General features: G+C 37.4%; 1 protein-coding gene and 1 pseudogene across 1 annotated transcript; both read right to left on the bottom strand.

Moving 5' to 3' along the window:
• Positions 1-12,737: 12,737 nt before the first annotated feature.
• Positions 12,738-69,109, bottom strand: LOC149532323 (uncharacterized). Its single transcript, XM_089804949.1, has 2 exons — positions 68,778-69,109; positions 12,738-14,235 (listed from the first exon to the last, which is right to left on the bottom strand). Exons 1-2 carry the CDS (start codon positions 68,997-68,999, stop codon positions 12,961-12,963), a joined length of 1,497 nt encoding a protein of 498 aa, XP_089661075.1. The 5' UTR covers positions 69,000-69,109; the 3' UTR covers positions 12,738-12,960.
• LOC149532324 (putative carboxylesterase 16 pseudogene) lies at positions 59,053-59,805 on the bottom strand (annotated as a pseudogene).
• Positions 69,110-72,089: the final 2,980 nt, after the last annotated feature.

The following is a 72,089-nucleotide window of genomic DNA, read 5'->3' as shown; positions in this document are numbered from 1 at the left end:
AGAGTTAGGGTTAGGGTTGGGGTTAGAATTAGAATTAGGATTAGGCTTATAATTGAGTTTGAGTTTGAGTTTGAGTTTGAGTTCGAGCTTGAGATAGAGTTAGAATTAGAGTTAGAGTTAGGGTTTATGTTATTATTGCGGTTAAGGTTATTTTTTGGGTTACTAATCATATTACAGCTTATGTTAGTGCTATTATTACACTTTAGCTTAGTGTTAGGGTAACTTTCAGGTTACATTTTTATGTGGTTAGTTCTATTATAATGCCCATGATTAGTGCTATTGTGACACAAGTTATTAACTTTTTTTATAATGTACTCTCTCTCTCTCTCTCTCTCTCTCTCTCTCTCTCTCTTTATATATATATATATATATATATATATATATATATATTCTCACTTATAAAAAATATAATATTATTTCTAGTTACTAGTACATATAGGGTTAGGTTAAGGTATATAATTTACTAAATGCTTATCACAGTCATTTATAGAGTAAGAGTTAGAGTTAGGATCCAAGGTTTACAATTTCATTTTTATGACACTTGGTGTTATGGTTAGGGTTAATACGTGGTTAAATGTTACACTAAAATAAGGGACATGGTTAAGGGAAGTATCAAATTTAGGTGTAGTGTTGGAGTTTTTGTAGTACAACTATGGTCAAATTTGGGATATATGTTATAGAAATGACTTGAATAGTGGAGAAAAATTAATTGTCTTGTTTATGAAAGGGAAATTATAAGTCCCAACACAACTATTTAGATGATGTAAAAGTGTGAAAGAATAGATAAGAATCGATTTTATGGAAATTATTTCTCCATGATGATATGAGAACATTATATATTGTTGAAATTTTAATAATGATAATGCAAGTTTTATCGCAATGATTAAGAATTGTAATCAATAAATATGCTTATCATCAAGGACATCTATTTAGACTTTGATTTTCTTTCTTAATTAACATATTGTGTAGCCACATTCATTGAAGAAATCTTTTGTACAACAATAAATTTATTTTTTCTAGTTCTCTTTTTCATGAAAGTTACATGGAACACTGGAGAAACAAAACTGCTAATACAACTAATTAGAAGTAAAATTCTAAAACCAGAGACCAAAATGCGATATACAAAAAAAATCTTTGTAATGGTGTAAATACATATCACATTCTTCAATGATTAGGAGTCTTTTGCTACCTTTATTTTAACAATGATTGTGAAAGACTTATTTCATCGTTGAGGGAAACCCATCCACTTTTGGAGATGTGTCTTGCAAGAATTTGTATGCATCTTTCATTTGCATTACTTCTATTTCCTCAACATAGTCAATTGGCAATATTGTTTTCTCCACAACTTGAACTATAGTTGTGTGCGACTCTTTAATTATTTGTAGGCATTTGTCAAACTCAGTCTCAAACAAATCATTTGAGCTCATTGAAGTAGTCAGGCTAGTATCAATAATGTTTGATTCTTTGTTCGAGACATCCATAACTCAAATAGTAACCTGCAAACTTATAAACAAGCATCAACGTATAGAAATAATCAGAATAAAAAGGTAATAATAATTAACATAAATTCTTTCAAATGAACAATGTTCAAAATTAGCACGAATGGGCCCTTATTGAGTTCCTAAAAAGTCTATGTGGTGGCCTTCATTGGTTGGTAGCTTGTAGGTTTCATGCCTTGTTGGGTTGTCTCGTGGGTCTAAACCCTCCATCAAAAAAAAAAAGTTAAAAATAACATAAATAAAAACAAAAACTATTTCAAATGAAATAGTTAGATTTTAATGTTTAAAATATGGTGTCATTGTCTTCCACTTTTCAAACATTAGAAAAATAAATATTAATAAAAATCTATATATATACTATGAAAATTATTTAAATAAAACACATATATAATCTAATTAAATAATAATAGAATATAAACTAAATATATGATTTGATTATTTTAAATTAATCATTAAATTTAATAAAATACAAGTTTTATTGATAAGGCTACCTTGCCATTCACATTAATGATCAAATATAAAAAAAATTGAAACATGCAAATATAAAACTATTATAAAATACACAAATCTAAAACATGCAAACCAAAAGCATTTTAAACTATGTAAATCTAAAACTAATATGAAAAATAAAAATCTAAAACTAAATTGAAACATGCACATTAAAAATGTGCAAATGAAATGTATTATCAAATATATAAATCAAATAGATTTTGAATCAATTCGAATTCTAAATCTAGATCAAACATGCAAGGCTAAACTATTCCATGCAAATCTAAACAAGTTTGAATGCAATTCTAAATCTAAGATGAAACTTATTGAAATTGAAATATAAATCAAAGGAGAATATTATAATTAATTTTGAAGTTAAATTTACATTTAAATATTAATACATAACTAAATCTAAATATAAATGCAAAAGTAAATTAAAAATAAAAAATAGAAATAGAACATGCAAAAATTACTCCAAAGCTTTAATCTACTCCTCTTCAAAAACTTCAATCTACTCCAATAATCTTCACCTCTTCCTCACTCTGAAAATGTAATGGGCACCCCTGGATGTCCCAAAAAACTAAACCAAATTGCTGAAAGGAATTATGTCAAACAGTTTGCATTCAACTTCTTAAAACCCCTTATAACTCCGGAAATCAAACGTTTATTTGTTTGTTGTGTTTCGTGCATGGAATTGGTATCATACAACATAAACAAGAAAGAAACTACAATAATATGCAAAGTGGAAATGAACGGCTGCTAATAAAATGTTATTTTCAGAATTCATAAAACCAAATACATGGCAGATTTATCAACTCACTAATTACTTCAGCAATATTGTCATAATATTGCAGCCCATGCTTACGAACTTGCTGCTACAATACTTTGTCCTCCAATCAGTCCACTGCCTTCATAATACCATTCCCTCCAAGCGGCATAAGCGTCGAACAAGTAGTGAAGAAGATATGAGCAAAATATCAAATCTGCCTGTAGCCGGAAATGCAACTAAACTGCCTGATAATGAAGCCAATAAGAAAGAATTCCAAAGGCCAAACCCCAAGGGAATGACGTCTAGAATGTTACAAGAGAGGATAGACATCCTCAAATGCCAAGAACGGAGCTGCAACTCACACACCAATTTCTTCTCATATTCAACCTGCCTAATGAAGCCACAAATGCTTCCTTTTATTATATTTCCAATGGTCCGCTCAACTCATATGGGCAATGTGGGATAAAAGATGTGTAATATATAAAAAATATATTAAAATACCCCTTATGTCTCCCTTGGGTACACATCACCATAAAATAAATATTAAAGTAACACTTTAATATTTTACAATTAAATTAGACGTTACTTTAATAAAACTTCAGGCATTAAAATGTATTAGCAATCGGACTCTGAATAATGCGAGTGATAGCTCATCGAAAAGCTCTCACCGAGGAGTATCGAATCCAATCACCAAAATTGACCTGCACTGTGTCCTGCCGACTTACTAAAAATAGTAAGTATGCTTGAAACTGAATAAATCAACTTCGTTTTGGCCCAAACTGGAAATGACTAGGCCAAAACATTCCAGGATCCCATTAAACCCTTCGTTAGCCCTTGGGACCATGTAGAACAAGGCTAACACACACACACTTGGTCAACTGCTAAAATGGGGACATTATAGTCCTCCCCCCTTGAAATTGCTTGTCCTCAAGCAATCTCAGTCCAGCCTGCTGAATAACCTGCTCACTCTCCCATGTAGAATCTTCCTCCGACAGGTCTTTCCATCTGACCAAATACTCCTTCACTATCCTGTTTCTAAGCTTCCTCTCTCTGGTGTCTAGAATAGCCTTGGGTACTAACACAAGCTTCCCCTCCTCAAGCTCAATAACATGTTCCATCCCTCTGTCAGGAGGAACCCCATGAGGAATATCGTTAAATACTTTAGCGTGTCTATCAAGTATCTTCTGGATATATGGTGGATGACTCTTTTCTTGTGGCTCTGGTGAAGGTTGCATAATGTAGCATTCTGTCACCCACTCTATGCCATCATGACGAGAAAGTCTTTGCATTCTCCTCAAGGACACTACTCTGCAACCTCCATCTGAAAGTCCTCTAAGTACCATAGTTCTGCCCTCATGCTGGAATCTCATCTCCAATTTTGCTAGATTGAGTGTGAACTCAACTAGTGAAGCCATCCATGTCATGCCGAGGATGACATCATACTCTCCCATGTCCACAACATAGAACTCATCCTCCAACTCGTAGCCATCTCCAAACCTGATGCGAAGATTAGATATCTTCCGAGTGCATAATAACTTATCACCGTTAGCCACCATGACTCTAAACCCATCATGCTCCTCTGTCTGTAACCCTCTCTTGGCTACCAACTGTGCATCTATGAAGTTATGTGTAGCCCCAGTGTCGATAAGAGATATCACTTTCTGCCCCTGGATAGTACCCCTGACCTTAAATGTGATTGCCTTTTGGGCCCTTGTCAAGCGTGCCAATGATCTATCATCCTTAGGAATGTTGCTCTCCTCTATAGTGTTACCCTCATCTGAATTGGAGTGCTGATCCTCCCCTTCTGACTCTGACTCTTCTGCTGAAAAATACTCCATTTGATTTGCCTTAGCCTTGAGAGAACATTTATGAGATAAGTCCCAAGGCTCTCTACAATGGAAGCATAGCTTCTTCTTTCGAAGTTCATTCAAGGTTTCATTGTCTAGTCCTTTTGATCCTTCTTTGGGTTTGCTATACTCTTTCTGAAACGGTTTTTTGTCTTTGTCCTTGCGGTAGGAAGAATCTGTTGAATGGTTTTTTCCTTTGTATACCGAAGGGGCTAAATCTCGTGCCTTTTTAGTTGCTTCAGCTAAGGTGAGTGGATCATGTCCCTTCACCCAACCTCGTAATGGATCAGCAAGACCATCACAAAATAACACCACCAATCTCCTAGGAGAGATATCAGTAACAAGTACAGACAAGCGTTGTAACTCGGCAATGTAAGCATCCACAGAACCTGACTGTTTTAACTGTGCTAGCTCCTTGAAATGTAACTCGGGATCCTTAGTGTCAAATCTCCCAATCAATGTTTCGGTGAATTCCTCGTAGGATGTAATCTGATTATGCCCCAAAGTCACCATGCCATGATGCCACCATTCATGTGCAACACCATCCAAGTGCATAGCCGCATACTTGATAGCCTCCTCCTCAGGCATAGGATTTAGCTGCAAGTATGTATCTACCTTCTGCACCCAAGCTCGTGCAGTCATCTTCCCTGAAGCATCATAATAAGGTAAAGAAAGTTTTCCAACTTTCTTCCTCAGCTCAAAGTTTTGATTCCTCCCTCCTGCTTTAGGCATGTGTCTCATCCTCAAGTCCATATAATCTCTAAGAGAAATATCCACCTAAAACTCCAGTCCACTAGCCTCCCAGCCCCTCCTGAACTGATCCTGTAACTTGGTAATCTGCGGTTCGTTTACTGGTTGAACCGAATCTCTGGGTGGGAAAGTGGGTAGAAGAGGTCTCGAGCTCGCAGTCCGCGCTGGGCGTGCAACGTGTCTAAAGTTATCAGCCTCATTCCCATTGTTGCCGTGTCCATTATTACCATTAATGTTATTCTCAGGACCATTGTTGTTGCCTTGGCCTCCATGGTTATTGTTTCCCCCGTTGTTATTGTTTCCCTCGTTGTTATTGTTTCTGTTGTTAGCATCCCCTGGATTAATATTGACACCCATCTATCTAGCCATGAGTTGCAACATCATGTCCATTTGCCTATTTTGCTCCTATTGCATACGCTGCCCCTGCTCTAATGTATCCAGTAACTGTCTGAATAGTACCTCCCCCTGATCTGGACCAGCATTTTTGCCTCCGCCTAATCCTGTATTCCTGTCATCTCGATCACCCATATTATTGTCCTGATCAAAGAATATCTCCTCTGTGTCTGTATGGTTGGATTCAATGTCCACCTGTACGGATGTACTAGACTGTTTGCTTTGCAAGTTTGAAATCCTATTTTGTCTTGCTCTGATATCGCGGAAATTATAAGACCCCTGTCGCATGCTCAAACATAAATGCTTAGCCTGTGGTTTTTACTTACTTTTTCCCTCTATCCGGCTGTTCCAAATTCCCTATAAGACCTCCACAGGATGGCAGGACTTATAGCTCTGATACCACTGTAATGGGCACCCCTAGATGTCCCAAAAAACTAAACCAAATTGCTGAAAGGAATTATGTTAAATAGTTTGTATTCAACTTCTTAAAACCCCTTATAACTCCGGAAATCAAACGTTTATTTGTTTGTTGTGTTTTGTGCATGGAATTGGTATCATACAACATAAACAAGAAAGAAACTACAATAATATGCAAAGTGGAAATGAACGGCTGCTAATAAAATGTTATTTTCAGAATTCATAAAACCAAATACATGGTAGATTTATCAACTCACTAATTACTTCAACAATATTGTCATAATACTCCAGCCCATGCTTACGAACTTGCTGCTACAATACTTTGTCCTCCAATCAGTCCACTACCTTCATAATACCATTCCCTCCAAGTGGCATAAGCATCGGACAAGTAGTGAAGAAGATATGAGCAAAATATCAAATCTGCCTGTAGCCGGAAATGCAACTAAACTGCCTGATAATGAAGCCAATAAGAAATAATTCCAAAGGCCAAACCCTAAGGGAATGACGTCTAGAATGTTACAAGAGAGGATAGACGTCCTCAAATGCCAAGAACGGAGCTGCAACTCACACACCAATTTCTTCTCATATTCAACCTGCCTAATGAAGCCACAAATGCTTCCTTTTATTCTATTTCCAAGGGTCCGCTCAACTCATATGGGCAATGTGGGATATAAGATGTGTAATATATAAAACATATATTAAAATACCCCTTATGTCTCCCTTGGGTACACATCACCATAAAATAAATATTAAAGTAACACTTTAATAATTTATAATTAAATTAGATGTTACTTTAATAAAACTTCAGGCATTAAAATGTATTAGCAATCAGACTCCGAATAATGCGAGTGATAGCTCATCGGAAAGCTCTCACCGAGGAGTATCGAATCCAATCACCAAAATTGACCTGTACTATGTCTTGTTGACTTACTAAAAATAGTAAGTATGCCTGAAACTGAGTAAATCAACTTTGTTTTGGCCCAAACTGAAAATGACTAGGCCAAAACATTCTAGGATCCCATTAAACCCTTCGTTAGCCCTCGGGACCATGTAGAACAAGGCTAATGCACACACACTTGGTCAATTGCTAAAATGGGGACATTACAGAAAACCTATGAGAGACTCCTCATATCCCTCAATTGATGTCTTTTGACATTCTAGAATTTGTTTCGAATTCCCCCACTCCCCACAAAAAATAAGCATGAATGTGCATGTAAAAACATATTTAACATAAAGAAAATATTTTATATTTAAAATTTTAATAAAATTATTTGAGCCCTATTTTTTTGGGTTCTATTTTTTTGGCTCTACTTTTTTGCATCCTATTTTTTGGGTCCTATTTGTTGGCCCTTTTTTCGGGCTCTATTATTTTGACATCCATTTCGCTTCATATTATTTTGGCTAGCTATTATTTTGAGAATTTTTTTTATTTTATAATTTAATAATGATAAAATATATACTAAATATATGATTCATCTACTTTAAATAAATGATTAAGTTTAATAAAATACAAATTTTATTGATATGGTGTCATTGTCATCTGCATTAATGATAAAATTTAATTATAAAACATGAAAATATAAATAATTTGAAACATGCAAATGTAAAACTATTATGAACCATTCAAATCTAAAACATGAAAACCAAAACTATTTTAAAATAAGAAAATCTAAAACTAATATGAAACATGGAAATGTAAAACTAATTTGTAACATGCACATTTAAAATATGCAAATGAAAAGTATTATAAAATATATAAATCAAATAGATTTTGAATGCAAATCTAAATCTAAATCAAGCATGCAAGACTAAACTATTAAATGCAAGCTTAAACAATTTTGAATAGAATTCTAAATCTAAATGAAACTAATTAAAATTGAAATCTAAATCAAAGTAGAATAATATAACTAATGTTGAATCTCAATCTCAATCTAAATCTAAATCTAAATGAAAATCCAAATAAAAATAAAATTAGAAATCTCATCTACAAAAAAATTACTCCAAAACTTCAATCTACTCCTGTTCAAAAACTTCAATCTAATCCATCAATAATCTCCACCTCTTCCTTCTTACAAAAACATAAAATGAAAATAAAATGAGGAACCTTTGTTTTATAACTTGTGAGAGGCTCATCATATCCCCCAATGGACGTCTCTTCACATTCCATGAATTTGTTTCAAATTCCCCCAGTCCCTACAAAAAATAAGCATGAATGTGCATGCAAAATTATATTTAACAAAAAAAATATCATATTTAAATTTTCAATGAAATTATTTTGACCCTATTTTTTCAAGTCTTAATTTTGTGGGTCATATTTTTTGGGCCCAAATTTTTTGGATCCTATTTTTTTGGGCCTTATTTTTTTGAGTCTTGTTTTTTTGGGCCCTATTTTTCGGCCTCCATTTGGCTTCCTATTATTTTGGCCAACTATTGTTTTGGAAAATTTTTTTATTTATGATTTAATAATTTAATATTTAATTTAAAAGTTTGTAACTGCTCCCTTTTCTTTTTTATTGACAAGGAATCTATTTTGGCATATTCTTGTATTGGGCATTTGTGGTGCCATTGTATAGAACGTCTATTGGCATAATAATAGCGCAAAAGTTTAATAATTAGTTAGAAATCACAATTTGAACTCGACAAGTTACATGAAAGGGTAAAAGTTTGATTGCAATGTTCATTATCCCCTTAATACAAGTCCTAATTTCACCCCCTTAAGACAAATGTTTGAATTTCTTCCCCTCAAGACACATGTCCTAATTAGTTCAACCAAATTTCAAATTAGTTCTAATAGAGGATTAAGAGTTCAATAATTAGTTACAAATCACAATTTGAACTTGGCAAGTTAAATGAAAGAGTAAGAGTTTGATTGCAATGTATGTCGTCCCCTCAAGATAGGCCCTAATTTCATCCCCTCAAGACACGTCCTAATTAGTTCAACCAAATTTCAGATTGTTCAACCAAATCTCAATCACCATAGTTTTGATCTATGCTATTAGGATCAAAACATGAGTATTCTCTAGGCAAGAGCCTACAACACAATGGTAAATTGTGAGCCTCTTATCCAAGAGGTCTTGGGTTCGACTCAACACAAGCTTAATATTAATAATTGTTGATCACATCACAAAATAATAATGAATCTTGGCTTCGGCCTCTTACCGATCCAAAAAAAGAAAAAGAGTATTCTCTAGTGTATAATGACCACACATTACTATCTGTACTCATAACTGAATACAAAAATTGTGTCTTATCTACCCTCTTGCATGCATGCATTGATCTTCTATCGACACCTGAAAGTAAGGTCCACACATACATGTAAAAAATGAGTTAAATATGTAGACATTAGTTATCACCTAACATATTAAATACAAATTTAATTCAATTTAAATATTATAATTAATTTTAAACATGTGATATCTGTACCTGATACCTCCCAAAACACTCTGAATGGTATGACTTGATTTGCTTGTGATGATGTGTTATTTGTATTTGTTTGCACCGTAAAATGCATTTTGCACCACTTAACCACATCATGATCATTATTAATGTGATATTCTTTATAAGTCCATCTGATACTTTCTTAAAGCACGTTTGATACAAGCTCCTGCACCATCATGCTCACCTTCCATGTCCACTCTCAAAAAAATCCAAATGTGTGGTATATTTAAATATCAATAATATCGAAATAATGCATAAAATGTTCTAGCTGATTTATATTGTGGTGCACATCCAACACATCCATCTGACCATACAAAATGTTTATCTATTTTTATGCCTTTGCTTTTCAAATATTCAAAAAATGTCATAAAACAATGTTCCACAAAATGTGTGGCGTGCTCTTAATCATCACTAATATAAAGGTGATAGTTTTTTTTTTAATGAATCGTGCTTGATATGTACTTTCTACACCATCCAAATCGATTTGTGTATATCAATAAGACACTTGGACCATAATAGTAACCTAGTCTATAAAGTGGTATTCCACTTGAAGTTGCTTTTGAGAAATGACAAAGTAATTCTCTACAAAGTCAACAACAGATTAAATTGTTTCGAGTGGAAAAGTTTCTCTTAGTGTTTGAAATTGTTTCGCTTGCCATTTAGCGAAAAAGGCATGATGTATGGTTGAATCAATTTACAAAAAATTGACATAAATTCTTCAACAAGTATCTTGTCCTCTACATATTCCAATCTTGTTGATTCTTTTCCAAATTTATGTACTTATATCACTTACATTTTACCATCCTCGTTGTAAGCATGTTTTTAACACCCGAGTTTTAAAACATTGAAAATTGGCCTGGTGAGAAAATATTCTTAAATTGTTCTAGTTTCTCATTGATTTTTTTTACTAATGATGTTTCTATGAAGAGTAAATTGTGAAAAGGCAATATATTGAACTTAAACATTGAACCCAAAAGTGAGAAGTTCAAGTTCAGGGTCAAGAGCATGAATGATCAGTTCATGTTCTAAGTTCGAGTTCGGGTCTCAAGCAAAGCTCGTAGGTCCACATGTTTTGGTTCAAAATGCAGATTTTGAAGCACAAGCACACCACTTCAAGGTTCAATTCGGATATTCTTTCGAACCCAAGCACATATGGACCAGGTTACTGGGTCCACAACCATCATCCAAGGTTAATGGGAAGGTGCCAAATATTATGGTTCTAAGTTCAGTAGTCTTGCATAGGTGGATTCATAATGAGAGGTACACAAATAGTGGAGACATTCCATTTGAAGTCTTGAAGAGTCTATCAATATTCTAGGATGAGAAATATATAAAACTGTGAAGAAACAAATTGCATTCCATGAACCCAATCACATGATATCAGTCTTCTTGGATACCCTGAGATCCATAGTTTTGCTTAATCAAACTACAATTCCTTGTAACTAAAATGATAATTGGAGAAGTCCAATTGAATTGCTTCATAAGAGAAATGTCATTCATCTACTTTATACAGTTAGTTTTGGGTCCATTGCAATAGGTGTGATTCACGGCATACATGCAGCCAATGTGATAGAATGACCGTCCAAGGACATCATTCATCTCAAAAGATAGAGATTTTGAAAAGCCAACACTACATGTGTCCCTTTTGGATTTGCGAACATCCATGCAAATTAGTCTCCAAAGTGATCATGATGAAACCCTGATGATATCATGGGTTGAAGAGAAATTATGAGCAAGATAAGGGCCATGGATACATTGAACATGTCCATGAATCATTGGACAAAATGATACTATCACCCATCACCTTTGTGCAAATATTGACGATGTAGAGGTCGTGTCATGGGCATATTTGACTAACTCTAGGCTTGGATAGTCTGAGAGCCTGAACCTCTAATCCCTCGATGATTCATCCATGATGTTAGTAGCACAGGCATAGACATAAAGCATTGAAAGGAATTCATGCAAACTGTTTGACAGAATGCTTACTAGGTGTTTGGCAATGTCACATGCCCGAGGAGATACACGTCAAGATAGCCTGAAAAGTCGTGGTAATGAAAGGCATGTGTGAATGTGATCGATGATTAATCAAAGAATTTAACTCTAAAGGGCGCATGGCTCGCATATTCAAGGTCAATAGTTTTGGCATTGAACTAATGCTCATCACCAAACAGGGCGAGAGATGTGGTCGTGGAATATGCATTCTCATCATCAAAAGCTCAACTCTCTACAATACAATTGAGAATGATAGTTAAGTCAATTGTAACTGAAAACCAAGTCCACTTTTGGCAGAATGGCGCTGTTGGACAAAGGCACTCATTCATTTTAAAAAGGAAAACAAAAAGAGATTTTGGCGAGAGTATCTTTGCTTGGTCATAGTTAATGAAAGCAATGAATTTGTATTTCCATTGGCAACATTCATGTATGTGAAGTGAATCAATGTTCATGGTCGTGATTAATTCCCCAAAGGAAATTGATGATTAAAGTGCCTATGCAATCAGGTGAAGTCATCTCCCATGCAAACCAGTCTGGGCTTGAACCATTTCTTCATGATTGGGATCCATCACCACGTTCTCTCCCAAATGAGGAAGACCATCTATATTGATTAAAGACAAAGTATGAAATTTACACACAGTCATGACTTCACATTCTACATATGAATGGCCAACATAGCGGAAATGGGAGAAAAGTAGAACTGGTCTAAGGTAAGCCAATTAGACAGCAAGCAACACACAAAGAGGTCACAGCTAAGCCTAAACACTATCCAAAATCTGGCATCATTCAAAGTTCATCGTTGTGAAATGTCTACATCTATAGAGGAAGCAAGTCATAATAACAATTCTAAAAATAAAAGTGCAGAACTGATTCCTGAATGAATGAAACAAGAAAACATAACAGTTGACACAACAATAGAGAGAAGCTTATGTATCTGGAAACAATTTTGTTTTATTTGTTCCTGTACATAATAAGAGTAAGATGTCATGTCTGGTTATGGGTTTGAAAGGATACAAAAACACTGTCAAAGGTGAAGCATAATCACCTTCCTTTTGACACTTTACCATGTTGCAATGACGGGGACTAGCCACTACAGAGCATTTTTTTACATGTTCCACATGCATTAAGTTGCAACATCAGAACTTTACCTTCAACTTGGAAAATGTAGTCTAGTCAACCACATTTCTTATTACCAATTAATTTTTGTATAGTACATGTTAATAAATAAGCAATATTGCATGCTTTTACATATTTGCATGGCAATGGCTACACAACTGTACATTTCTAGCAAGAAGAAATAAACAAAGAATAAAAGTATATGATTAAACACTGAAAGCCTTGATTAAATTACTGCTCCCTTTGTTTGTTAAAGCTCAGAAATGCTAAAATCCCATTTTAGATACAATGGACGTTTGGAACCAGGCTCTGGAAGTTGATTCTCATGTGATAAACATATTGAAAGCCCTTCAGTGTACTGAGTGAGTTCCTGTGCACTTCTTGACAGCCTGTTGCATGCTGATAGACATTTATCCCTAGGCAGACCATTGTCAAAAGTAAGATGTCTCAGTTTAAGCAACTTCCTTGTTTTTGTCTTCATCTCTTCCAGGTGTTTTTCTAATTGCTTGAATCTCTGCCTGAATTCCAGTGCTTTCTCTCCATGTTTCTCTATAAAACAATATATATTTGTCAAGTTCTCCCAAACTGGAACTGCTACAAATCCCATGGTATCATCTACTTCAAAATCTGCCATATTGCATATTTTTTCTCCTTCAAAATATTCAAGTTCATTTGGACTGCCTGTGACTTTAACAGGTAGCTCATAAAATTTGCCCCCACCCACAGCTCCATGTTGTAAGGCACTCTCAGAAATCCCATTGAGGAACCGTGAGTAATGTGGGTGAATTGACAAGGAGTCATGCGTAAATATCATTTCTATCTCCATCAACTTAGCCACTTTTAGCTCCAAAGCACGTCTTAATGTTGCTTCCCTCTTATATTTCAAGGCTGTCACAAGGTCAGCAGCTGACAAAAATGCAGACCACTTCTCTTCAGCATCTTCATGATTTAACCAGAGATTCCCAAGATTATCAACTCCATATCGGTCACCAATCAAAACTGAATGTCCTAGCAATTTTATCTCTTTGCATAAATCAAAGGCTTTACCTAATGTATGCAACAATGCTAGTTTTTTCTCTAGAGTTAAGCCTGCCAGTGCTGAGCAAAATGAAACCCTAACTCCACGTCCTATGCACATTGCATTTTTCACAACCACCAACTTCTGCTCCATGCCCAAAAGAGAAGTTTCATTATGCCTTTGTATTTCTGATGCCTGCTGCAACAGATCAGAGATTCTTAGACCTTCCTCATCAAGCAAACCACCTTTAACATTTTTTGACAAACCACAGGCAAATAGAAGGTTTCCAAGAGCTGCGCGTGTGGCAGGCAGAATTGTTGCCCTGTTTGGGGAAAGATACCGAACCTGTGGACGTGGTAGTGAAACCTCAACTTTCTCAAGTTTTTCATTTGGAGTGTCACCATGGAGATAAAACACAAAATGATAAAAATGTTGTTCAGGACTGCTAAATCCTTTTGCAGCATTCAAGTATTCTTGAAGAAGTTGGAAAGAGCGCTGATTTACTGCCTGCAATCAAAATATAAAGTATTAATATATGAAAATAGCCAATAACGGGAAACATGACAATGAGAAAGTACTCAGAATAGCATATTTGAATTCCCAGGGCTATGCAGTACTGCATTGGTCATCACATTCATGGTTCATGATCAATAGCAGATACAACTTGCAAGATGGAAGGTATGTAGAACATCTGAGCTAACATAAGGTGACAGCAAAGGGATTCAATTTCTCTCTTCATTATGCTTTAGCTGGTATTTAATATCAAGATGGATATAACAAACCATTCAAGACACGGCAGCCTTATGGAAAAGAATCAAAGATATAATCATAGGCTATGCACCTGAAATGTCTTTAAATACTAAGATACAAATGCTAGCAAGAGTACATGGCTCAGCCAGAGGAGATTGCCCATGCATCCCATGTACAATCCCAAAATAATATGGAACTTGAGATTGTACCAGATATGAAATGATCAAGCCTATCAAAATCATTCAAAAAGGAGTATAATTAAGCAACTGAAAGTGAAAAGTCTCAACAATGAAAAGTGACACCAATGAAGAGACAGACAAAAAAAATGTTTAGTGTACTTCAGAATGTTTAGAGATTGTACTTGCTTCACTTTTGAGATGTTTTTGGTTAAAATTACTTAATTGCTCCCTTCAAAGGAATGTTCTACACTGTCACCTTGAGGCCCTTAATTCAGGTGACAATGTTAGAATCATCTGGTAAGACATTAAGAAGTTATACATCCAGGGGCAGATGTAGAAAGATGTGTACCTCAAGTGGCCTGTGTCACGAATCTGACCAGCCAAAACGTCCTGATCAAACTAGATTTGGTAATTATGATGCCATTAATCACAAATGAAATAAATGCAAACAATGCCTTCAAAGGAGTGTGCTACACTGTTATCTTGAGGCCCATCATTCAGGTAGCAATGCTAAAATCATCCGGTGAGACATAAAGTAGGTACACATCTAGGGGCAGATGCAGAAAGATGTGTAGCTCAAGCAGACTGAATCAGACAAATCTGACCACCTGAAAAGTCCTAATCAAACTACGATGCCATATATTAATGTTCTAGATTGTCACCATAAGGCCCTTCATTCAGGTGGCAATGTTAAAGCCATCTGGTGAGACATAAAGCAGTTATACATCCAGAAGCAGATTCAGAAAGATGTGTAGCTCAAGTGGGACTGAATCACACATATCTGACCAAAAATATGCACACACCCAGAAGTATAACAGAAACATTTTATGGATTTTGGAAATCTGCTATAATTAAATCTGACCGGCCAAAAAGTCCTGATCAAACTAGATTTGGTAACTATGATGCCATAAATTGCAAATGAAATAAATGCAAACAATTCCTTCAAGGGAGTGTTCTACACTGTCACCTTGAGACCCTTCATTCAGGTAGCAATGTTAAAATCATCTGGTGAGGCATTAAGCAGTTATACATCCAGGAAAAGATACAGAAAGATTTGTAGCTCACAAACTCTAAAATAAATCTTGTGTGGCAATGTCAAGAGATCAACGCAATAAAATTCATACTTTGTTGTGAAACGCCAAAAAAAATTCTCAGTCTTCTAAAAATTAATACAATAAGATAGTGTAGAAGAATCCTACATCGATAAAAAGTGACTCCAAATGCAATTTTATGGATTTAAGATTCATAAAAACAGAGAATAAAAGGACTTATCTTGTTTTTTTCTGCTGCAATCTTCCTTCAAATTTACAGCCATGAATGTGCTTTCATGATCATGGCTTTGTCAAAACTGTAAACTTATAATAATATTCAGTACAATATCATGACATAATTCTGAAAATAAACCGTGTATTGAAATTCTTTGGAAATGCTTTCAAATCTGCTGAAGCAATGGCTTTTGTTCCTTAGTCAGTAGTGACAAAATCAAGGGGAGTATTGAAGGGTTTTTGTCCTTAGAACTCTTAGTTCACCTTGGAGGGTTTTCACCCTCATTGATCAAGATTTGAGTATTCCTCCTCAAATATCATATGAACTTTGAAGGGGTTTTTTCCTACATATTTGAAAGTCGCTTCCTCAAATTCAAGATTGTTTGCTTGATTGATTGATTGCTGATCACTTGATTGATCTTTGCTGATTGATTGCTTCATTGGTTGTCCACGAACTGTATCCATTTCTTTATGTCATGGTTTTGGGCCCATTTCTCATGGATCTAGTTAACAGGGTTGTTTGCACAGGTTCCCCCCCCCCCTACGCCCACACACACTTGGTCCAATCATATTATTCAACTGATTCACAAGGCTGGGCCTATGTCAAATCCCAACAAATATAGGATCATCAAGGTGGGACACACTTTCTCTAAACTGTATGCCACAGTTTTATATGACATCCTTTTCCATGAGCTTGATCGGCGACATGCTCAGGCTAGGGGGCGGATGGGCTCTTGTCCAGATTTTCAAACCATGGACCACATTTTGAGTTTTAGAGCTACTATCAAGAAATTATGCCATCACTCCTTGAAGGTCTACTGTTGCTTCGTAGATTTCTGCAAGGCGTTTGATTTGGTCCCCAGTATTTCAGAGACTCAACGACTCTCTTGGGTGCCATCATGACACTTTGAGTATGTCGTCGGTTGCATAAGAACCCCTCATGGGTTGTCAAGCTTCAAGACTCTCTTGGGTGCCATCATGACACTTTGAGTATGTCGTCGGTTGCATAAGAACCCCTCATGGATTGTCAAGCTTCATCCATAGTACTATTGGGGTGAAGCAAGGCCGTCCTTTGTCTCTCGCTTTGTTCAATCTCTACATTGATGAGTTAGAGGGGTTCCTACAAGCACACTCCCTACCCAAGGATGGTTGTTACCTACACCACATGTTGATCTCTATCCTACTCTTTGTTGATGTTGTGGTCCTCGTGGCCTCCTTTTCTAAGGGGCTCCAAAGACTCCTTGACGGCCTTGCTTCTTTCTACAACCTGTGACAGCTAACAGTGAACCTAAGTAAGACTAGGGCAATAGTCTTCAATTGCTTCAAGACCTCTCACCCCCGCTTTCTTTTTGAAGGGGAGTTGATTGAGATTGCTTCCTCTTACACTTATATGGGGGTTAGGTTCTTAGGGCCTCACTTTAGTTTGAGACCGGTGGTTCAGCCTCGCATCAACAAGGGCTATGTCTCTCTAGCCCTTGTTGAGAGACAATTCAAACATCGTTTCCAAGATTCAAAAAATCCAAGTAGACTTTTTTGGATACTTAGATTAGACCAACTGTGCTTCATGGTTTCGTAGTTTACGAGTCATCTTTACTTAAGTTGGATTGGTACCAAACTGTGTTTCTTAGTTAGATTATCAGATGCAAACAGTCTACTCTGCACAATATTGTTATGGCCAAGTTTAGGGCCCATCCTTTCAAACTTGGCACTATTTTTTATTTGGTTTGGTTCTTACATCATCTGCAGGGCTTCTCAGACTACTTGGAGGGGACTCAAAGATATTCTTACCCGACCTACTTGGAGGTTATTACATGCTCAGACCCCATTGGTTATGCCCATTGTTGGTTCGCTCAAGCCTCATCTCTTTTGGGATCCATTGGGATCAACATTGATCGCCTCCCCCCATCCAATACTCCTTGGATGCCTCACCTCATCTTTTTCCATCTCAACAAGAGCTAAACATGCATGTCAGGATAGATAACAATAGACAATATATTCATACTACTTGGGCTTGTCCCCATGGGGGGCTCCATCCTAAGATGGTTTTCTATGTAGAGCATTTCCTTGAGTTATAGACTTGATCATTGTGTGTCCCTCATACCTCTCTCGTGGTCAGTCACATGCTCTTCTTGTCTCTCTCAATTCTTTCAAAGTGGGCTCCAATCAATTCCGCATCCAGACTGACCACCATTTGGCTAGAGAGAACAAGATTTGCCAACTTTGTGATCTAGGGGAGGCCAAGACGAAAACTCACTTCATTTTTCATTGCCCCATTTACTAGGTGATCAAAGGGAGATTCTACTGCTTATTCAGAGCGGTCCAGTCTCTCCCAACCCCCTTCACATATATAGATCAAAGATGTCTTTCACTTTATCTTGATGTACATAGAGACTCAAGGACCTCATCCTTCACGGATTCCCCCCCCGAGGTCACATTCCGACAAGCTCATCACCTCTTACTACACACTTGTACCCTCTACTCGGGGCACAAGCGAGCGCACACTCAGCAATGGCTTCTTTCTTCTTCTAGGATTTCCAGAGGTCTTCGCAGGCATCTTGGGATTTCTTGTCCTATGGCAAATCCTTCGATTATGGAATTTTTCTAGGTGGACCAGGGCAGCTAGTTTGTAGGGTTGTTCTTCCCGGCTTGGGGATTTCCTCTTAGTTTGGATCTTTGTCTTTCATCGGGCACCAATTGGTGCTCCCGCTATATGTTGGATTGTTGCTCTATTTTCAGAAATCTCTTAGGCCCTCTTGTTGGTCATTTGTTAGACATTAATAAATTTATATTATCTTATCTTATATAGTGACCAACTTTCCCTAAGAATGAGTCACCGCCCTTCGTTGCTGCTTTCTGTGAATAAATTGATTCCTTGATTGGTTGATTCCTTTCTTCCATTTATACCTTTGATCCTTCAATAGTCACAACTCTATTATTTCGTGCCTTTTGACCATTCATTAAACTTATTTAGAATTAAAATTATATTTTATTTTATTTTAAATTTTAATTTATTATTAAATCCCATTTCAAAAAGTACACATTACACTCATTAATACTGATCTGATTATGATGCGGAAGGAAAGGAAACCACTTATTTTCACCAAGTTTCTCTTTCACATTAGCCATATCTAGGAAAAATCTCTTTTAACATTGTTAGATAAAGCTTTAGCCATCTTTTTAAGACTTTTTAAAAATTTATTAGTGGGTAAATAAATCTTGAATAGTACCTATTGCTTAGAGCTCCATATAAACAATCTAGATAAGAGCTAAAGAAAATAATTATAAATGACCAATAGGAAAAAAATTGCAATACTTCTTTCATAATTGTTGAAGTATTGGTACTAATGCCGCAAAGAATGGATAGTCAAGATTCAATGCTGAATTGATCGAAAGCTTTTCCGAGCCTTAACCTAAGCCTTCGTGTAAATGCTCAAAGGAAAGAGAAATCTAGATTGCTGATGAAAGAAGTGATCAATGGTTAAATTTTTCTTTTTGAAAGTTTTGCAGAGCTTTTAATATGCCTGCATCTAAACTTGCCCCAAATAACCACCATCACCATTAAATGCTGCCAATATGGATGGTTGAGAAAGGTTGCTGAAAAGGATGTTTTGCTTGTATAGCAACCAAGCTCAAATAGCTTTCTATATGTAGTGGCCTTGAATGTCTCAGCCTTATAGAAAGCAATGGAAAAGATGCAAAAGAAATGAGCTAAAGACCTTCCAACAACACCTTGTGAAATGGAAATTTGCATATAACAAGTGTAACTGAAGCAAACTGCAATTCAAACAAGACTGCCATCCCTCACAAAATAATAAGTTATTTGATATAGTAAATGAGCCCAAATACCAAATAATTAATAGCTCACCACAAATGGGGCTCAATCTATAAGTTCCCTTCCCATTTTGGCCCTATGGCCTTCATTGCTCGATCCACACAAAGTCAATATCAAATGGAGAAAATTGTAATACAGAATTTGATGTAGACATCACCACTACAAAATGGAGTTTGCGCAATTATCACTTGGAGCAAGGATATTCTCTCTTTACCTAAAACATTCAACTCATCCCATTGTTTTCAGCTAAAAAGAATGGTTTGACCATTCTTCTATTAATTCTCTTCCTTATTTTTTCAGAAGCTTTCCATATTACATCCCAAATTTTGCGTAATTTAAAAATGTTCTTAAGCTATTGAGATTTCATGTGAAGTTAGTTGACTAGAAAAATTAGTCAAACAATATGATCATGTGAAATGTAAATATGGTTATTCTTTATAATTTCAGATGAAGATGACATGTTAGTTAATCGTTTATGATATTATAATGATTATTTGCTATCTTGAAAAGTTGGTTACTCATTATAAATCCATGGCAAGTGAAATGATGGTTACTCATTACAATATTTTATAAAAATGATAACTTTTTATAGTAACTTTGATTTATATTGAGGAATATGTTATTATCATGGAAAATTCTCTTTTGCAAGAGCACGTTGAAGGGGGAAAGCATTGCCAGGGACGGAATTGGGTAAGGGTCACCAATCTGTCTATGGGTCGGCAAGTATGAATACGAACCACCAAGGCTAACGGATAAACAGCTAGGCAAGCAAGAGTATACTATGGATTACCATGAGCTACCCGGACAATATGTATTACTAAAGAAAAGATCACTAAGCATTAAATTAAAAAAAACTAAGATCTAATATGTTGCCTTATAAACTGGATGATCTCAAAGCTTCCTTTGACATTTGTCATGTCTTAATATAACAATACCATAGTATCTACATATGCTTGCATATGTATATACAAATATATGTATGTATGTGTCATTTCAAATGAGATGTAAGTATATGCCCACTTAATTTATGATGTATACCTTGATACATTGTTGGAATAACACGCATATGTATATATGTGTGTACATACATACACAAGCATAGGTAGGTATAGTATAATCCTTTTTTATTGAGACATTAGTAAGAGTTATTACTCCTTGGCAATAGTTTCATTATTTTATCTTGAACAGCCATATTTCTATACTATTTCATCAGGCCTTAAAATATTCAGTGCCTATTTTAATAAAATCGCCACATATGTGCCAATGACTTTTGTTTGCAACTCCCTACCACCTTCACACTTCTTGCTCATAATTGAGCATGCAGCCAAGAAGGCAAAGATATGTTTGTGTGATGGTTCATATTGAGCAACACGCATCATCGGCAAATCTATTACCATCTCTTATGGCCTGCATTGTTTATTTTGACACTTTGCTTCACATATTCTCTATGAATCCTTCACATTTTTCTTGCAGTCACATACTAGCTGCTATTACCATATTGCCATGGATAGTTCTTCCACTTTAAATATTGAATCACGTCATTAAAATATTTCTGCTTAATTATGCTCTTTAAATTTGATATAATGAGGCTCGCAATTTTAGCCTGGTATTAGAAGGCAACATTAACATTGATAGAGCCTTGATCTGAAATGATCTAATGTTTTCCATTTGTATAAGAATTATAAATATGCTCCAAATCAAGCAAAACTGTGGCACTCTGCATATATACAGTTTCTTTTTGGAATTATATTTAACTGAAGTAATATCCGAAAGTGCAAGCTTATATAGAGGTTTCTACCATACACTCAAGATAAGAGACAACACCCTAATGAAGTCAAGAATAAATTGCAAGAATTATAAATCTCTTTTAATGCCATGGGCCCAGGTCGGGTGGAATGCAATGGTTGTGATTATATAATGCTTATACAATCACCCTAGAAATTCATCAAGGAAGACCAGCATGGTTGAGATGAAGGGTATGAAACAATATCCATTGAACCACGGGTTGTCCCTACATGATAAGAGAAAGAACAATCAATATCAAATAAGCAAGTAATAAAAGGTGTTCTAAACTGAGTCAGCTCATGGTACTCCATTTTATAGGTCTTGCTGTCAAGTCGAGTGGTGGGTGATCGAGTGCATAGTGCCCAGACATATCCAAGGTAGGTTAGTGGCATGCTTGCTGCTGTGATCACTAGAGGTCAGGGTTGCTAGCAGTTGGCAGATAGGTGCATGGAAGGTATCCAAAGCCTAGCTGGTTGTTTAACTGACACTTAACACCAAGATGCTCAGTGGCTAGATGGTGTCCCAAGCCTATTCCCGAGGTAGGGAGGGCCTTTTCTCAGTAAAGATTGTGTGGGGATATTTAAGGGTTTGCAATTGGGAGGTTAAGCCCTTGGCAATGCTTCTTCTCTCTTCCAAATGCCAAGGCTTGCACAACTCAAGGATAAGATCTACGTGCAAGATAACTACATTTCGGGTATTTTACTTTAATATTCTTTGCATTTTAATTTATGTATTGTAGATGGTTATTACAGTTAAGTTAGTTTCTCTTTCATTGGGTTAAGAATCAGTTAAATATGTTATTCTTTTTTTCTTGAATATATAAATTGAGATGAAACGGTATTTCATGTGTTAATGATACTATGGTTGTTATCACTGCCCTTCTTGTGAATGTAAAAGGAAGTGTTATTTTGTTATATTAATCCATTAAAATAAGTTTGGAAAATTGAGCATGTTACATTCCATAATTAGTTTTCTTGTGACCATTGTCACAACACCACCCATTTATATCAGACCCCTATCCTTCTTATCCCACTTGGCCCTTTTGTCTTTTGTTTTTGTCTCTCTCGGTGGATACAATAGAGTTGCTCGAGAATGGCAGAGACTATGGAGAGGCCTCTGCTTCTCCCCGCTCACCAACTGAACATCGATTTTTTTTCATAGGTGGATTAGAATGCAATACAATTGCCTCCTAGTGAAGACCTCAGCATTAAGAGTGATGATGAAGAATGAAATAAATTATGAGCATTAAAGAAAGAATGAAACCTAATACTAGGGCCATCACCAGTGCATGGAATTACAGCCAATGAAGGGTTGCAGTCCACTATGGAGTCTTGCCCAATCATCGCCAAGTGCAGTTAAACACTCCCTGTGGAAAAGGAAAATTCAAACTATATGCCACAAAGATAAAAGCCCGCCCACAACTTTGTCTCAAGCGCAAAAAAAGTTGGTTGTGGATTTCATTTGCCTTGGATAAAATCTACGACTCAGCCAAAACCTTGCTCTCGCTCACCTTATGAGCGCAAAAAACACAGTAATGGATTTCTTTTTTAAACAAAATCCGCGAGGTCAAATCCCCACCCGAGCCCCTTTGTCGAGCACATATTAGACATTGCCATGGAATGTCTCCCATGGATAGAATCCACGACACTCCTAAAACTCCATCCATGCATTTATCAGAGCATTTTTTTAAGGTGCCATGGAATGTTTCCTGTAGATAGAATCCACAACATCCTCAAAATCCTACCAAAGTCCTCTTCTCAAGCACCTATTTATGTTGGTCATAGAATTCGTCCAAGGCAGCCAAACTCCACAACGCCCTAAAAAGCTTGTCGATCCCCTTTGCCAAGTGCGGCATTCATATGGTTAGTGAATATGCAAAGGGAAAGTATTCCATAACAAAGCTGAAGTGCATACCCAATGCAAATGAATATTGGTGGGACCCAATTTTATATGGTTCTATATACATAGAAAGGAAAAAATGCGAAAATCCTAATATCAAGAAATCTCAAGAAACTTCTCACAACCTGAAAATCTCAAAAAATTAAAAAAGTTTGAAAACTTGAGAAAGTGAAAATTTGGATTTTTTTTAAAATTTTGGACATTGCATTAAAAATGAGAACTCTCCAAAATAGAAAAGTTCAAAAAATTCGAAAGACTTTATAATTCCCAAAACTGAAGTTATGAAAAAATTCTAACAATAGAGAAAATCTTGAAAATCCAAAAGATTGTGAAATTCTAGAAGTGCAATGTCAGAAAATCAAAAAAGAATATAGAATTCTTGGAAGATAGGAAAGATGAATTAAAATTGATTGATTTAATTAAATTTTAAATCAATATTTTAATAATTTTCGAAATAAAAGGGTGGCTTTTTGGATAAGGTGATAATGAAGTTTGCTTAGTAATTTAGAGTTAATTAAATATTAAAAGCAAAAAAGGATTTCATGGTTATAAAATCAAAAAAATTAATAAATATTGATTTTCATTAATATTTAATTAATTAATTTTCATATAGTCAAAATTAGACATAACTTCTTCATGAAGTTACAACCATTAAAATGGAAATTTCCAAATAACTGGAAGAAAAACAACAAGTGGCACAAAAGCCCTTCCAAAATGGAATCTTGGAAACCAAGTAGATGACAAAATTTAACCTGTAATCATAATGGTAGTTTTAATGAAAAGGGTTTGTATAAGAAATTATTTCATTCTCACACAGAAATTTGAAGAGGAAATTGAGAACAAAAAGTTTGGCTTCTAGGAAAGCTTGTGGGAGAATTTGGAAAAGGATTGTGAATTTCACAAAAGGAATTTCGTTCAGTAAGTTGAAAAAGCGCATGTTTCTTGAGAAGTGAATACTCTGGAGGAATATGGATAGATTCTAACAAATTACTTAAATCTTCTGTGTTTGGAGAAATTAACTCTTCTTTTTTCTACTTTTTGCATGCTCGTATGTATGAGTGCTTTCTATTTTCCAAGGAGGAGAAATGGCAGAACCTTGAGGAGTAGGTGAAACTAGAGGACAACTAATAAAGAATTAAAAGAGAGGACTCTACCCCAAATTAAAGATCATTTCAAAATGGGCACAAATTGGAGATACAAACTTCGCAGCCTCGATATGGATTAGTTCAACAGGAAAATGCTTGGATACAGAAATCATAATCCGATGCATTTGGCCACTAGGATCATGAACAATGGAATTGTTGCTGCAGTCAGTTTCCCTCCATCTTTTCAACATCCAAAATTGATTGTGGAATGTGGAAAACATTATAGCCCAAAGATAGAACAATCAAGGATTCAAATGGAAACATCCTTGCAGGCTTTTCTCCAACATCCATATCCGTAGCATTTGGAATTCCTTCACCCCCAAGGATGGTGGCAAAAACGCAACAGGCACTCAGAGTCTACACTATCGAGACATATTTTTGTAAGGAAGTCATCAATAAGAAATGGTTGAAAAAGAATAGGTCTACCATTCCAAGATACCCAAGAAAATTGGCGTTGCTTGACTTGCAGCGAGAGTATAGCAACATGGTCATAATGGTCAATCTTATTTTTGGGATCCCCCATTGCTAAAAATTTGAAGCTTGGATGTGGTACTTCATTGAGCAAGTGACTGGAGAAGTTAGTAGGATAGATTGGGTTGGACTCATCAATGACTATGAATGAGCAACCGATAAATTTGGAGCACAAAATGAAATTTTATATGAGCTCCTACGTCATTTATATGTTACCTTGAAAGATGAAGTATGATGGAGTGAGATGCAAAGGCTCAATCACGAGCGGAGCTCAACATTTGGAATTTCATGAATGCTACCCACAGTTGCATATGCATTCCAGGGATGACTATGTCAGACTTAATGATGTCTTTTCCATTCATATTATTAAGACTCTACAAAGGAGTTACATATGAGATTGTCGATTGGATCAATGAAGTTGGTAGAAGATTATGAAGTCTGGTTCATTCAATTCCCTACATTTTCATACATCTGAGTTGAGAGCTTTTCTTTGGAGACATACAAGCTTCCGAGCTACTCAACGGATAAGGTCTTGTTGGAGCTTATTCGACTACTTACAATTTATGACACAATTCAAAAAAGGGAAAAAAAAGTTGGGATTGCATTTCCCAATTTCCATAGAAGGAAAAACTGAGATATGCCCGTGTCTAAAGGCAACAGAGAGATCATTGGATAAACTTCACTTTTTCATCTATCACTTTATCCGAAAAGGTCTAATTTCAATCCCTACAACAAGATCAAGTCAGTAGTGGGATCAAAATACCAACATAAAGTTCACCTTGAGGATTTTTGGGCAAATGTTACAAAGAGAATGAAATCAGAAAGAGAATGCATTCAAGATTGCCTCTGAATATGATTAGAACATGCCACATTCCAAGTTCATGATCAAATGGAGAAAGACCCAAATGTAGTGCAAAAGGGATTCAATTCGGAAAAGGCAATTTATCCATGCGAATGGCAAAAGAAAGAAGTCACAGATCTTAACCTAATATGTAAGCCAGTTTTGGATTTTGCAAAGTGGTTGATTGATCGTAAACTCAACAAACTATCAGTGCCAAAAAATGGATTCACATATCGATTGATTGGCCATCAACCACTTAGGATGAGAGACCAAGGCAAATATCCGAAGGAAGTACTGAAGAAAGGAAAACTCCATCGGAAAGTGTAGAACACAGGAAAGGGAAAGAGGTATCTCAAGAAAGGAAGTCAAGGAGTGGACTAAACATTCAAGAACTTCAATAGCAGAAGCCGAAGTCTAGAAATGTTCCTCTTCACTGAGTCACATTCCTAGTGTACAAGAGATAGAAACTTTTGAGAGACAAGAAGTGGCGACAAGTGTAAGGAGATTTGAGCAAGAGCAAAATTTGACAAGGCCAATACAGGATAGATTAAGTATAAATGCATATGAGAAATTTGCACCAGGGAAAGGTAAAGATCAAGATATGGCTATAGAGGAAAGTCTTGTTGCAATCTTGGAGCAATATATGATGGAAACTAAAGCCAATCCAAAGAAGGAAGAAGCTCCTGCAATAAAGGCAGAGTTCCCAACCATAGAGGTAGTAACTCCTGAAGCAACAACAAATAGTCGAAGAGGCAAAGAGGAGATCAACATTCGAGCAGTCCAAGGGAAAGAACAATTGGTGATCTAGGGAGATCAGAGTATACCTTTCCAAAATGGTTAAAGCAACGGATTCAAAAAAGTCAAATAAAGAGGTTGACCTGATAGTTGAATTGCAAGAAATTTTGGATCGAGTCAACCAATCTAAGGAAAAGGGGAAAGCTAAAAGGTTCACGAAAGTTGTAAGGGAATAATTGATATGTAGAATATTGCAAATTGCAACTCCTATGATCAATAAGACAAAAGAGCAAATCATTCTAGATGAGTACCATGTCCCAGAAAGCAATCTTGGTCATGCCTCCCGTGAACAAGTGATAGACTTTGATGATTTCACTTAGACTTTGAAAGGAAGGATGAAGAAGTTAGAAGAGGGATATCGGAAACATAAAAGAGAAATCAAGACCCTGTGTCAATTCATAAACAACTTACCTCGTCCAATGAGAGAAGACGGTTCATCCTTTGTCCCTCTAACGGGTGTTTTAGCTGAAGCAATAGATGATATTGACAGGATCAAGCGAGCTACTTAGGGTGCAATGGTCTAGGTGGAAAGAATTCAGGAAGAAGCCTTCAGCATGTAGAAGAATTGGTCCAAGTCCATAGTAGGGTGTTAGTTATACTCTCCAGGATCCAATGCATGGATGAATTGTGGGAGGATGAGTGCATTTACCAAGATGAGGTAATCTCCGATATAGAGAATCTGATGGAGACCCCCAGGCAGGCATTGATCGACAGTGGAGTAATCGATGAAGAGGATGTATGTGACTTCCTTCAATGGTACAGTGTAGTGATCACAACCAAGGAAACGTCTAAGAGCTTCACCAAGGAATATGCTCGATGGAGAAAGACAGACGACAACATCAGGCAAGGGATTTCCAATACAGTTGCATTCTTATTGCCATAGAGATTGGTAGAGGATGAAATAACAGTGGACAACTTGAAAGGCAAGTTGGAAGAGATCTTTCAGCTAATTATTTTCGAGAGGTATGATTTTGAAAACTTCTCCATCTTCTTTAGGAAAGGTTGAAAGAACAGTAGCAGTTATGGAGTTCAAGCAAGAATTGGCACCAAGCATCAACATAGAAGAATTGGAGACAGTGTTGGATTGGTTCTATGCCTTCAAGCAACAGAATCGAGGATAGACGCACTTAATGCATAGTAGGTGTGTACAAACTGGCCATTTATTGCACCCCCCTCTTCTTGAGCAAGCATGCATAGTGGGCATTTATTATCCATTACAGTAGTGGATTTTATCTTGCATTAATGTAGACTCCTTTTCTTTTCCCTAACCCTAATTAGGGTTGATGTGGCACGATCTGGGCCATTGATTATTATTTTCATCAAGGCCACCAACTGTAATCGAGGACCTATATGAAGGCCTCACTTCTCAATTGTATAGGGAGGACTTTGAGATTGTTGCTATGAGCTACTAAGACAATATAGTTTTCATTGAAGTTTGGTGAATACTTGATGTGTTTGAGTGCTTCCTTATTCCCTTAATTCCTTCATTTAGATTAAGTTTATTAAACAAAGCATTGTGATTGCAATGGAGAAAATGATGGTGTTTTAATGAATTTTTTTGGTTCATACTTTTGACATTTTAGTGATTCTAACTAATTGTGCAAAGTTAGTCTGAACCCAATTAATGCAATGTTCAACTTCTAACATTCACATACATTGTTCTCTATGATGGTGTATGCGATGGTATGAAAATCTATTGCAGAACCCTTGAAGATTGCCCTAGTTCACATGTAGTTTAGTATAACTCGGCAAAGTGGAGCTAGGTAATTAAGCAATTAGTTCACCAAAGTACTATCTATTGTTGTCATTGCTCTTAGGATTAGAATAGAATTCCTAAACCCTCTCCCCTTTCACTCAGCACATTTCGTGAAAATCCAAAAACGATACTTCATTGCAAAACCTTTCAATAGCTCCCATATCCAGTATGACTTGAAATGAATCTAAGCAAGTATGCATAAGGCCCCTTGTGATCATCAGCAAATCACATCAACCACCAAGCTTATACAAAGTCAAGACCTAACATAGAAAGAAACTTGGAGTCATTGTATGCTCTTCTCGCAATCTTATAGCATACACAAGACTTTGTTCAAGAGAGGATAAGATACCTCAATATTTTGTTCTACTGCTTGGTGGGTCATAAAACACGCCTCAACAAGTTTCTCTTGTTATATGCTTACTTTCATCAAATATGGTTGGCAGCCTCAATTTCAGTGACTCAATCAAGTCTCATTTCCTCTTAATTACGAAATTCATAATTCATATAAGCACTGAGTTTCTGAGACTAGAGAATATGTTTTCTATGCATTTCAAACTGAGAAGCAAACTGGTCTCCATTTGAGATCACAATAGGCTGCAACTCTTGTTTGATCATCCCGAGCAATTTTAAAAAATAGGAAAAACCTTTTTCCCTACTTAATTGTTATCTTTGTCTGTCTTCTCCAATTAAAAGACCTTTGAACTTAAGTTCATGCATGCATTCCAAAAAAGCTCACTTGGTGATCCAAATAAACCATTTTAGCCCACCAATACTTATTAAGTTTATTGCAGCATTAAAAAGGACTCTTTCCATCATCTCATTGAGCTTTTCCTGCAGATTGAATAGTTTTGAAGTCTTCCATAGAAGATTTTCAATAAGCTTATCCTCAGTATCTCCTACATTTAGTCTCCTTAATGTCATCATGATAATGAGCTTTGCAAGAGAATTCCAACTCTGGAACTATTATCCTTTTTAAGTTCAAAAGCACCACATCATTTAATTTGTCTCCTTTGAATGTCTCTTAAATCTTTGCTTGCTGACAAACTTTGGTCCTGCAAAGTCCTAATATTATACATTTGAGAAATATCCTAGCAAGCTCATGAAAGACATTCAATGTCTCCAAAAATAAGATAAGATTTCAGAGGGCCAAAGAAGCTGTTTTGTGCAAGTAAAACACATTAAGATTCTGCAATTGTATACTCCAAGGGTGTTTAAGATTTCAGTTTCAAAGGCCTATTGGCTCCCAAAACCGCAGATCGGAATCCTACAAGTCTTGCCAACTCGATGCTGGGATATTGATGCAAAGAGCACAAATAAGAAGTTTCAAATGGGCTTCCCACTCTTGCAATCAACCAACTGGCTATCAACTCTTCAACCTTCTGACAAGGTTTCAGCACAAAGAAACACACTCTCCAATAGTCTCAAGATCAAGACTAATGATAGTAGTGTCATCTTGTTCTTTGATGGTTCATGAAGCTGCATCAAAGTGTCTTGCACATGCAAGAATGAATTCTAGTTCGTGTGCTGCCAAGGGAAAAGTGGATAGAAAATGAATATGATTCTACTTTGATCCACCGCCATATCTTCAATAGCTGCAGCATCAAGTCTTGCAAAGAAGTCATCAACATTCATATGAGAAATATCAGTATCCCGTACTTCATCACAGTACTTGTGATGAAGGGATGGAGTTATGATACTGATCGTATTGGTACTTCATCTTCTTTTGTCTTTGTCGTTTGCTGGAGTAGGTTCTCTTGACATTGCAAAATGGTACGCCTGCACAATTGTTACATGAAAATCCCATAAAATGAGAACGTTTTCATGTGAAGGATCCATAGCAAGATTTTGACGGGTTTTGGACAAAATATGGATGGGGAAAATGGATGGAATGAATAAGGATAAATAATGAATAAATGGGTCAAGCTCAAAGTGGCTAAATTATGAGTAAAATTGCCTAAAAGGGGGTTTTAGAATGAATTACATATGCAACCAGCAAGCTTGGATTTAAGTGAGGAGAAAAATGAATAACACATTGAGCACCTCATGTTTTAATAAGTGCAAAATGTGAAATTTTATCCGGCGAGCATGTGGGAAAGACTTCAACCATACGGCAGCCATACGGGAAATTTTATGCGTAACGGTGGGATTTTAACTTGCATTTGCATGTAAGGGAAAAGCAAGCTTATCTTTCTTTTAAAAAATGAGACTTTACACCCGACTGCATATGCAAGTAAGATGAGACCTTGCATATGCAACTTGGATAAGAAGCCAGAAGATAGAAGGAACAACTTTAAAATCAAAAATATGCAAATATGAAAATGGAAATGACAATGACTTGCAAGAACATTCAGCAAATATATACAAATGCCTTAGAGAAAATAACCAAGGAAAATTATCTCAACTTCACCAAAAATGAGAAAGACAAATCCTCATCCAAATCTTGGGCAAATCTGAAAAGAATTCAAGAGATTTTCGGATTTTAGATTTGTCCAAAGCCAAGATTTAATAGATTCTGAAATCCTCATAACATGGCTCGAATTTGGACATGTGGATATGGTTAGAGAAATGCAATGCCCAAAATGTGGAACAAATTTTGACTTAGTATCTCCAAATGCAAAGGCATACAAAAACGGCACCTAGGGCATCAAAATAGCTTGCAAAATGATGAAAAACAGGCTTGGAATTAAAACCCCTTACCTTAGTAAGCCTTTTGATGAGATTTGATACAAAAACACCTTAAAATGGAGCATCTATGTAGTGAAAATCATGCCCAAAACGGGCTGTTTTTTTCCAAACGCACGTGTTGAGAATACATGTGAAAGCTTTTAAAATCGTTGCCCAAGCCTTGAAAGGAAAAAACGCAAATTACAAACGGCCTTTAGGAAGGCATTAACATGTTATGAAATGAATGCAATCCCACTAAAAATAGCGTTCTAGAAGAAATATGACATTTTTAAGTCAAAGCGTGTTTCTTGGGATGATAGCATATTGAGAAATATATGTATTTTCTTACAAAATCGTCACTCAACCTTATGGACGTGTTTTATAAGAGCGAATACATGTAATCAAATTCATGTATTCTCTAAGAAAATCGCCACTTCATGATCTTATAGAAGAAAATGCATAATGAGAGGTCAATAACATATGTTTTAAAACATGTATTTCTATTAAAAATCGCCACTTTTAAAATCAAGGCTTTAGTTAGTGTCAAACGCACTTTTTAGGGGCTTTCACACATTTCAAAATACATGTATTCTCATGGAGAATCGCCACTTGCTTTGAGAAAGAGTCTACGTCATTGAAGAAGGGGAATTTGAAGCCTTTAACATGTATTTAAAACACATGCAGTAGCTTTAAAAATTGCCACCTTCAGTGGACTTGTATTTTGGACTTCTAAAACATGCAATAGGGCCCAAAATCGCCACTTCTCATTAAGCTTAGTGGAAACAAGTTATTTTCAATCAAATACATGTGCATTTGGGTCCAAAATCACATCTTTAGCTTGATGTGAGTGGAGAACTCTCTTTAAATTTGCATCTACATGTTAAAATGACATGCAAACATATTTCAAAAACCCACTGATATTAAAAATGAACTTTTAATGCAATAACATATGTAATCGCATTTAAAAAGTACACTTTTAATGATGTTGGGACTTAGAATTTATTGAAAGTAGATTTTAATGGAGTATTTGCATGTGGATATATGCAATATGAAATAAAAATCCCACTTATGCACTTAAGTTGTCTCATATAATTATATTTAATATTTAACAATAGTTTTAATAAAGTAACATGAAAAATAACCTTGAAATAAGCTATTTTCATAAAACATAAAAAACTATGGTCAAATCAACTCAGAACGAATTGAAATTTTTAAATGGACCACAAAATCCACTATAAATAACAAATATAACTTTATATCATGCAACCATATACTTCTAATTGCAACGAGAGTTGGAGAGGAGGCGGGAATCGAAGCGTTAGGTGGTGGAGTTTTGAATTTGGAGAGCAAGAAAAACTCAGGCAATTGTGTGGGTGCCTCGGAGCAGGTTAGTGCCCATTCGGATGGGATTGTTGGACAAGAGTCTGATAGCAAAAAGGATGGGGACCAACAGAGTTTCCAGAGAGACCCTGGGAAAGAGGACAAGCATATAAACAAAAGTGTGTTGGAGATTCCCCAGTCAATGCTTCTCAATCCCAAGAAAGAGAACTGTTAGACGGATCCCCTTAGACCACGATATGAACCAGTGTGTACACAACCCTCAGCAAAACTTTTCAGAGTCAAACCAATCAGAAAATCAAGTTTTCCAAATATTAAGGTCATCTCCAACAAGGAGAAAGGGAGTGTTGTGATTATGGTGCCAGACGAGCTAGTAGATCAGAATACTGCTTTGATGGCCATGACTCTAGTGGGTATGTTCATTGGACCCAAACCTAACATTGATGTAGTTAGATCTTTTGCCAAAAAGAAATGGGATCTCAAGGGAAGTATGGAAATCTCAGCCATGTCCTTTCTTTCCTTTTCTTTCGCCTGTCGTGAAGATTTCTCCAAAATCTTTTGCGGAGGTCCTTGGATCATTGGTAGAGCCACCCTAGTTCTTCAAAAGTAGTCTCCCCAACTTGATCTGAACAATTTTAATTTTTTGTTCAAGCCCCAGTCTGGGTTAGACTCTAACAACTCCCTCTGCAGTTTTGGTATGAGGACTTCTTCAGAGGGGTGGCTAGCTCTTTTGGTGAACTTCTACCCTATTACTACTTCACGTAAAAGACTAACCTATGCTAGGATTTGCGTTGGAGTTGAACAACGTAGAGATATGCCTGAAATCATTGAAACCCACTCTAAATTGGGAAAACACATTCAAAAGGTGGATTTTGAAAGTCTATATTTTGCTTGTTTCCATTGCAAGAAGGCAAGACATGTTGCCAAATCCTGTCTATCTTTCATTGCCAAGGAAAAGGCGAGAAAGGCCCAAAAAAAGGAATGGAAGAAGAAGTATAAACCAGCAAGTATTAAGGAAAACAAGTAACGCGGGATGGACTTTAATGAACCAGTAGAGGTTCCCAAAGACAGTAGGGAGAAAGATAAGGATATTCTGTGAGTGAGGTATTGGTGAATACCCAAGACAAGTAGAACGAGGTTATTAACCTGGCGCAAGGAGGGTACTCCAACTCACCATCAGAGGACTTTCTGAATGTGTCAACAGCCCTAAATTTTGTGCAATACCTCTCACATAAAGGAGCAAATCAGAACAAGGAAGACTCCATGGAAAGTGTTACCCCAAGGATGTCTATACAAGATGCCCAACCCTGCGCTATATTGGGAGGATCAAGTAACATCATCATAGGGGATAAAGATCATATGGCTAAGAATATGGAAGAAATATGTGATCAATGTGCTCCGGAGGAGGGACCTAATAAAGAAGGGTGGAAAATGATTTCCAATAGGAAAATGAAAAACACTAGAGATCTTTCTCATGTCTCACCAGGAGCAACTAGAAGTAAAAGTAAGCTAGATGTAGGAGCAAAACCAAAGACACTTGAAAGGAAAAAGGCTAGTACTGTCAAAGATGAAGCATGTAAAAATATTGTGGATGGAATCCAATTGACCATCTGGGAAGTTTGCTCCAACAAGAATATTGCGAATGGAACCTAATGGAAATGGACCACATAAGCAGGATGTAGTTAGGAACTTAATTAGAAACCATAAACCTGATTTTGTTTTGATACAAGAAACTAAGATCACCAAGGATAGAGTGGAAACCATGAAAGTTGGAAAATTTAATATAGTGGGTTCTAGCTCTAAGGGAGCCTCTAGTGGGTTTGCTATTCTCTGGAATGCCAACAAATTCAAAGGAGACATTATTTATGTTAGTGATAACATAATTTTGAGTAAATTCTCTAATGTCAAGGATGATGACAGCTGGTTAATTTTGAATATTTATGCTTCGAATTCTGAAAGAAGTAGATCACGGTATTGGGACCAAATAAGGAATCTTCTTGGAGGGATGCAGGTTAAAGGGATCCTAATGGGGGATTTCAATGCCCCCCTTAAGAACCAAGAGAAAAAAGGTGGTATGGAGATTGATCTTGATAGCAAAATGGACCTCATGAATCTTATTAATGACCTGGCCCTTATTGATTTGGACCTTCAAGGAGCGGATTTCACATGTTCAAACAGTAGAGTTCGAAAGGAGTGCATCCAGGTGAGACTTGAGAGATCTCTCATCACAATGGATTGGTTAGCCAATTTCTCTTCTACTTTGACGGCCATGGCTAGGATTGGATCAGATCACTTCCCGATTGTTCTAATGATGGAGCAAATGGATAGAATGAGTAACTTCCCCTTCAAAATTGAAAAAATGTGGATGGGGCACCCCAACATCAAGGATAAGAGTAATGAGTGGTGATCAATTCATGTGGAGGGCAAAGCAATGTTTAAAGTGGCTAAGAAATTAAGGAATGTAAAAGACAATATCAAGTTTTGGAATAAATCTTCATTCGGAAATATTTTTTAATCCAGGGCTACACTCATGGAAAAGATATCTCTAATGCAAGATTCGGTATAGAATATGGGATATGACACCGAAAGCTTGGAGAAAGAAGCCCTACTAGCTTCCTACCATGATATTATCGGTAAAGAAGAAACTTTCTAGAGACAAAGGTCTAGATCTATCTGGCTTTGGGAGGGTGATCGCAATACAAGGTTCTTTCATCTTACAACCCTAAAGCATAAGAGCGGTCAACAAGATTTCAATAATTATAAAAAATGACAAGACTATTGTTAATAAAGCCAGCATCAATATGGAAGCCAAGTGATATTTTGAAGAGCTCCTTTCTGCTGAGCCAACCATTTCTTTTACTGAATAGGAGAGGATTTTGGGAAATATAAAGCACGTTATTGGGGGAGCTCTCAACAAGAAGCACAGTTCAATCCCCTCTGAGAAGGAGGTTGAAAAGGCTACTTTTTCTTTTGAAGGTGATAAAGCTCTTGGCCTTGATTATTTCCCCATGTGCTTCTTTCAAGTTTACTGGCATATAGTTAAACATGATGTGATCAAGGTTGTGCAGGAATTTTTTGGCTCCAAGAATCTGTTGAAGAAGCTTAATACTACTTTCCTGGTCCTTATCCCTAAAGTGCCTGGGGCTGAGACTATGGACAAATTTTGACCTATCAATCTATGTAATTCTTTCTATAAGATTATCTATAAGGTCCTCACTCTGAGAATGTTAGAGATCTTGCCTATCTTAATTTCCCCACAACAATTTGGATCACTCCTAGAAGGCAGATTTTAGATTCCATCATGATGGTTCATGAAGTCATCCACTCCCTTGATGTTGCAAGGAGTTGAGGATTCTTGCTCTAAGTGGACCTCTCCAAAGCTTATGACAGATTGGACAGGTCTTTCTTGCTCAAGGTTTTGGAAGCTTTTGGATTCAATAAAAAGGTATGTAGAATCATCTCCCAATTAATTTTTTTTGTCTCTATGGCTGTTATGGTTAATGGCACTCCATCCGGAGGCCTCAGATAGGGAGACCCTCTTTCTCCTGTCCTTTTCATCATAGCAATAACATATGTGATCGCATTTAAGTACACTTTTAATGATGTTGGGACTTAGAATTTATTGAAAGTGGATTTTCATGGAGCATTTTGCATGTGGATATATGCAATATGAAATAAAAATCCCACTTATGCACTTAAGTTGTCTCATGCAATTATATTTAATATTTATCAATAGTTTTAATAAAGTAACATGAAAAATAACCTTAAAATAAGCTATTTTCATAAAACATAAAAAACTATGGTCAAATCAACTCAGAACAAGTTGAAATTTTTAAATGGACCACAAAATCCACTATAAATAACAAATATAACTTTATATCATGCAACCATATACTTATAATTGCAACGAGAGTTCGAGAGGGGGCAAGAATGGGAGCGTCAGGTGATGGAGTTTTGAATTTGGAGAGCGGGAAAAACTTAGGCAATTGTGTGTGTGCCTCGGAGCAGGTTGGTGCCCATTCCAATGGGATTGCTGGACAAGAGTCTAATAGCAAGAAGGATGGGGACCCACAGAGTTTCCAAAGAGACCCTGAGAAAGAGGACAAGCATGTAAACAAAAGTGTGTTGGAGATTCCCAGGTCAATGGTTGTCAATCCCAAGAAAGAGAATTGTTAGACGGATCCCCTTAGACCACGATATGAACCAGTGTGTACAAAACCCTAGGCAAAACTTTTCGGAGTCAAACCAATCGGAAAATCAAGTTTTCTAGATATTAAGGTCATCTCCAACAAGGAGAAAGGGAGTGTTGTGATTATGGTGTCGGACGAGCTAGTAGATCAGAATATTGCTTTGATGGCCATGACTCTAGTGGGTGTGTTCATTGGACCCAGAGCGAACATTGATGTAGTTATGATCTTTTGCCAAAAAGAAATGGGATCTTAAGGGAAGTGTGGAAATCTCAGCCATGTCCTTTCTTTCCTTTTCCTTCGCCTGTCATGAAGATTTCTCTAAAATCTTTTGCGAAGGTCCTTGGATCATTGGTAGAGCCACCCTATTTCTTCAAAAGTAGTCTCCCCAACTTGATCTGAACAATTTTAATTTTTTGTTCAAGCCCTAGTCTGGGTTAGACTCTAACAACTCCCTCTGCAGTTTTGGTATGAGGATGTCTTCAGAGGGGTGGCTAGCTCTTTTGGTGAACTTCTACCCTGTTACTACTTCACGTAAAAGACTAACCTATGCAAGGATTTGCGTTGGAGTTGAACAACGTAGAGATATGCCTGAAATCATTGAAACCCACTCTAAATTGGGAAAACACATTCAAAAGGTGGATTTTGAAAGTATGTATTTTGCTTGTTTCCATTGCAAGAAGGCAAGACATGTTGCCAAATCCTGTCTGTCTTTCATTGCCAAGGAAAAGGCGAGAAAGGCCCAAAAAAAGGAATGGAAGAAGGATAAACCAGCAAGTATTAAGGAAAACAAGTAACAGGGGATGGACTTTAACAAACCAGTAGAGGTTCCCAAAGACTGTAGGGAGAAAGATAAGGATATTCCCAATGTGGTGAATGAGGTACTAGTGAATACCCAAGACAAGCAGAACGAGGTTATTAATCTAGCGCAAGGAGGGTACTCTAACTCACCATCGGAGGACTTTCAGAATGTGTCGACAGCACTAAATTTTGTGCAATCCCTCTCACATAAAGGAGCGAATCAAAACAAGGAAGACTCCATTGAAAGTGTTACCCCAAGGATGTCCATACAAGATGCCCAACCCTACGCTATATTGAGAGGATTAAGTAACATCATCATAGGGGATACAGATCATATGGCTAAGAATATGGAAGCAATATGTGATCAATGTGCTACAGAGGAGGGGCCTAATAAAGAAGGGTGGAAAATGATTTCCAATAGGAAAATGAAAAACACTAGAGATCCTTCTCACGTCTCACCAGCAACAACTAGAGGTAAAAGTAAGCCAGATGTAGGAGCAAAATCAAAGACACTTGGAAGGAAAAAGGCTAGTACTGTCAAAGAAGCATGTAAAAATATTGTGGATGGAATCCAATTGACCATCTGGGAAGTTTGCTCCAACAAGAATATTGCAAATGGAACCTAATGGAAATCGACCACATAAGCAGGATGTAGTTAGGAACTTAATTAGAAACCATAAACCTGAATTTGTTTTGGTACAAGGAACTAAGATGACTAAGGATACAGTGGAAACCATTAAAGTTGGAAAATTTAATATAGTGGGTTCTAGCTCTAAGGGAGCCTCTGGTGGGTTTGCTATTCTCTGGAATGCCAAAAAATTCAAGGGAGACATTATTTATGCTAGTGATAACATAATTTTGAGTAAATTCTCTAATGCCAAGGATGATGACAACTAGTTCATTTTGAATGTTTAAGCTTCGAATTCTAAAAGAAGTAGATCATAGTATTGGGACCAAATAAGGAATCTTCTTGGAGGGATGCAGGTTAAAGGGATCCTAATGGGAGATTTCAATACCCCCCTTAAGAGCCAAGAGAAAAAAGGTGGTATGGATATTGATTTTGATAGCAAAATGGACCTCATGAATCTTATTAATGACCTGGCCCTTATTGATTTGGACCTTAAAGGAGAGGATTTCACATGTTCAAACGGTAGAGTTCGAAAGGAGTGCATCCAAGTGAGACTTAATAGATCTCTCATCACAATGGATTGGTTAGCCAATTTCTCTTGTACTTTGACGGCCATGGCTAGGATTGGATCGGATCACTCCCCGACTGTTCTAATGATGGAGCAAATGGATAGAATAAGTAATTTCCCCTTCAAATTTGAAAAAATGTGGATGGGGCACCCCAACATCAAGGATAAGAGTAATGAGTGGTGATCAATTCATGTGGAGGGCAAAGCAATGTTTAAAGTGGCTAAGAAATTAAGGAATGTAAAAGACAATATCAAGTTTTGGAATAAATCTGCATTTGGAAATATTTTTTAATCCAGGGCTACACTCATGGAAAAGATATCTCTAATGCAAGATTCTGTATAGAATATGGGATATGGCACTGAAAGCTTGGAGAAAGAAGCCCTGCTAGCTTCCTACCATGATATTATCGGAAAAGAAGAAACTTTCTAGAGACAAAGGTCTAGATCTATCTGGTTATGGGAGGGTGATCGCAATACAAGGTTCTTTCATCTCACAACCCTAAAACATAAGATCGGTCGACAAGATTTCAAAAATTATAAAAAATGACAAGACTATTGTTAATAAAGCCAACATGAATATGGAAGCCAAGTGATATTTCTGTTGTCGGTAAATTCTATATTATAGCCCACAGGTAGAATAGTATCTATACGGGCGCATGACGATTGAGTCAACCCTTTGGGAAAGTATATGTACATCCTCCGGAAGGGACTTTGGGATCATCATTGTAATCAATCATATAAAATATTGTAGTATCTTTTGTATACATGCATATAATAAAAGGAATACTTCTGTGTTACATGTTCTTGTCTATTATTTGAATGCATTAATAAACCATTTACCCTGTACAATAAACATTTAGCATCATTGCCTATAAGGACAAGGTGCTATGAATGCCAAGCACATTGAATAAAGATAGAAATAAGAATCCAGAAGATGACGACATAAGCATGGCACGAGAAGTATTAAACTGCACACAGCAAAGCGATCAGAGGCACAAACTCCAACAACTTGCCGAAGGGTACGGCAATGGTGCCACAAGAGGTGACCACGGTACCACAGAAGCCTTGTCGAACAAAGTGCAACCGCCAAGTCGATTAAGGGAAAGGTTGATAGAAGAAGCCCGAGAAAGGCGAAGGGTGATTGAAGGAACAAAGGAAGAATTGGTAAATTGGTATACGCCCAGGGGGAATCCGAACGAAAGGGAAAGGACCAGCACGGCTCAGCGTGTCGAAGGAATTCGAGCATGGGTTGAACTCTTCGTCCTTGATACACCTGACAAGCAAATACAGTTTGGTCAAAACAACCAACTCCTTGACGAAGCCTTCACGCCACTTGAGAACATAGGTGCCCGTAACGCGGGTGTTCAAAGCAGGCATGAAAGTACAGAACAATGAGGAAGTCCAAAACAACACAGGTACAAACAACAACGCACAACAAAAGAAAGAAAGGGTACCGATGGCCGGTCCAAAGGAAAAGTTACAATAGTTCAACGAGGATGGCATGACTGACCCGATCAGACACTGCAAAACTTGCGAGACGATTTGGACAGCAAATGGAGAAAATGACCAAGACGAATAGACAAGGCAATTTCCAACCACCTTACGAGGTGTAGCAATCGATTGGTTTTCTAATACCGATCTGGCAAAGCTAACGACATGGGAAAACATAAAGAAGGAATTTATTACAGAGTTGCAACTACTACGAGACGACAATGAGATAGTAGCAGAAATCTACACCACAAAACAAGGGAAAAATGAAACTATCCATGTATATGCTAGAAAGTTAAAAGAACTAGTAAATAAGATGGAAAGTAAGCCAACAGACAAGCTGAAAAAGAGATGTTTCATAGAAGGACTACGCCCGAAGTTAAAAAGGAAAATGAAAATTGTACCGCCATCGTCGTACACTAAAGCACACAATTGAGTGATGGACTTAAAAAGTGAACCGAAAACAAAGAAGAAGAAGGGAAGCAAGTTATCTGACTCGGATGAATCCTCTTCTGAAGATAGTAGTGGTGATGAAAAGGACAGTAAGAAGGTCCGTCCTCTCCAGAAGGATATGATCAGGATGATGAAAGAATTTAGGAATATGCAGAAAGGAAATAGCCTGACTAAAGAAAATGAGCTATGGTGCACAGAATGCAAGGCGAAAGGTCACACTAAGGGAGCCTGTCCAAAGAATCAGTTTTGTGATATATGCCAAATCGCGGGACATTCCACAAAGAAATGCCCATTCAATATGAAAACAAGAGGGCATCAACAAGTGCTCCTAACACAAGAAGCATCCACGTCGGGAGGAAACGGAAACACAAATAATGACGGTGCCACCTTAGGTGGGTACAGAAACAACAGAAGGGGATAGAACAACAACAATAATAACGGAGGCTGCAGTCGGATTCAGTATGATGCAAACGGCCGACCGATGATTCAGTGTCGGGCACGCAACTTATGGGGCCACTTTGCACGAAATTGTACAACGATGAACACACCGAAGTTGTTATGCAGATGGTGTGGTCCCGGAGACCATGAAGACGCCAACTGCCCGAAATCGAAATCAAGAGTGAATTTGATTAGCATCGAAGCAGAAATGAACAGAGAAGAAGTCCTGCCAATCACGTGTAAACAGGCAAAGCTATACCCAGACCCAACGGAAGAAAAAAAAGAGATTGGAAGAAGCACAGGCAGAAATTGAGAAAGGGATGCAGTCAAAGAAATCACAAACGGAAAAGGGGGATACTGTGGGTACCTCAATGAGGAACTACGCAAAACGAAACATCATAAGGCGGATATTACAAACTGAAGTGCCAGTAAAATTAAATGATCTAATCCTCACAACGCCCCAACTACAAACAGCACTAACAAACATGGCTCCGGCTGCTAAACTATCAGAAGAACCCAGGAAGGAGAAGGAAAGCGGAACAAGTGCAGCAAACCCGATGCCGCTAGCCCTCACATTAGCAAGGCATCCGACGGTCATAGAAATGGGTATATTGGGAACGATCCTCTCAGACACAATTGTGGACAGAGGTTTGAGGGTAAATGTCCTACCAAAAGATACCTAGAAGAAGTTGGGACAGCCGACATTGTGGCCACCCACGTTCCAATTGCTAACTGCAGACCAACATGGCATTAAGCCTCTAGGGATCCTAACAACACAACCAGTATCTATTGGAACACAGTCGTTCTTGCTCGACTTTGTAGTCATCCCGCTAAAAAGAAGGGGATATGATGCCATTCTTGGACGAGGATGGCTCATACAAGCAAAGGTTAAACATTACTGGAAGAAGAATACGCTATCAATGGAGAGTAGAGGACGGAGATTTATTATTGATTTACACACACAAATCGTGGGAGAAGACGGATCGTCCGATTTAGAAGGAAAGGATGAAGGTAAGAAGCAAATGGAACCCGATGAGGAAGGAGTCCTACGGTTGGAAGGTGGATCGAAGGACGACGATCTGGACTCATTGAACGGCCTATTCCATTGGCAAATGGAGGATTATGAGCTCTTTCCAAGCTATAATATGTTAAGGGTTGATGAAAGTGAGAAAGGAGAGGAAAATGAATGTCTGAAGGAATACAGGGAAGCAGAAGAAGGGAAGGCGGCTACGGCTGAAGTTGAAGGGAAGAACATACTGTACGATCCTAGCAAAAGGAAAGATTCCACTGTACGGTACAGCCAAGCAGAAAGAAAATGTTACGCCGCACCACGGATTTAGTAGAAAGGTACTGGCAGCAAGGAAAACACATTGTACAGTCTGCATAAGAAACAAAGAGGAAGAGCTTAATAAAAACTTCAGCAGTACGGAGTGAAGGGGCAAAACCAAAGACACTTGGAAGGAAAAAGGCTAGTACTGTCAGAGGAAGCATGTAAAAATATTGTGGATGGAATCCAATTGACCATCTAGGAAGTTTGCTTCAACAAGAATATTGCGAATGGAACCTAATGGAAATGGACCACATAAGCAGGATGTAGTTAGGAACTTAATTGAAAACCATAAACCTGATTTTGTTTTGATACAAGAAACTAAGATGACTAGGGATAGAGTGGAAACCATGAAAGTTGGAAAATTTAATATAGTGGGTTCTAGCTCTAAGGGAGCCTCTAGTGGGTTTGCTGTTCTCTAGAATGCCAACAAATTCAAAGGAGACATTATTTATGCTAATGATAAAATAATTTTGAGTAAATTCTCTAATGTCAAGGATGATGATGGTTCATTTTGAATGTTTATGCTTCAAATTCTAAAAGAAGTAGATCATGGTATTGGGACCAAATAAGGAATCTTCTTCGAGGGATGCAGGTTAAAGGGATCCTAATGGGGGATTTCAATGCCCCCCTTAAGAGCCAAGAGAAAAAAGGTGGTATGGAGATTGATCTTGATAGCAAAATGGACCTCATGAATCTTATTAATGACCTGGCCCTTATTGATTTGGACCTTCAAGGAGTGGATTTCACATGTTCAAACAGTAGAGTTCGAAAGGAGTGCATCCAGGTGAGACTTGAGAGATCTCTCATCACAATGGATTGGTTAGCCAATTTCTCTTCTACTTTGACGGCCATGGCTAGGATTGGATCAGATCACTCCCCAATTGTTCTAATGATGGAGCAAATGGATAGAATGAGTAATTTCCCCTTCAAATTTGAAAAAATGTGGATGGGGCACCCCAACATCAAGGATAAGAGTAATGAGTGGTGATCAATTCATGTGGAGGGCAAAGCAATGTTTAAAGTGGCTAAGAAATTAAGGAATGTAAAAGACAATATCAAGTTTTGGAATAAATCTACATTTGGAAATATTTTTTAATCCAGGGCTACACTCATGGAAAAGATATCTCTAATGCAAGATTCTGTATAGAATATGGGATATGACACTAAAAGCTTGGAGAAAGAAGCCCTCCTAGCTTCCTACCATGATATTATCAGTAAAGAAGAAACTTTCTAGAGACAAAGGTCTAGATCTATCTGGTTGTGGGAGGGTGATCGCAATACAAGGTTCTTTCATCTCACAATCCTAAAGCATAAGATCGGTCAACAAGATTTCAAAAATTATAAAAAATGACAAGACTATTGTTAATAAAGCCAGCATCAATATGGAAGCCAAGTGATATTTCGAAGAGCTCCTTTCTGCTAAGCCAACCATTTCTTTTCTTGAACAAGAGAGGATTTTGAGACATATAAAGCACATTATTGGGGAAGCTCTCAACAAGAAGCACAGTTCGATCCCCTCTGAGAAGGAGGTTGAAAAGGCTACTTTTTCTTTTGAAGGTGATAAAGCTCCTGGCCTTGATTGTTTCCTCATGTGCTTCTTTCAAGTTTACTGGCATATAGTTAAACATGATGTGATCAAGGTTGTGTAGGAATTTTTTGGCTCCAAGAATCTATTGAAGAAGCTTAATGCTACTTTCCTGGTCCTGATCCCTAAAGTGCCTAAGGCGACTATGGACAAATTTTGACCTATCAATCTGTGTTATTCTTTCTATAAGATTATCTCTAAGGTCCTCACTCTGAGAATGTTAGAGATCTTGCCTATCTTAATTTCCCCACAACAATTTGGATTCACTCCTAGAAGGCAGATTTTGGATTCCATCATGATGGTTCATGAAGTCATCCACTCCCTTGATGTTGCAAGGAGTCGAGGATTCTTACTCAAAGTAGACCTCTCCAAAGCTTATGACAGAGTGGACAAGTCTTTTTTGCTCAAGGTTATGGAAGCTTTTGGATTCAATAACAAGGTATGTCGAATCATCTCCCAATTAATTTCTTTTGTCTCCATGGCTGTTATGATTAATGGCACTCCAACCTCTTTCTTTAAACCATCCGGAGGCCTCAGACACGGAGACCCTCTTTCTCCTGTCCTTTTCATCATAGCTGTTGAATGTTTGGGGAGGCTCATTTCGTCGGGCATTAACTCCAATTTTCTCGATGAGGTTAGGTCGTCCTCGGCTTCTGACAATTTCTCCCATCAACAATTCATTGATGACACTATTCTAGGAGGGGCTTCCACAATCAAGAAAGCAAGAAATCTGAAGGAGATGCTCAATTGTTACTGTCAAGCCACAGGCCAACTTATCAATTGAAATAAAAGCTCTTTGTTTTTCATTAACATGCCTGCTGACAGATAGAGGAGGATTGCAACTATTTTGGGTAGCAATATCGAGAACTTGCCATCTACACATTTGGGCTGCCCCTAGGTCTTAAGCCGCCAGATAACTTTTGGCATTCCCTAGTGGATAAATTTAATAGAAAACTTGCAGGATGGAAAGGGATCACACTCAGTCAAGCTGGTAAGATCCAATTGCTTAAGTCAACCTTGCAGAACCTGCCCACCTATGCTCTTAGCCTATTTCAAATTCCTTCCAAACTTGCGGAGGCTATTGAGAAGATCCAAAAAATATTTCTTTGGTTAGGCGCTGAAGAAAAGAAAAGATTGCCCCTGATATGACTTCTGGAGATCTAGGATTGAGGAAAATTAGGGTTTTCAACTCTACTTTGCCAGCCGAACAAGTTTGGAGACTTTTCCAAAATAATGATGAATGGAGTAAAATCTTGATTGCCAAATACTGTAATTATTCTTCTTTACAGGAATTTCTTATGGCTGATAACATGCCTAATGAATCCTTCATATGGAATGGTACTTTGAAAGCAAGGAAAATGACATCTTTGAAAGCAAGATGTAAACTTAGCAATGGAAATTCAATCCAGTTTTGGGAGGATAATTGGCTCCCACCTACACTGCTAGAAGATCAGGAGGGTATCAATAACATGAAGGACTTTTGCATGGAAAGGTTTGGGAGTAGAGTTGCCGACTATTGGAGGAATGGTAACTAGTTGATACATGGCTTTCCTAAACTTCAACCCTTGACTCTTATGCTGAATTCAATCTTTCCAATGACCAATCTAGAAAGATTAATTTAGGATGCGTCTTCCTCTAGGACTTTTTCAGTGGCTTCTACTTACCAGGCTTTATCCAATTGCTCCCTGACTCCTCCGCTATGGGTGAAAGCGTGAATTCCATCCCTTAACCCCAAGATTAATATAATCTTTTGGATCCTTCTTCAAAGCAAAACTCTCACTATTGATAACCTTTGTAAACAAGGTTTCCACTTGCCAAACATGTGTTTTGTGTTGCTCTGAAGCAGAGACTATCAACCACCTCTTTTTGCACTGCTCCTTTGCAAGTTTAATCTAGTCTAGACTATTCAATAGACTGGATATCTCTTGGGCTCTTCCTGCTTTTATCCCTAACTGCTTCTCTCAGTGGATCCCTCCTGCTCTGAGCCCTAAAGATTTTTCTTCCTTTTGGACTCTTGCTCTGCCTCACATTTCCTGGGGTATCTAGAAGGAGAGGAACAATAGAATATTCAGAAACAAGGAAGCTCCCCCTTCAATGGCCTTCTCCAAAATTATCAATTCAATCTCTGAGAACCTCAGTCTGCTCAAATCTAGAAATAGCAGGAGCCCCCCTAACAACCTTTTAAACCATAATGTCAAGGCCAGAATGGAAAGTAGATGGAGTTTTCCTCCAAAAGGATAGTTCAAAGTAACTTTGATGGGGCAGCCAATGGTAACCCCGGGCTGGCAGGGTGCGGGGGAGTGATAAGAAACCATTATGGCCGAAGCATTGCAACGGTGGCTCTCCCCTTTGAATCACAGACCAACCACGTCGCTGAGGCAATGGCCGCTCTCCAAATAACCAGATTGGCCAAAAACCAAGGCATCTCCAATCTATGGTTAGAAGGAGACTCAATGAGCATAATTATCTGCCTTAAAGGAATAACTACACCTTCTTGGAATATCGAAAACATTATATTGGAAACCAAAAATATTCTAAATCCCTTGGATGGCCACTATATCTGTCATGTGTACCATGAGTCCAATACAGCGGCTAACATGATTGCAAATTAGGCAGTGAGGTGTCAAGGGACCGTAACCTAGTAGAGAAACAAAAGCCTCCCTATGACCATCATATCTTAAATTGATTATGATATAATCAATGGTAAGGAAGGGGTAATCATGAATAAGGATGGACACGCCTAGAAAGATTGTTTCATTGATTTCGAAATGTAAGGACGCCCAAAAGAAAGGCAAGTTTTTTAATGATCCTATCATTTCGCATGCTTGCTGGGTGATTTTGAGAACCACTTCTTCAATTTTAGTGGTGATTGTTTTGGTAAGTTTTTGCAAGTATTCTCTGCAAGTTGAATATCATAGAACCAAGATGGGAAGCCAAAGGAGGCGTAAACCATCTAACTATGACAAATGGAAGAAAAATTCAAGGGTTTGGGAAATTTTGGAGAATGGGCACCACACCACCTTCATGGTGAGACTTCATGGTGAGACTTCATGGTGGAAATCTAGAGGTTACTAATCTTTTCCAGAAAAAGTGGAGTGATGGTTCACTGAACCTAGATGGCAAATTACACCATCAACAAGGAGCTCATTTCAACGGTTATTGGTGTTCCGATTGAAGGAAGTTCTACAAAGACCGGAAGTTTTCTAATGTGGCTATTGATGATTTCCCCAAGAAGCCAGACAACCCTTGTGAAAGACAAAGGTAAGACCTACTTTCGGCCAAAATGTATCAAAAAACTTTGGAGGTTTGTCCTACATGCTATCATCTATTATGTCACTCTAGATACCAAATTTTCTAGAATCTGTTCCCACCACTTTGTCTTGTTGAACCATTTTAGGCATAATATCAAGGTTTCTATTCCTTTTTACCTTGTCTTCTTTAAATGCTGGAATAAAGGACATTAGGGAGAAAACTGTTGCAAATCCTCCTTTACATGAGGGTCTCATGTTGCTCATTTACGAGCATATTTAAGCCCATTCAATTGGGAAATTTCCCTAAGTTGAAGGGCAAGGAGGATATGGGCAGTGATTATGATTACTCTCATGGTTCTTCGGACACTGAAGATAGTGAAGGGCTACACTCTAATGATGAGGACTTAGGGACAAAGTTCAAGGGTAAGGGAAAGCATTCCACTCACAACACTCCTGGCAAATCCCCAAGGAAATATGGACGGGCTTCCAAAAAATAGAAAAGAAGGTGGAGTCGAAAGAGTTTGTACGAGGAAGACTCTATGGAGTCGGAGGAAGATGTAGAGCTAACCCAACGTAGGGGGACTCCCAAAAAGAGAAACCCTGTTTGGAAGGCCAAACCCCTTAAGTCAAAAAAGCAAGCTAAGGTGGTTATTTCCTCTAATGATTACGAGGAATGGGATAACATGGACACGGATGGTCACGAGAATGTGCCTTCTAAGGCAGAGCTGAGAAAGAAAACCACAAGAAAAGAGAGTGTGAAAGAGGGCTTGGGTGATGCCTTCCCTTTGGACTTCATCAAGCACCAATATGGTGGATCTCTCTCCCCTGAGGATAAAGATCATGCCCCCCCAGTCTGCTCATAAAACATGTAAGGACGAGCACCAATCTCAAGGGAAAGGAAGAAAAATTGCCTGGAAAAACATGGCCTTAGATTCTATGAGACTGGGGATTGCGAGGGAAACTATTAATTTAAAGGTCAAAGAATCTGATCTGGGTAAGGTGGACCTCCAAACTCTTATTGATCCTTCTCTAGTCATTCTTAGTGATAATAGCAAAGAGGAAGATATGGACCTCAACAATGTCAGGAACAACGTGGTTGACAACTTCAGGTCAATAAGATGGATGCTTCATTAGATTTTGGACTTGAAGGACAAGATGACCATGGTTGAGATGAGGGTTGGTGGTAACAAGATGCAGGATGCTAAGAACACAGACAACCCCCCACTGGGTCCCTGATTGAAATGGACACTTTCTATAGGTTGGAAGCCCAGGTGATGGAGCTAGAAAACAAAGTCAATAGGATTGAAAGTATGCTCCGGAGTATAACTGAATAGGGCTATAATATTCTCAAAGCCTCCAACGAGCATGTCAAGATTCTGATCACCAGGATGGAGGGAAGCTCGAGGGAGAAAGCCATCATTGTTATGGATGAGGATACTGGACCTGCAGTTGAGAACAAGGAAGGTATGGGAAGAAGGACTAGGGCTACTACAACGAAAATAGTTGTTGGGGCTTCCTCTGAAATCAAACAAATCAAAGATGACGCTGAGAAGATGGACGTGCTCCAAGAACAAGCAACGGAGATGATTAAAAGAATGGTTTTAATGTCCAATTGCCCCTAGCCTGTTCTGTGTTTTTCTTGTTTTCTAGCTTTTCTATGCTATCTTTTGGTTGCTGGCTTTTTCTAAGTTAGCTTTGTCGTTAGTGTGTTGTTCCTTAATGGGCTTTAATGTTTAATCTCTAGATATTTTGTACAGAGTTTTAGGGCCCCTTCAAAACCTATTTTCTTAATCAAAATCGCTATATCAAGCAATTGCCAATAAAAAGCCCACTTTTATGAAGTTTTTAATAAAAATATGCAGTTGACCTGAAAAACCTCACTTTTTCCCTTATAACTTGAGCTAGATAACTCTAATTTGGACCTAAGTTAGCTCTTATTGAGCAGAATTCCAAGGGCTATTCACCTAAGGCTATTACAAGACCAAAATCTATTTACAACACAAAGAAAAACAAAGAAAAGACAAGAAAGTTAACAAAAAATCGAGAATTTGTAGTGAGAGAAGGAAAACTATTACCTACAAACAATTAGGGATAATCTCGACAACAAACTTTCAAAAAAACACATAAACAAGACTACACAAAGGACAATTCGGGGATAATCAATGCCTTATGAATGCATTAATCAAAGAGGATGCATCTACAAATCCATGAGAAATTGCATAGGGTTGCCTCAACTTTGTGATGTCAAAATTGAGGACAAGAAGAAGATAATTGCAAGATTAGAGAGGATTGTTAATAAATCAACTTAAGCTCTCATACTTCTCTTGGAATGGGCCTGAGTTAGCACCCATAACATTTCAAATTTTGCAAAGTGTTAATATTATATTCTATGTTTGACCATTTCTTCAAACCTATTCAGGATGTTCTTTTAGTAAGATCTCGAGAAATACAATTAGTAAACTTCATAAATTTGAATTTTCTAATTATAACTTTGTAGATGTGAAGGCCTCTTCTCATGCTTCTTTAGACCTTGTGTTCCAGGATAAAATTGACAAGTATATCACTAAGGAGAGCTAAAATTATTAAATTTAATCAACATGGCCTAGCAAACCATTGCCTACTTTTGAGTTCCTGGAACTTTGTACTTAGTTTATAGGCTGACTTTGTACAAAGTCACAAACATTATTTGTAATTGACATTTGACAATTGTCTCAATCTAGTTATCTTTTATGCTATTGTGGTTGTTTTGCACAATGAAATCAGCAATATCTATATAAAATTATAAACAATAATAATTTATTTTGTACAATCTACTAGCTTAACTCTATAATTTATTTAGTCTCAATAAATCTACGATGTGGAACTGCCCCTTATTTAAAAAATATAATAAAAAATAATTATCTTACTTCAAGTTTTTACCTTTTTTGCAAATCTGATTTTTTCCCAATTTTATCCCATTTTTTTCAAAAAATCTTTTTGGTTTGTCAATTTTTTCCCAAAACAATTTTCGCTTCTATGAGTTGAATAACACGATTCATAAAATGTAAGCCTTGATCACAATTAATCTAAATTGGGATTTCGTACCTTGTGACAATCTGCTCATAGATGAATCTTAACATACTGATGGCAATATTGTTCGATAGTGCTCTCGCCTCCATCCACTCAATGAGTTACTATGTCCCTACCACAATGTATCTGCATTTGTGTGCCTGAGTAACCTTCACTGGACTAAAAAAGTTTAAACCCCACCTTTCAAACAATTCTTGGGGCTATGAAGGGAAGAGTGACATGCAATCAAGCTTCAATGATTTCCTAACACCATCTAGGTGCTTACGCCATGGACTTTGCATTAAACCAAGTGCCCTTTGACATGTGTCACATCCTCCTACCTACTCTTGGGCATGAGTATGCATTGTCGGCAACAATTATCATGGTAGTAAGACCTTGTGTACATTGGTGTCTAGTCCCACATGGTCGTCAACCAAGTCCTCATGAACTTCCTTCAATACCCCTAGAATCTCTTCATGCATAATGCATTGCCATAATACGTAGTCGAGCCCCATTTTGTAGAGCAACCCATTAATAAGCTGAAAAGTTCAGATTTTTAGTGCTAACTTATTCCTTTCTCTTGGTGGCATCTTTGTCAAAAGGTCAAGGTGGACAAGTATTCTCTACTGCTTTCATACCATAGCGATAATGCTATGATTTGGAAGCAATGCACAATTGTGAAGTCTTTATTTGCCCCTTTAGCTGGCTTGCTCAATTTGATCCCGAATAACTGATCGACGATAATATGGTTTTTCCCTAGCTTTGCGATTATTGGGAATCTTGCAGTAGAAGTAACCATTGGCTCACATGCCCTTCAATGATGGGCTTGAAAAAGATGTCGCTAGGAGGCATTGATGTGAGTTTTATCCACTACAACATGCAGAATCAAATACTCAATGTTTCAAGACAAAACACCAACTCAATCCTCTTTTGATATAAAGTCACGTCATATGCCAGGCTTGCAAGGTAAGTTCATTAAATGACTTCAAGGTTCATTCAATTGTGGACACTTACTCAATTGAAATGATCAAATTTGTTGGATCATTAAGGGGGCTTACACTCTTCACTAAGACTTATCAGATTTCTAAAGATTTGGCTTTCCAATGTGCAAATGCAAATATACTTTGACTTTCTAACTTTTATTTCAACTTGAACTCAAACTCTACTTCTAAATAGGAATGGAAGGAAGTATAAATGAAGTTGGACTCTAATAGATGTAGCTTATTCAACGACTCCACCTACCTAGTGCAAGCTTCTAAGGGACACTCAAATGGTTTCAAATCAACCTCCTCTTAAATCCCATCAAATAGATGCAAACTAAAGATTCAATACCAATTGAAGTTAAGTACTTTCATTTCATCGAGTAACCACACAAGGCACACTTACAATCAGCAAGAGGCTAGTGGCCCAAATTTGTTCAAATCAAGCAAGTGAACATCCACAGTTACTTTCATAACCAAACTAAATTACCTACAAACAAATTCTATTCTAACAACTTGAAATGAAATTTAATCTAAATGAGGGATGTAGATCACCATGCAATAATGCAAACTTAATGACAACAATTCACCAAAGAAGACATGATAATGAAAAGCAAAGAAAATTTGCCATTATATTAGAAACAATTCTCAAACAAAATCCTTCACAAATGAGAGGATGGGGTTTATATATGAGCCCCAATTAGAATGGACAGCCAAAATTGATTTGAAATCAATGGCTCAAATTAATCCATTACAAAACCTAATTAGGGCAACCAAAAATAGTCAATAGAAATAAAGCACCACAAAATGAATCAATGAGAAAATTCAATAGCTTAAGTACTAATACGAAGCATGGAGGCCGCCTAGTCATCATACAATTCACCATTTTGAACACAGATGCCTTTTCCTCTTGCAATCTTTATCTTAATTCCAATTCCTTATCCTTAGGAATTCTTTCTCGTTCTTTGACTTCTTTCTCTTGGATGTCTTGACTTTGTAATACTTGAATCCTTTGTATTTCCACCTTCATTGTTTGGAATTCTTCTTTGTCTTTTCATCTTGGGATTTGATCCTTAAGGCAATCACTTGAACACATTGACATCTTCCTTGTCATATTAAACCTTCCTTAGTTCATTTCCTTGTATGACTTGATCATCACCGGAATCCCTTGATGGGAATCCTATCCTTGAGTTCTTCTTTGCTCTCGACCTCAAAGTTGTCCTTATGTTCCTAAGCTCATTTTGGTGTTAGGATCATCATTGAACAATCCTTGGTGCACTTGTTTGGAGAAAACTGGTGTAAATAGGGACAAGTTGATCTTCTTGTAAGGTAGTCCTTATTCTTCAAGCATTTATTTGGGCAAAAGCTGACTTGCATAGGGACACATGAATGTCCATGAACTGAATCCTTGAACTTGTTCATTAACTCCTTTAATTCTGTACTCATCCCATGTTCCTACTTAATGAAGGCTAGATCTTGGGATGATTCCTTCATCTCAATCCTTGAATTTTCTTTCCTTTGTCCCAGCTTTGAAGTGCATTATCTTGAAGTGTTGTACTTTGATCTCAATCGCTTTACGCTAGCTATCCTAGGTTTTGAGCTGAACTTGTCTTCCATCTTCCTTTATTTATTTCCTTGTGACTATCCCTGCCTTTGATTTGAACATGATTCCTCGCACAAAGCTTGAAGTCAGTATGGCACTTTAGGAACTTAATCATAATATTAAATTTTTGGACCTTTAAATCCTCAAATTCGTCCTTTAATTTCAATGCAATGAAAAAAAAAATTCTATCCAAAGAAGGTTGTAAATTGAACAAGCATTTGGAGGAGAATCTTGGGACAATAAAATGATCAAGGTTAGCCATCAGAATGACAAAATCAGACCCTAAAGACTCCTGTTTTTTCCAAGGACAGTTCATAGCAAGTCTGAAGACAATACAAAATCAGTCCTAACATCCCATCCCATTAAGTTCATCAGAAATCATGATCCATGGATTTAAATGCAAATTATGAATCAAAATTCCAACCAACCATGGTCAGAATTCATCTTTTTCCATAAAGACAAACTTAAGACTTTCTGAGGACAAATCTGAAAATTAAATGCAGTATTAGTCCTAACATCTCATGAAATTTGTTACTTCATATGTCCATGGATCAATTTGTGAACCTTGAATGATACTCATGAGTTCATAAAGCATTATAATTACCCCATTGTCCATTTGAAAACTGAAGACGCCCTTAAATCAGTCCTGATACTTGATCAAATTCTTTTCCAAGCATAATTTGAGTCATCAAAACAGATTAGGAATCAAAATGCAAATCAAACATGGTAGCAAACTAGCTTTCAATCATTTTGAAATGTTTTTACTTATGAAGACAGGTCTGAAACTCACCTACTTCTAGATGATTTTGACCTTTAAAGTTGGTGTGTCGATGCAAGGAAACCCTCTTAACACTCAGCACTGACACTTACGATGATTGGTCAAGATGGAAAATTATATGGATTTTAACAAAAATCACCCCTGTTATAGAAGTCTGCAGACTTGCGTCTGAAACTTGTGTCTTCAGACTTTAGAAAGGTTGCAAAATGACCCCTAAATGTTGCCCAACAAGTCTGCAATATGGTTAGGATCAGACTGCAATTAAAATATGTAACCCAGATTTGACAAAAAATACAAACCTCAGAAATAGTTTTCAGAATTTAGCTCATGGCAGCCTTACCTTAACCCCCTAGTAGCTGGAATCAATTGCAAATGGTGAGTTTTTCATCAAGGAAAATATTGCAAACAAGATTGGCTGACTCGGCTCAAAAATTGTTTTATATGATCTTCATAAATAAATCACCCATCTGAAAATTATTCAGATTTGGACCTATATACACCTCTGATTCAACCTTGGGATGAATGCAAAATGGTGCCAAATGATGGAGATCAATCTGGATGGAATGTATTGGCAGCCTCGATCACTAAGAAAATTAGTATGATTTTTCAAAAAAAAATCATCCGTCCAACTCCAGGTATATTGCAGATTCAGGTCAGAATAAACCTTACTTTCACTCTTTTAATGGCTTCCAAAGTCTCAGAGAATATACTCCTTAGGTCTGCAATCATGGTGGAAATTTTGTGAAGTAGAAGGAATCATGATGATTTTGGCAAGAAATCAATATCCATGGGAGATCAATATCCATTGGGCATTGCTTCAGATTTAGATCTGCACATACGACTTACCTCAAGCTTGCAACTATATCAGACCTCTTGTCATGGCTAATACTTTTCTTCATCTAACTTTCAGCCTCCATAGGCTTTGGTAAACCTTCACATTCAGCCCTTGGATAATTGCCTTCGCCGCCTTGCTGTTGTCTTCATAGATATTCATGGCTTTCTACGACAGCAGGCAGCCTTTCAAAGGAGTCTTGGCTTGCTGTTTACCTCTTAAAGGAGAAATTGAACTCAAGCCCAGAGAATCATCTTCCACACTTTTAAAAAAAATCCATTTCCAAAATCACTCGAGGGAAAAATGACCCATGTGTGGATAATTCCCAACTTCAACCTCCAAAATTTGGCCGAGTACAGAACCAAGGGACATTTGCCTCATGTGTGGACTCTTCAAAAATTCATCTTGTCTCCGAATTCTAGTTATAGGGAAATTGACCCATATCTGGATAAAAGGGGAAATTCATTACAAATTCAGATTTGGATCAAAATAAGTGGGGAAATTCATAGTAAGTCTAGATTTTGATCAAAATAGTGGGGAAATTCATTGTAAGTTTGAAATTTGATCAAAATAAGTGGGGAAATTCATTGTAAGTCTAGATTTTGTTTATGCCATATAGCCTCATCTTCAAATTTCTCTCCTCCACAAGTTTTAATTCCTCCAACAATTTCTACTATTCTACCAAAGTAACTTCTTACAAATTCATCTTCCATCATTTTAGCATCTTGATATAAGCATATCCAATTTTGTAATATCTAACCTTCTGAGCATGATTATCACCTTCAAACGTACTTTGCAAAGCTTTCCAAATTTCACGAGCTAATCTTAAAGATTTAACCTAAGCAAATTCAGTTTTAGGAAGAGCTGATAATAGTGCTTCTCTAACAAGCATATTGAACATGAATACATCTTTCTGAGCTTCATCACAACCTTCAAGCTTGTCTTCTTCAATCACAATCTGTTGACTTTTAGTAATCAACCAACAACAATCTTCATAGCAACTGTGTCTTCATATTTTCCTTCCAATTGTCATAGTTAACTCCATCAAACTTCAAACTTTCTTTCTTGGAATAGGCTATAGATCTCCTTAAGTTGTTAAGTTTTTCCTTCAAGGACCTGAGGCCCTAATACCAATTGTTAGAAAATAACGTCCACCAAGATAACTAAGAGGGGAGGGGGTGGGGTGAATCAGTTATGCAATTAAAACAACTCTCAATATCGTTATTAATTCTGAAAAATGTAAACAGTGGATGCAACAACCACAAAAAGATAACCATACACAATAACACCACATTTGTTATCTAGGGAAACCCTTGATCAAAGGGAAAACCCCGATGGGGATGTACCCACAAGATGATGTACTAATATAAAAGTTCCTTGCGAAAGGATGGACCCTGTTAAGAGTCAATGAAATACATTCAGTATATATGAGCCCCGATTAAGAGATTCCAACCATGTTAGGAATTGATAGGAAGACAAAAGGACCCACTGTCAAAATAGCTTCAATACTATCCTCACTGAATAATAAAAATGTACATCAACAACTGTCCAAAAGCAACTTCTCTTACCAAATACAGCTCCTTGTAAGCTCATCATGCCTCAACTGCACCAATCAATTCTCTGATCCAAAACATGTTCGCATGTAAGTTCGCACAATACAATATCTCATTGATTACACAATATCTGCACTAGATGATTACAACCAAGGAAAACATCTTTCCTTTATACCAAGTCCTAAAACAAATTATTGAGTCCACCTTGAGGCTTTCTCAATTTTCAATAATAATATAGGACCAACTTAAGATATGGCATTTACACGTTACATTACAACATTACATCTTTTCATAATTACAAACAATCTATCAGCTGACAGTCTTCATAACTTTGTACTTGTTGCTCTTCTAGATGTGTGTGATTATCCATAGTATCTTCAACATGTCTTCAACCTCTATCCAAGTCCTCTTAACGAAATTCCATATCTGTTAGGAGATACAATCCAAACAACGGTACCCTCTTTCAAGAAACACTGTCTGAATGTTGTCTTTACCAAATCCATCATAACTCTATCCAGCCTTCATGTTTCCATACATGCTCTTTACAATGGCATCTAGACACTCTATAGAACATCTCTTCAACTGCACATAAGCTAATCTTCAATCCTCGAACTGCGTGATGCCAAACTCTGTCTACCGCTCTACCAGTCTTCACACAATAACCAATATGTTGTCATCAATGACAAACTCTGTCATGAATGCAACACACAACATCTGAATCTACGTCTCCAACACTGCTAGGATACTCCCCCATAGGAATACCATCAGCATTTATGCTAACATCAATATCCTTGTTTAGGGTATTCTTTGTTGAGTGTCTGCAGATTCAAAGGAGAAATCATTATTACTGCAGTTTGTAATGTAAATCAGCCTCATGGGTTTTACTCCCTCGAGTACGAGGGTTATCCTAAAGTAAATAGTGCATTCATTGTCTTACATATTGCTTCTTTCTGATTGCTTACATTTCTGTTCCTAAAAACTTACATGGTATTAGAGTTTGTGTTAGAGATTCAAGCAAAGCAGATTGCCTATGAGCTGTCAATAAAATCTTGAAGTATGTATCAAATGTTGGTGGGTGTTCCTGCCTATGTTGTTGGCAATGGGTTGGAGTAATGCTCCTGTGGCTTGTGACTCAGACTGTCAAGCAAATATTGAGTGGAGTTTAGGGAGACCAGCTGATGATTTTTTCTTTTTCTGAGTGCTAACTGCTATGACTGTGTGTTTTATTATCTGCAATTAAACCATTTTTTATTCTGAGAAATTGAATAGACAAGGTGTCGGTGTTTTTTAGCAAATTTTCGAGTTGTTTCAGAGTAAAACAGGGTACTTTTTTTTCTAGCACAAGTGTTTTTCTGTCTCTGGTGTTGTGGGTGGATAAGTTTGTGAAACAATCAGTAAAACTTGTGCGGCTTGAGGGTAGTTTGTAAGTGCCATTTTATTTTTGTAATGTGATTCTTCAGTTTGAAAGTGCATTTGATAAAGAAATGCATAGAGAGGAGATCAGTTTGGAATGGTTCAGATATTCAGAGGAGCTATCTTAATGATATTCTGATCTGCAGCTTCATTTGGCTTTTAAAAATTGTTGAGTTTGAGGATTGAGTGTGCAGTTTAGAACTGTGAATAGAGAAAGAGCAGGATGCAGTAATGAGTTTAGCAGAGGAGCTGATTGTTGTGGAATTTTGTTGTTGGTGCATTCACCATCTCAACATACTTTTTGTTGTTCCTATTCTGGGCATATCTAGAGATCTCAATCTTTAGGTGCAAAGATCAGGAAAAAACAACTGATGGATTGTGAGGAAGATTAGAAAATAAATCATTTATGTAGTTATTAACCCATACATTAGAATACTGAATCATGTATGCTTATAGCTGTTAAATCTAGAGCCCAGAAATCAATGGAGATAAAACAACAATAAGAAGAAGCCAAAACTGAACTAATAAACACCAGAAATATCCTGGGAAAACCCTTCGAAAAGGAAGGAAAAAACCCGGCCACACAACAAAAATATATCTTTATTGATAATGAAATGTTCCAAGTGTACAATATTTTTTGCTTGATGCAAATATATAACAATAGAAGAGACTCTTCACATCATAACCAAAGTTCTCTTGATATACCCATAACTCCTATAATTAATTATAACTCTTCGGATATTCATGCCTCAATCCATGTGAATGACACATGTCAATTACATTTAATATTACAAATTAAACTTAAATGACCTTTTCAGCTGAAGATGCAGATTTTGAGAGATAAAGATCTCTATTGCAGCTACAAACTTTAACACTCCCTCTTAGCAAAAGAGAGATCTTTTAGCTGAACAATCACACAAAATTGAAACCAAAAAAAAAATGTCAATGATAAATTCTGATCATACGAATTCAAAACATAATTCATGGAGTTTCTCAACATGAAAACCTGTAACAATTACTCATATTCATGGAATCACTCAACATGAAAAGATTTGTAAGAAGTTCACAGCTAAGTCTTTAATCACGGATTCTCTCAATGTGAACTATCATGGAATCTCTCAACATGACATCTAACTCCCATCACGGAATCTCTCAACATGATGACATCGTGGACTCTCTCAACATGATGTTTGTGAACTCTCTAAACATGATGACATCATGGACTCTCTCAACATGATGTTCGCTATCGCATAGTGAAAGAGTTATCATAGCTGATCTTACAATTTCATTTATTCACACAAGAATAAAATAGGCAATAACAAACTAAGACTTAATTCCAGTTAAGTCTCAAATTTTATAAATACCACAAGCATCACAAGCATCTATGAGAGTGATGGGGATTCCATAAGTACTCCCTCTCAACCTCAATATCTCCCTCTGGAGTTATAATCCTTGTGTTGTTGCATCCTGCAAAGAGAGATTAAAAAATTCATAGATTTAAATGCTTTTCCAAAAATAAAAAGATTTTACTCATAATACTTATATGATGTATCGTAGTTTCTTTAACACGCAGAATCAAAACCAGTGTTTATATATAGGACTGTATATAGAAATAATGCATATAGTACTCCCAAGTACCCGTGTACCATAGTGACCATTATACTTATCTCATATTTCCTGCACAGAGGCGACATAACCTTCGAATACTACAATTGCACCCAGCTTGTCGTTCCTAGAAGAATCTCCAAGAGCTGCTAGCCATGGCTCTACAACAGAGGCTCCAAAAACCGTCAACAATTTGGCAATGTCCATCTCCTTTGTAAGGACCCTTAGGGGCATGCATAAGAGACTTGTTGCATTCGACGAGATTAGCCTGTTTAGCCAACCACTTGACAGCCTCAAAACCATCTTCAAAGAGTGTTGGATACTTGTTCTCTAGAGCAAGCCTATATCCTACAGCAATAACTATTGCATCCAACAGTTTAACCATTCTACGGCAAAAGAAATCATTGGAAGCAAAATCCTTGCTTCCAGCCACAAACCCTCAGCTATGAAATTGCTGCCTCATCCCCATTGGTGAGTGGCGTGAAACCCCTTTCTTTATCACCAGTGCTGCCATAGTTGCTCCTCCCGATGTTGTTGATTCCCTCGCGGCGTGATTTCAATTGCCCCCGCATAGTTGCTTCTCCTATTGTGGTTTATACTACAATTGAATTCCTCTGTTCCATCTGCATCTTTCATTGAATTTCCAAATAAACCAGATGGAGGGGGATTGGATGCCTATCTTAGAGGTAGAGATGACTTTGGGAGAAAAATCCTAATCGAGAGATTGATGAAGGTATTAATGTGTATGTCCTTGGTTGCAATCCCATCGACAAATGCAGCATTTGCAGGCACAAAAGCCGATCTAGAGCTTGACATAAACTAGGCATTTTCAGCAAATCTACCTACTCCTCTCTCAAGGGGGAAATGGAATTTGATCTGGGCGATCTGAGATGATGCTAGTGACTACCTATGTTTACATGATTTCTATCCATCACAATCGGAGATACCCCATGGTTATGCTTTTGGATCTGACAAAGCATCACCCGAAAAGATGATTTATCCTTTTTAAAAAATCGGTGACTTGAAATGGTAGAGGTCCAACATCCACACTCGATCCAATATTTAATTTGGAACCTAGCGAAGCAAGTAGAATATTGATCCACGAGACGTCTCTTGTCAATCACGATGATACTTTTACAGCCCACCATTACAAACTTCTCATGCCATTACTACTCAAATAGAATGTGACTCTACTATATACATCATTTATACATTAAGATTTCACAACACAGAGGTCTCATCAAAAAGAAAAAAAATCACCGTAAAGGACTCTACAAAGTCGAATATCCTACACACGATATGCAACCAAAAATATATAGAAAAAAAATTCTCTCTATATCACACAAGTGACAAAAGATATTTGTATATATCGCACCCGATAATTCAAAGAACTAAAGCACATAAAGAGGACAGACGATAGGAGGAGACCAAAGATGAAACATGGTAGGTGAGACATAAAAAGAATATGCCATCATACTAATGGTGCTAGGTCATAATTCCAGCAATAACACTCTATGAAACACCCTGCCGCTACACCAAAGAGCCACAAAAAAAATATCGATGCAAAGATGCCACAAGAAAATTCCCATAGAATGAAATGACTTTAATAAATTGGAGATACCATAAGGATAAAGCGACTTTGCCAGTTTCAATAAGAGAGAAAACGACAGTGTCCAAGAAAAAATGGCATATGATGAAAAAACTTCCAAACAAGAAACATAAATGATGATATGGATCACTCCTCCGTATCAATAGGACAGGTGCCAAAACACAGAGAAAAAAAGGTTAGACACGGGCTTCATAATAGCCTTGAGTCTAGCACAATTACTTTGTTTTGAAGGATCATCATCCAACATATCATTTTTGTCGCGATTCAAAGCCATATCTAGAAAATAAATAAATAAATATGACCAATGATAAAACATAGCTCAAACACTCAAAACAAATTATTGAAGTCTTGATATCTCTGCAATCTCATACAAAAAACTATTTTGAGGGTCATAGAGAATGATGAAGACCCATTTCATATGTAGACTTAACTTAGAAAATTGCTACTATCTAACCTTGCTCTGATACCATGTTAAATCTAGAGTCCAGAAATCAATGGAGATAAAACAACAATAAGAAGGCAAGAGCGAACTAATAAACACCAGAAATATCCTGGGAAAACCCTTTAAAAAGGAAGGAAAAAACCCAACCACGCAACAAAAATATATCTTTATTGATAATGAAATGTTCAAGTGTACAATATCTTTTGCTTGATGCAAATATATAACAATAGGAGACTCTTCACATTATAATCGAAGGTCTCTTGATATACCCATAACTCCTATAATTAATTATCTCTTCGAATATTCATACCTCAATGCATGTGAGTGACACATGTTAATTACATTTAATATTACAAATTAAACTTAAATGACCTTTTCAGCTGAAGATGACAATAACAGTAAAAATGTCCAGATTTCGAGAGATAAAGATCTCTATCGCAGCTACAAACTTTAACAATAGCATTGGTATTTCTCTTCAGGTTAGGTTGATCCTAAGAACTATTAGTAATTTCTCTAAAATGCTTCCAGGATGGAACGAGAAAAATAAGGATGATGAGAGATTGCATTCAAGGGAGTAAAAGCTTGATGCATCCTATGAGGAAGTCATGCAAGTTGAAGAATGAAAACACAGCTCGTTGTCATAGGAATGAGTTGGTGGCACGTAACTAGAGATTTCTTGTAGAAGAATAACCTATTCAAATTGTCCTGTGATCGGTCTCTTCTAAAAGGACGAAATGAAATTGTGGTCAAGAGGTTAATGCAAGTGCTTGGAGCTTCAAAGGGAGACACCATCATGAAGATTTGTTGTGATCTATAATTTTCTGTAAGAGAGAAATATGAGGTGAAAGCCCTTCTAATGTATATTTCTTTGTGAGATAAACATAATGTGAAAGCCCTTGTAGTGTATATTTTTCCTGTGAGAGAGAAATATGAGGTGAACACCCTTTTAATGCATATTTGTCTAAGATAGAGAAATATGAGGTGAAAACCTTTGAGAGATGTGTCCTTTTCACACATGGGAGTAGCCATGGTGGATGCCATGTCGAGAGATTTCATGATAACATTGCATTGAGTGATTTGAATAATGGGCAATATTTGCTTCTTTCCACACATGTGAATAGTCATGTTGGACGTCATGCTAAGAGATTCCATGACGACATCAGATGAGTGACTTGTGATGTGAGCTTGCGTATATGTTTATTTCCACACATTGGAGTAGCCATGGTGGATGTCATGTTGAATGATTCCATGATATAAATCTTTTCCACAAATGGGTGTAGCCATTACAGGTGTCATGTTGAGACATTCCATGACATGGATATTTGGATGGATACCTCTCTAACTAAGAGCGAGTGTTGGAATATAGCTTTGGGAGATATCTTTCTCCCAATTTTTGTGATAGTCATCTCTCTTTATAACTATTGATCACATGTTTCTAGTTCATCATTAGTGGTTTCCTTTTTTCAATGGGCACTTAAAGACAATGAAGAGTCTTTGTCCTGGTGACAACAATCTCTTCAGTTGGCTTTACAGACTCTTCAAGTGTTACGACAGACTCTTCAAGTCAAAGATATACTCATTATACTAGATGACATTTAAATCTTTAGGGGTTACCGTTTTCTTATGTTCCTTGTTGTGATGATCATTTGTGGTTCAATATTTTTGTTAGAGTATTCTTTGTTAAGTGTCTACAGATTCGGAGAAGAAATCATTATTGCTTTAATTTGTATTGTAAATTAGACACTTGTTTATCATTAATTAATTGATTTTTGTGATTGGCTTTTTATCCCTCGAGTATGAGGGCTTTCCCAGGATAAACAATGTGTTCATTGTCCTATGTATTACTTTCTTTCTGATTACGTACATTTATGTTCCTAAAACTAACAAATAGTTTTGCTCAAAGACACTACATGGGGTCGTCGTATAAGAATTTAATGCACAATTATTTATAAAACTAAACAAGATGTATGAGCAAGATTGGCACTCCTTGTAATTGACCACTCCAAATCTTAATTATGTTTTATCCTGGCTGCCCTTGCATTATTTCTAAGTTACCGGTTCAAGTTCGGTTTCAAGTTCAAAGTTCAAGAACCAGTTTGCAAGTTTGTCAAAATTTTGGAAAGGGGTTTGGGTTCATTTGGGTTCATTAGTACAAAACATATAAAAATTATTAAAAATAATATGTATATATACATATTTATGAAGTATGAGTTAAATTAAGAATGTAGCATAGTAGCATAAACACATTTAAATAACAAAAACACCATAAACTTGTAATCATAGTGATCTTACCATCATATAGTCATAGTGCTCATACCATCATATAGTTCAACATCAAAGATTCAAAACATTAAAAATAAATTGTAGCATCGAGTCCAAGTATCATTGTTTCACATTCATTGTTCAACTAATGGAATAAAATTCTATTAATATTCTACGTTCTTCAATCTTTATCTTCTTTATATTCATCTTCTTCTCCTTCTTCATTTTCTTCTTCTCAAGCATTAGTTGACTCAGCAATAGAGCTAAGGCCAATGGGATCAGCAGCAGCAACAATGAGAGGCCATCAAAAGCATTTCGTAACAACCTTTTAGAGTTGTGGATGCCAACAACTTACTAAATTTTGCAAAAAAAACACTAATTTGCCATCCATGGAGCCCAAAAAGCATGTGGTTCCAACTGGGTTCAAACTTGGTTCTATTTTTTTGGCCCGGTTCACCCAAGTTCAAACCAGATCAAATCAGCAAGCAAAAAATGGAACCCTGGTCAAAGCAAGTTCGAACCGGACCCGAACTTCGACCCGGTTCAAACTTTTGTAGGTCCGGGGGTGGGAGAGGTACCCTTGCAACTTAGCATTATTTAATCACGCGCGCTTATAAATTTGTACCTAGGTTTAGAATTGTTGTGTCCAAAAATCTAGTATATTGCAAAAGGGTTCTATTACTGCACCAGCCATAGAGCATGATAATCCACCCTTCCCAAAATTGCTTGTCCTCAAGCAGTGATTGTTTTAACCAAATCCTTTCCAAATGAGGATCCCTAACCCTCCCTTTGATCCTCTTTGTGATATAATTGGCTTAGGTTGCGTACCCCTAATATTATCTCAAGGCATATATCTTTGTCTTTAATTCAATGTGAGTTATCTTGAACAATGATTGGAATTTGCAAAGTTTGTAATTATAAGACAAGTTTTCTCTCATCAATTATAATCATACAAAACTGTTTTGGTTGGTCTTATGGATCTCTTCCAAACAAGGCAAAGGCAAACATCCCATATATTGAGATAAGAATGAGAAGCATGACTCACACAAATGACCTTAATTGCAATGCTCCTTCCTAAATAAATTCATATATGTTTTGGTTCACCAAAAATAGAAATCTCATGATGATAGGAATATTTTTACAATAATCATAGGTATTCATGGAGTAGGCATGCTTAACACATTAGGTATAAACCAAACACACAGCATACACATGAAAATGCGAAGCATACATATGAATATATATTTAGACACAAAGCATACATGTGAATATATATTTAGACACAAAGCATACATGTATCGTTAGATCCCTCTTTGTGACTAGAATGCATTCATTGATTCATCTTTACCTTGTAGATTGACAAGATCAAAGCTCTAATACCAATTGTAATGTCCCCTTTTCTGATGCCCTAGTTTTTGCCCTAAAATTACAATTCCAAGCAAAAGAAGAAATAGAGTAGAGTTAGCGATATCATTTAGCAAGTGTGGAACAATACAGATCCTAGTTGAGACCTTGTAGTTATGTTAGATATTTATTGAAGCATAATACATAAAATATATCTTTTGTACTAGAAACAGTTTCCAAATCAAAGGATAGACCTTACCTACTAGGTTTAGGAACATTAACTCAATCGTATGAAATTACTAATTTCATTGATGGAGTTCCTTGGAAAATCATGTAAGGTACCTCAAGCTTATTCCTTTCCATTAAGCCCAAGAGCACGGAATGACACCAGCCATTCATCCTATTGGCCCCACTTGAGGTGGTTCTCCTTGAATGGAACTTAGGTGCTACTTGCATCCTTATTATGTATTCCCCTAGAACATCATAGAAGGCACTTCGAGCTTATTCATTTCCATCAATCCCAAGAGCACAGAATAACACTTGCCATTCAACCTCCTAGCCCCACTCTGGGTGGCTCTACCTGAACAAAACCTTGTAATAATTGAATCACTCATGTGTGCTCTATTGCACCTTCCAATAGATGGTTCATGTGTTAAAAAATCTTTAATATCTATTAAGCATTAGCCACAGTAGCATAACTGCTTATTATTCCTATTGCTTATCAAGTGGAAGGTAAGATAACAAATCAGCCAGAACAGAATTCTCTGTATTATGCATCATACCAGACACCTATGTCTGTTGATTTTCCCTTAGTAATTCTGAAATCAAATACTCAGTTAAGTCCCTCAAATCAGATAGTTAAGATTGATTGACTTGCTGTTTATTTCTCTCCGAAGACCAATTGCTTGATGCCTTCCTTTTAAATCTTTGATTGGATAGGGTCATGGCCATCAGAAACATCTCCTTACCATTAGCAAGAGTTGCAATCTAATAATATTTGAATATTGCTAATGACCTACCTTAATCAGGTCAGCCCCTCAATCATGATCTAAATCAGTTCTGTAATTGATAAATATTTTCCAATTATCACTTTCTTACTCCTTTCTTTGTTTCATATTAAATACCACTTACAATTTCACGGTTGATAACTATCATCTCAGGCTTCTGCCTTATTTTCTAGTTGATATCATTTCTGATTAAAACATACATGTCATTTCCTCCATCCTTTCTGATTTATTTCATTACTATTTCTGCTTTTAAATGATCTGCTCTGCTTCTGCCAAATGATGTGGGCCGATCCCCTTGATTCCTTCACATAAACTGTTTTATAGCTTCCAAACACCCCTTCAACTAAAGCAGGTGATCTTTCTAAGAGTCAGCTTGGCTTATAAACAAATTTTTTTTTCAATCTTTACCAAAGGCCGCGCTCCCGAGGCAGCTCAACCAACATTAACAGTGTTGTCTCTTCTTCTAAGAACACTAACATGAGGTTGGTCTATTAGAAATTTAAGCAAATTTATTTATTAAGTGTACAAAGGTTATGAGTGTGGTCGGCCCCTCTTTGTATTTGACCATTCCAAATCTTAATTATCTTGGTCAGCCCCTTGCAATATGTTATCACTCATGCTTATAAATCTGCGACTAGGTTTGTAACTGCTGCATCTAGGGCTTTAGACTGCTGTGATTAGGGTTCTAATGCTGCTGCAACCAGGGGGCATGACAGAGGGAATCTCACAGGCTGACAATATCCAGCTTTGATATCAACTATACATCCCCTTTTTAATTCCCTTAGTCTCAATCCCTAGCACACACTATAAACGTGCACAATCATTTATTTAATTATTTATAAGAAATACTGATTTTTAACTTGCTGGTTTAATATTTTCAGTCAAATTTATATTTATTAAATTGCTTTGGATACTCAGAAATCTGCCGAGACTTATTCTATTCTATGGTATTGTTGCAGCAGTTTAATACAATGGGTGGCTCCAGTAAATACTTTCTAATCTGCCTAAGCCAACATTTTTTGTCCACAAACGTAGAAAGGAAAATAATAGGATTTTCATCCTTTATTTTTCAGGCCTTAAGAGGTTTCTTCCTCGGATTGTTAAGATATTGTCCACCCTACATAAAAGAAATAAACAGATTAAAATGTACTCAATGATGAAACAATTCTCCTAGCTTGAACTTTCTTTATACCCATCTCCCACAAAAATTGCAACTCCTCTCATGCCTTTTTATTTACAACCAACATGTCACTAACATCTAATCTCCCTTAAACAAGCACAGCTTCCCAAATAAACCTACCAACATGTTGGGGATTGTTTTTAAGAAAGAATATAAAGAACTGCAGCTGGGGAGATTGTTAATGCCAAGGGCCCAAGATAGATACCCAACAGACTGGCTACCTGTAGAAATTGATTCACAGGGAATAATATACTAATAAATTTAAGGAGAGGGCATTACACTATAATTTCCTATGATAACCAAATTGCAATAGATATTAAAGGTGAAATAATTGTAAGTACGCAAAAATCATGTCATTTCTCATTCCCACTTGTTATTCCCAAGAGCATTTTCTGTTCCATGCCCACCTCTGACAAGAGGACTTCCCGTGCTTGCCTATAAAGTTGGATTTAGTTCCCTATTGTTCTCTACTAACAAATGAAAACTCGAAACGATTTGAAAAGATTCTTAAACTACAATGGATAATAGTCCAAGTTGACTTGATTTTAGTTCCCTATCGCTCTACTAACAAATGAAAACTATAAACAATTCGTAAGGATGCTTAAACTACAATTGATGACATTACAAGCTCACTTGATTTCACTTGCTACAAGCCACTCCCATGAAAGAAACATGCATGTTACAACAATGGAAAATAACCAACCATCTGCCAATATTGTGATCCTAGCTTACTTTATCAATTCTCGCTCGAAGTTCTTGCCACTTTCTTGCTTGTAATGTGATCCAACATGTTCCTTCACTTTCCACACCATCATATAAGTGGGTCTAAGAAGCAATCTCAAATATGAAACTGTAAACGCAGAAAATGGTATCAACTCATACACGTATATGCCCCTCCTTGTCTCCAAAATGGACATGCTGTTCAAGCTCATCCTTGAAGAGTGGAAACCTTCTACCTAACTCAGACAAATATTATTAGTTTCTGCCTGCTATCTTGTTGTAGGCAGTGGGTAAAGAATCAGCTAAGTGAAGATTCACCTGAAATTGCCTTTTCTGACCATTTTCCCATCACTTTTCAGTTGGTTGAAATAGTGAACCTCAGAAAACCCTGTGATAGTTCTCTTTAAATACATTCCTTCTTTCCCAAAAAGCACTCCAACTCATTGCACAGTTTTTTGGAACATTGAGCCACATCCATTTTCTGACAGCTAAATTGAGCGGTTTATTGATTAAATTGCTCCCGCCACCACCTTTGTGAGGTACTACCGGAAGCAAGTGGCAAGAATCCATAAACGGTACACCAGCAACACTACCAGAGATTTTCATAGATCTCTCCTCCGAGTTTGAGTGCAATTCTTTCAATAACCAGCTTCTGTCGCTTGTTACACAGCTCAAACACAAACTCAAGCTTATTGAAAGTTATGATAGCAGTGATGCTCAAATCCAAGCTCACTTTACTTGAATTAAATTTGGTAATAAAGTATTGTTGTGAGGTTTGCACATCATCGCCCCATTGCAAATGGGGACCCCCTCTTTTTGCCTTAGCAGTGGTAGTAGTGGTCTTAAGTGGCTTTAGCTGGCAACATTTTCAAGTCTCCAAGTCAAGCCAAGGAAGTGATTTTGTGCAATTTTGTCCTCCCGGGAAGTCATGACTATCAGGGGTGTGAGCAAAAGTTGAGCTAAATCTACCACAGCACTCTATGTGTAATATTGCACGATTAATTAGACCTAGGTTTTTATGTTATTTATAATCTGGAAAGCAGTTGAACTAAAATCCTAGGTCGTTTGAAACCACAACCATTCAGCTTGTAATTTCCAATCTCGACTTCATAAAATTGAAATCCATATACAGATAATTTAATCATGATTACTTTCCATTCCTCGGCAAATATCATAATCAGCTAATAAGAACAAGAAACAATATGTTTGGTTGAAAGAAGCAACCTGTGCATGTGGATGAGAATTAAAAAGATCAGGATGCACAAGCTTGAATAGGCGACGGAGTTCTCCCCTCAGCGAAGGAACGGATTGTTCGTACTCCTCGTGAACAGCGTTACCTGATCGAACGTGCAATGTGTGTTTTGTTATTAGACAGGGGGGCAGGGATCGAAACTGCGACCTCCCGCTCATTATTGCCCTCAGGGCATTCGCTACGCAGGCCTGCATTTGCGTTCATTCCTCCCCACTCCAAAGCCTGCAGCTTTATTTTCTGTCCCCTCCCAAATATAATTGGCTTTTCCGTCTCCATCGTTATTTGCCCATTTTGTTCGCCATTCTCTATGCGGCACCTTATTTACTGTAATCAGTAATTAATTAAAAAATCTATAATCATTGTTTTTCAAACTTCAATTGTTAGTGACAACAAGAAGAGTTTTTCGCTCTACTAGGGTTTCTTGCTTCATGCAAACTTTATGTTTTCTTGTGTACGAGTCTTCCTCTGAGCTTTCCTCCTGTAGGCACCACTCGTCAAACCGCAATTACTATGGGAGCTTTTAGGTTAGGATATAATGGCTCCGACCAGTGGTGAACCAGTTATTTTTGGTTTTCATGTTGCTGCTTCAGACTGCCATGGCGCTGCCTCAAAACAAACACCCGCGCAAGTTTGTCCCGAAGGTCTTTCACGAGGTAATCCTGACATTATCCTTCCTTTACAAGAATTTGATGCTGCTTGTGATTGGTTAGAGCAACATACCTTGATAGGTTATTTTGTTGGTAGGACTCCTCCTGAAGCTATGCTCCGAGACTGGGTTAACAAATGTTGGACTCCTCATGGAGTCCGCCTTGATGTTGTGCAAAACCTTATCAAAGGTTTTTTTTTTTTTTTTTATTTCGCTTCGCTAACCCGTCACAAGCAGACGCGGTCTTTAACAACAGACCTTGGTCTGTGCGTTCCTCTCTACTTGTTTTCCAAAAATGGTCCCGAGACTTCATAGTCTCGGATGATAAAAAGCTTAGGGTTCTTGTGTGGGTCGAATTTCCAGGTCTTCCCTTGCCATGCTGGCCTTTCATTGAGTCCATTGTCAAAACCCTTGGCAAAGTTGTCACCAAGGAGCCTGAGAAATTTTTTAATGCTCGCCCACAGCGACGCGTTTGCGTTGAAGTTGATCTTTCCAAGGATCTCAAGGATTCTGTGGAAATCCAGATTGGAGCTCAAAGCTTCTCCTAGAAGGTGATTTACTTGAATCTACCTAACACATGTTATAGGTGCCAGTCTGCGGAACACAAGATCAAGGATTGCCCTCTGGCTATGCCTAAGGTCAAGCCCATGCCTAAAGAAGCGCCTGCGAAACAGGCTGAAGGCAAAAAAGAAGAATGGGTTACTATTGGGCGCAAGGGCAAGGTTCCCTTGAATCCCTTGTCTCCCAAGCAGTCTTATGCGGCGGTCGTCACAGTTCCTCCTATTCCCACAGGAGTGTCCGCACCAGCTAGCATGGGGACACAAGTGGCTTCCACAGTGCCTATTCTGGGGGTTTCGTAGGTTCCAAACCCTACTAGTACGCAGGGGATTAAGGCGGCTGCCAGGGTTTCTGCCTTGGTTGGGGTTCGTGCTCCTCCTGCAGTTTCTTCCATCATGTCATCAGCAACAAGGCGTTCTTGCAGTCCTCTAGACGTGCGGAGAAACCAGAAGTGAAACGACAGGCTATTAGGTCAGAGGATTTCTCGTCTGACTTCCACCTGATTTCTACCTTCTTACAAAATAGCTACTCCTCTCTTGAGGATGAGGATGATATGGAAGAGTTCTCATGAACTTCCTCTCCTGGAATGTTCGAGGTCTTTCAGACCTCCCCAGAAAATTCTATGTCCAGGACACCCGTCATAGACTTGGTAATTTAGATTTTCTCTGCCTGCAAGAAGTTAAGATTTCTGGTTTCATGCTTTTTGTTGTGTGTTGCATCATTTGGTAGGATGCCATTATGTTTTCCTCTCAGCATGAACCTAGCCGAGGTGGTGTAGTTACTCTTCTGTCACCTCGCCTTCATTCTGCTATTATTTCACACGGTTCTGACCCCATGCATAGAATTATCTGGCTTTTGTTTTCCATTCACAATCATTCTTTTGGAGTCATTAATGTTTATGCCTCCAATGATGTTGTGGAAAGGTCCCAGATGTGGGTTTGGCTAGCTAACAACTTGCCTCCTACTACTTGGGTCATGTGTGGGAACTTCAATATGGTTGAAGTAGCATCTGACAAAGATGGCATTCTGCCCCTTCGGTGGACAGCTGGGGAAAGAGAAGTCTGGTACTACATGCGATATAAATTGGGCCTCTTTGATCCCAATACAAACCACCGCCAGGATAGTGGGGTCTGGCACACTTGGTCCAACTTTCGAGCTGGCTTTGACCGCATTTTAAAACGTCTCGATCGTGCTATGATCTTTGTGCAATCTTTTTTCTCTTTTTCTAAAGATCGAGATCTGCCTATCATTCCCCTGATAGATGTGATGTTATTCGACCACTATCCCATCTATTTTGTCATTTCTTGGCAAACAGTTGTCCCCAAGGTGCCCAAGTCTCAGTTCTTCCTCAACGCGTCTGTGCTATTGCATGCTTCCACCATCTCCCACATCCAACATGTCTGGAATTTGGAGCCACGTCCACCATCCTAGCGGGGATGGATTCAACGATGGAATGATGCCATTAGCAAAACTGCTTGGTTTTTGCACATCTATGGGCACCAACTGGCAATTTTCAGGAAACACTCTTATGAAGCCAAAACCCTCACCCTCAAAAAAGTCTCTGAGGCTCTCACCTTCAACCCCTTTGATGTGGATTTGCAAATTCATCTTGCCAAGCTTCGCTATGACAAGCAAATTGCTAACAACTATGCTACCCATGGAGCTCAAATCAAGGCTCGTCTCCACTGGTTGGAGGTTGGTGATAAAGCTTCGAAGGAGTTCTTTTAGGCTCTCTGGGCTAGTCATACCAATGTTGGGATTAAAAAGATCAAATAGGGAACGACTATTCTATCCAGTCTCCCTGACATCCTGCAAGCATTCGTTCATCATTATGAGAACGTTTTTGCTTCGCAGGGAAATTCGGTTGCTTAGGAGGAGGCTCTCAAAAAGTGTCTCTATTACTCCAAACAACCTTGCGGTTGAGCAATGTGCTTTCTGTGAGCAACTTCTTTCCCTCAAAGATCTTAAAGAGGCAGTTTACTCCATGGCGGATGACAAGTCTCCTAGGTGTGATGGCTTTCCCTGTGAATTTTACAAACACCTCTGGGAACAAATAGGTCCTGACCTACACAAAGTCTAT

Source organism: Cupressus sempervirens, chromosome 10 (assembly GCF_028749045.1).
Source record: "Cupressus sempervirens isolate cs-2001-9-10 chromosome 10, ASM2874904v1, whole genome shotgun sequence".
Lineage (NCBI taxonomy): Eukaryota > Viridiplantae > Streptophyta > Pinopsida > Cupressales > Cupressaceae > Cupressus > Cupressus sempervirens.
The sequence above is the reverse complement of the archived record's forward strand: the minus strand, read 5'-3'. Positions and strand labels throughout refer to the sequence as shown.

Bases quoted from the DNA above. Each gene is read 5' to 3' on its own strand.
- LOC149532323 (XM_089804949.1), bottom strand. From the start codon at position 68,999: ATGCAGGCCTGCGTAGCGAATGCCCTGAGGGCAATAATGAGCGGGAGG. The intron at 14,236-68,777 runs GTTGCTTCTTTC...TTTTGATTGCAG, and splicing joins ATTCTCATCCACATGCACAG to GCAGTAAATCAGCGCTCTTT.